At 42.7% G+C, this 72,089-nt stretch overlaps 4 protein-coding genes across 5 annotated transcripts in view; 1 reads left to right on the forward strand and 3 right to left on the reverse strand.

Moving 5' to 3' along the window:
• Window positions 1–499: 499 nt before the first annotated feature.
• LOC133540955 (uncharacterized) lies at window positions 500–41,971 on the reverse strand. The gene is made up of 4 exons (XM_061884041.1): window positions 41,846–41,971; window positions 39,161–40,950; window positions 19,795–21,358; window positions 500–3,551 (listed from the first exon to the last, which is right to left on the reverse strand). Exons 1-4 carry the CDS (start codon window positions 41,862–41,864, stop codon window positions 1,222–1,224), a joined length of 5,703 nt encoding a protein of 1,900 aa, XP_061740025.1. The 5' UTR covers window positions 41,865–41,971; the 3' UTR covers window positions 500–1,221.
• Window positions 17,877–27,939, reverse strand: LOC133540448 (leucine-rich repeat-containing protein 15-like). The gene is made up of 2 exons (XM_061883055.1): window positions 27,669–27,939; window positions 17,877–21,428 (listed from the first exon to the last, which is right to left on the reverse strand). The coding sequence occupies exon 2, from the start codon at window positions 21,419–21,421 to the stop codon at window positions 19,775–19,777; it is 1,647 nt and encodes a 548-aa protein (XP_061739039.1). The 5' UTR covers window positions 21,422–21,428; window positions 27,669–27,939; the 3' UTR covers window positions 17,877–19,774.
• Window positions 41,972–44,374: 2,403 nt separating the features above from the next.
• uts2d (urotensin 2 domain containing) lies at window positions 44,375–47,078 on the reverse strand. Its single transcript, XM_061883060.1, has 5 exons — window positions 46,906–47,078; window positions 46,717–46,821; window positions 46,616–46,653; window positions 46,462–46,549; window positions 44,375–44,672 (listed from the first exon to the last, which is right to left on the reverse strand). The coding sequence occupies exons 1-5, from the start codon at window positions 47,003–47,005 to the stop codon at window positions 44,647–44,649; spliced, it is 357 nt and encodes a 118-aa protein (XP_061739044.1). The 5' UTR covers window positions 47,006–47,078; the 3' UTR covers window positions 44,375–44,646.
• A 13,373-nt stretch (window positions 47,079–60,451) lies between these two features.
• The window catches only part of ccdc50a (coiled-coil domain containing 50a), a 47,262-nt gene continuing 35,624 nt past the window's right edge, over window positions 60,452–72,089 (forward strand). The window contains exon 1 of one of the 2 annotated variants that reach the window (XM_061883061.1): window positions 60,452–60,751. In XM_061883061.1, coding sequence (XP_061739045.1) covers window positions 60,697–60,751 — 55 coding nt within the window. In that variant the 5' untranslated portion in view covers window positions 60,452–60,696. The remainder of the gene's footprint in view (window positions 60,752–72,089) is intronic. The other variant, XM_061883062.1, reaches the window with a different exon arrangement.

A 72,089-nucleotide genomic window follows, 5' to 3' on the forward strand; every position in this document is an offset into this window, starting at 1 on the left:
CTGTTCGTAGCAACACTTTTGCCCCATACTTGACAAATTTCGGTTGTCTGTTCGACATAATCCCACTTGAAGCCAAACCACCGCCAGACGATGGACCCCTTGCTGTTTTTCTTAGGAATTAATTCTTCATTCATTTGTTACCAGATTCGCACCTTCTTTCTCTCGTATTACCACTCCCACCACAGCTAATGTTACCCATGCCGCTACCTCTCTGCTGCGCGAGGGTGTATACGTATGTGACGTATTTAAGAAGGTGCGCTTGTTTTATTTCTTTGAGAAGGAGAGACAAGAAATAGTGAGAAAAGCCTGTAGTGTTGTCAGGTTCAAACACTGATGACATCTATTAAACAAGACAAAAAGGCAAATAATCAAACAGAGACAGAATTAAATTTAGACTCTGATCCGAAGAGGGGCATGGCTACTGTACACCCTGTACAGTTCTGCACCATGCTCTGCCCCAAGATCGTTTTCGTGCTTCTTTATTTGATTTTCACCCCCCTCCTTCCCATAGCTGCTTCCTAATGGAAGTGGGTCGTGACCAGCATTGCCTGCGGTTCCCGAACAGATCAAAGAAAGTCCTATTAAATAGATCAAAGAGGGTCCCATAAAATAGATCAAAGAGAGAGTTCGTAAAAATACTTCAAAAGAGTTCCTGTGGAAGTTGGGCAGATCTGCCATCTGTCCGCTTGGAAGTCCAGCATTCTTCTTGGAAAATTTCAGCCTTTTGTCTTCTTAAAGTTAAAGTACCAATGTTTCTTGTCCGGAACACAATGTAATACAAAGTTTTATTTGATAATTTACACAACTTTTCTGACAGTGTAATGCCCGCAGCTAAAAGCAACTGCGTGAGAACGTATACTCCAATATCACGATATAGTCATTTTCTATATCGCACAGAGACAAACCCGCCACAGCCCAGCCCATTGATATAGGGCTGGGCGATATATCTATATATATCTATATATATATCGCCCAGCCCTGTATCAAAGTAAGTTCACCTGTTTATATAGTATTTTAGCTTTTGTCTGAATTTCTCCCAAAATATGAACATCCCTAACTTTTTGGAGTGGTGTATATCTGAAGTCAAAGCTTTGTGATAGCACAAGTTATTTACACCGGCGTTTCAGATTTGTCTCCTTAAAATGTGCCCTTTTGCTCTATTTTTCCCAATGTTGCTTTTTTTCTTGGCAGTGTACTGCTGGTTAAAACAGTTCAAAGGCCTCAGGTGTCTTTCTTCCACAAGGGTATCAGGATGACTTCCCTCCTGTAGGAGAAGCGAGTGAGTTTGATCTGGTGCGGCCTCCTCACCATGCGCTGCAGCGAGCGCCAAAGAGACAAAGTGACCTGAGTCAGCGCTAGTGTGCAGGACAGCTCCACCAGCAGCAGAGCAGTGTACACAACCGCCTCGGATTTGCAGCGATTTGATGCTTTTGTGTCCTTCTGCGTTGACGGTCGCTGGCCAGGCTGCATGGGACCGGTGAAATGGACAGTTGTTGCTGTTGGGGGTGTATTTGTTGTCATTGTTGTCGGGCTGATAAGAACTGTTGTCATAGCCGTGCTGGGGGAGGTTGTGCTTCCAATAGTCGTGATTGTAGTTGCTGCCAACGTGGGGGAAGCTGTTGTCAGTGGGGTAGTCGGTGAAGCTGTTGTTATTCGTAAAGTCGGTTTTATGGTGCTGGTTGGTAAAGCTGTGGTCGAAATGGCCATGAGCGTGGTGGTTTCTTCGGTTGTTGTGACCGCTGGTGTAGTCGGGACAGTGGTAGACTGAGTGGCTTTAGTTGTTGCAGGACGTGTGGTTATCAGTTGTGTCGTTGAAGGTATCGTAGGTGTGGAGGTTGCAGTTGTGGGGTCGGTGGTTGCCGTAGTGGGGACGGTGGTTACCGTAGTGGGGACGGTGGTTGCCGTAGTGGGGACGGTGGTTGCAGTTGTGGGGACGGTGGTTGCAGTAGTGGGGACGGTGGTTGCAGTTGTGGGGACGGTGGTTGCAGTAGTGGGGACGGTGGTTGCCGTTGTGAGGACGGTGGTTGCCGTAGTGGGGACGGTGGTTGCAGTAGTGGGGACGGTGGTTGCAGTAGTGGGGATGGTAGTTACAATTGTGGGGACAGTGGTTGGTTCTGTTGGGACTGATGTTAGAGGCTGCATTGTAGTGGTGATTGGTTGTATTGGAATTGTAGTCAGTAATGTTGTTGTTGTGAGTGGAACTGTGGGGCAGATCAACTCCTCCACTGTCAAAGACTTGATCTCGCGTCCTGCAAGGATTTCCGGATTCACACAAACAACTGAATTAGAAACATTTGGGTTAATTACTTTAATCCACATGTGGAGAGGTTCAAGGTTGCAGTCGCAGTTCCAGGGGTTGTCATTGAGGAGAACTTTCTTGAGTTTTGTTAAAGGTTCAAAAATGTCCTCGGGTAGCGTTTGGAGGTTGTTGTGGGACAGGTCAAGGTGGATCAGGGATGGAATCTTTTCAAACACATCTAAATCCAGCGACTCTATCATGTTGTTTCCCAGATTCAAATTGGCGAGTTTGTCCAGTCCTTCAAAGTAGTCGACTGACAAAGCAGTGAAAAGATTCTTCGACAGATCGAGCTTCCTCAATTCCTTCAGGGGGCTGAATATCGCACTTGGGAGCTCAGTCAGATGGTTTTCACTCAGGCTGAAATCCGTCAGTTTCATTTCTCCAAAAAGCACGTCTGGAAGACTGCTCAGTTTGTTCTTTTGCAGGCTCAGCTTTTTAAGGTTCGGGAAGCCCACAAAAAAATCTCCTGGTAACTGTGTCAGCTGATTGCCATCCAAGAAAAGCCTTATGACCTTGTCTTTATGCGGAAACTGATTTGGAGACAATTCTGTGATCTTGTTGCTTTGCAAATTGATTTCTTTTAAATTTGGTAAATGATGAAAAATGTCCTCGGGAATGGCGGTCAGCTGATTTTCGTAAAGCCGCAGTATTTGCAGTTTGTTCAGCTTCGAGAACCAGATGACCGACACTGCGGAGAGGTTGTTCTTCGCCAGATGGAGACTCAGGAGGTTCTCCAGGTCGTCAAAAGTCCCGTCTTCAATGGAGGCAATCTCATTGCCGTGTAACTGGAGCTCTTTCAGGTTTTTAAGGCCGTCAAATAAACCTCTCGGTACACGACGGAGCTTGTTGAAAATGAGAGAGATTTTCTCCAGATTGACGAGGCCTGGAAAGACTCCGGCTGTGATTGACTCTAGCGGTGTGCTGGAAATTTCGATCTGCTTAACGTCTAGCAGACCTTCAAAAGCTCCCGGCTCAATTGTGGTTGTGGTGGTGTTAATGAACTCCACCTTTTCCAGGTGGGGGTTTTCCACAAAGGCTGCTTTGGGGATTGTTTTGATCTTGCTGTCCAGAAAGAACACTTCAGTCACACCTGGTCTTAGTGTGCGAGGGATTTCTGTGGTAGATGAACCAAAGACATCTTGGTTTTCTTTGGGACAGCTTGTATCTTTTATGCATGGTTGACTTTCAGACCGTAGGGAGTCAAACAGTGCAAACAGGAGAAAAATAATGACATGTTGTCTCTGCATGTTTAGTCACTGGAAAACAGAAGACAACAGTGTCAACCCTTACATGATGGAAGTGAGTTCATGCTTCACTTTCCACAGCCATTTTCATTACAGTTTATCTTCTCAGGGAAAAATACTATAGAAATGAAACTTGGATGTACTTTAGACTCAGAGACAGTGCACAGCTTGTGTAGCAGTAAAGATGACCTGTTCACTGAAAACGAGTAACCACTGCGATAGGTTGTATGAAACATGAATAACAACATGTTCTGTGACATTATGGAGCAGAGCATGATCCCGACCTGATAAGGAAACTAAACACACCTCCATGATGTCGAGGTGTCCCCACGCTGAAGGAAGGCAGGAAGAAAGAAATATAGGTGTTGCAGGCAGGTTGGTAGGTACAGTAGGTTTGTTGGTACAGTAGGTACGTGGGTATGGTTGATAGGTACAGTATGTAGGTAGGTACAGTAGGTCGGTAGGTAGTTAGGTCCAGTATGTAGGTACGGTAGGTAGGTACAGTATGTAGGTAAGTAGGTCCATTATATAGGTAGGTAGGTTGGTACGGTAGGTCCAGTATGTAGGTAGGTCCAGTAGGTAGGAAGGTAGGTAGGTACAGTAAATAGGGGGGTACAAGTAGGTAGGTAAGTAGGTAGGTACAGTATATAGGTAGGTATGGTAGGTTAGTATGTAGGTACAATAGGTAGGTAGGTACAGTAGGTAGGTAGGTCCAGTATGTAGGTATGTGGGTATGGTAGGTTGGTAGGTAGGTCCAGTATGTAGGTAGGTTAATACGGTAGGTAGGTACAGTATGTAGGTAGGTACAGTAGGTAGGTAAGTACAGTATGTAGGTAGGTAAGTGCAGTAGGTACAGTAGGTAGGTAGGTACAGAATGTAGGTAGGTACAGTATATAGGTAGGTACGGTAGGTTAGTATGTAGGTCCAGTATGTAGGTAGGTACAATAGGTAGGTAGGTACAGTAGATAGGTATGTCCAGTATGTAGGTACGGTAGGTAGGTAGGTACAGTATGTCGGTTGCTAGGTCCAGTATGTAGGTAGGTACGGTAGATAGGTAATTAGGTAGGTACAGTACAGTATGTAGGTAGGTACAGTATGTAGGTAGGTTGGTAGATACAGTATGTTGGTAGGTAGATTCAGTATGTACAGTAGGTAGGTCCAGTATGTAGGTAGATTCGGTAGGCAGGTACGGTATGTAGGTAGGTAGGTCCAGTATGTAGGTAGATACGGTAGGTAGGTACAGTATTTCGGTAGGTAGGTACAGAAGGTAGGTAGGTACGGTATGTAGGTAGGTACAGTATGTTGGTAAATAGGTTCAGTATGTACAGTAGGTAGGTCCAGTATGTAGGTAGGTTCGGTAGGCAGAAACAGTATGTAGGTAGGTAGGTCCACAATGTAGGTAGATACGGTAGGTAGGTACAGTATGTAGGAAGTTTGGTCCAGTATGTAGGTAGGTAGGAAGGTACAGTGTAGGTAGGTAGGTAGGTTCAGTATGTACAGTAGGTATGTCCAGTATGAAGGTAGGTTTGGTAGGCTGGTACAGTATGTAGGTTGGTAGATGCAGTATGTAGGTAGGTAGGTAGGTACAGTAGGTAGGTAGGTATGTCCAGTATGGAGGTAGGTACAGTAGGTAGGTGGGTACGTTAGGAAAGTACAGCATGTAGGTAGTTAGGTCTAGTATGTAGGTAGGTAGCTCCAGATTGTAGGTAGGTACAGTAGGTAGGTAGGTACTGTATGTTGGAAGGTAGGTCCAGTATGAAGGTAGGTACGGTAGGTAGGTAGGTAGGTACAGTATGTGGGTGGGTAGGTCCAGTATGTAGGTAGGTACAATTAGTAGGTAGGTAGTAGGTTCAGTATGTAGGTAGGTCCAGTATGTAGGTAGGTATGGTATGTCCACTAGGTAGGTAGCTAGGTACAGTAGCTGTGTCCCAATTCAGGGTTTGCATCCTTAGGAGGACCCGGCCTATGCAACCTCAGAAGGCTGGACCCTCAGAGGCACCTCGGAAGGATGCGACACCAATTGTTAGATGGGACAGTCTAGCCTGTAGAGGATACTTACATTTGAAAGTGTATTCTCTGCCGGTGCTGGTGCCACTGCTTGTATTTGCCGCCATCGTCAAAAAGATCCGGGTTGAACATCCATCCATCCATTTTCTACCCCTTATTCCCTTTGGGGCAGCGGGGGTCGCTGGTGCCTATCTCAGCTACTATCGGGCGGAAGGCGGTGTACACCCTGGACAAGTCGCTACCTCATTGCAGCCGGGTTGAACAAAGGGGCGCAAAACATCTAGGGATATGGGAGGCCACGAAGGATAGTCGCAGTGCATCCTCAGAATACAAGGAAAAGGAGGGCGCATTTGTCGGCTGCATTTGGAGGAGCCTTCCAATTTGAATGAATTGGACAGCCTTCACGCAACGTTGTGACGTAAGCGGCCTTCAAAATCGCCCTTCCAAGGATGCAAACCCTGAATTGGGACACAGCCAGTATGTAGGTAGGTAGGTCCAGTAGGTAGGTAGGTCCAGTAGGTAGGTTGGTCCAGTAGGTAGGATTGGTACAGTAGGTAGGATTGGTACAGTGTATAGGTGGATAGGTACAGTATATAGGTAGGTAGGTAGGTACAGTAGGTGGGTTGGTCCAGTAGGTAGGATTGGTACAGCGTGTAGGTAGGTACAGTAGGTAGGATTTGTACAGTATATAAGTAGGTAGGTACAGTGTGTAGGTAGGTAGGTACAGTAGGTAGGTTGGTCCAGTAGGTAGGATTGGGACAGTATATAGATAGGTAGGTACAGTATATAAGTAGTTAGGTACAGTATGGCCACTCTCCCAACTTCGCCACACTGCCCCTAATGCACCCCCATACCATCACAGATGCTGGCTTTTGAACTTTGCGTCGATAACAGTCTGGATGGTTCGCTTTTCCTTTGGTCCGGATCATACAATTTCGAATATTTCAAAAAATAATTTGAAATGTGGACTCGTCAGACCACAGAACACTTTTCTACTTTGCATCAGTCCATCTTAGATGATCTCGGGTCGAGAGAAGCCGGCGGCGTTTCTGGATGTTGTTGATAAATGCATAGTAGAGCTTTAACTTGCACTTACAGATGTAGCGACCAACTGTATTTAGGGACAGTGGTTTTCTGAAGTGTTCCTGAGCTCGTGTGGTGATATCCTTTTAGAGATTGATGTCGGTTTTTGATACAGTGCCGTCTGAGGGATGGAAGGTCACGATCATTCAATGTTGGTTTCCGGCCATGCCGCTTACGTGGAGTGATTTCTTCTGATTCTCTGAACCTTTTGATGATATTATGGAGCGTAGATGTTGAAATCCCTAAATTTCTTGCAATTGCACTTTGAGAAAGGTTGTTCTTAAACTGTTTGACTATTTGCTCACGCAGTTGTGGACAAAGGGGTGTACCTCGCCCCATCCTTTCTTGTGGAAGACTGAGCATTTTTTGGGAAGCTGTTTTTATACCCAATCATGGCACCCACCTGTTCCCAATTAGCCTGCACACCTGTGGGATGTTCCAAATAAGTGTTTGAAGAGCATTCCTCAACTTTATCAGTATTTATTGCCACCTTTCCCAACTTCTTTGTCACGTGTTGCTGGCGTCGAATTCTAAAGTTAATGATTATTTGCAAAAAAAATGTTTATCAGTTTTAACATCAAATATATTGTTTTTTTTTAGCATATTCAACTGAATATGGGTTGAAAAGGATTTGCAAATCATTGTATTCCGTTTATATTTACATCTAACACAATTTCCCAACTCAAATGGAAACAGGGTTGGTAATATTGCTAAACAAGCTGTACAGTGACTACTCTTAAGTGTTGTCCCTGGGGAAGATATAATAACATTGTTGCGGAGACAAAAGCAAATGTCCACGGCAAAGGACGCTGGTCCTCAAAAAGATAGCCATGAAGTTATCTCCAATGAAATGTTGGAAAATCTTACCTAATGACTTCGTGTGTTAGGATGCAGCGGCGAGGAAATACAAAGAGAAAAAGTCGTACTCGTTCTTGTTTGTATCAATGTTGACACGCAGTGGCCCGGCTGGGCGTGGCCAAACAAGCTCCTGTTGACTGGAGATAAGAGCACCAAAATAACAAACTGCTTTTTGAAGCATGCCTAACGCTTTACATGATTTTATTTCATGAAGAAATATGAAATATGAATATGAAAGTGATTCTTCACGGTTTGTAATTTGTTGAAGTTAAGAATTAATTCTTTTTTGTCTTAGATTATCCTATATTTTGGAAGATGAACTATTAAACATTGTAGTTTCCTTTTATTACATTATGTGTGCATGATATAAGAAACAAAACAAAATGGATTTGTTTATTATGTTAATAAATATGTTAAATCAGCCCCAGTGATTTTGAATGTTGTCTATCTGTCAGGACTTGGACTATGACTTGGATTGTTTCTCTGTTGCAAAGGGAAATTGGCGCGAGCGAGACGTGAATGTGAGTACATTTTTATATTTTCCACTAATAAACTACAAAAAAAAGGCAAACAAAGGGCGCTCACAAGGAGGTACAAACACTTGGCTACTGAAAACAAAACTAGCATTAGGCATGACTATGGACAAAAACCAAACTAAACTACTGTGACATAAATAACAACAACTTACTGTGACTGAGACAAGGGAATGAGAAAACAGCATGGCTTGGCATGAATTGGGTTGAGGGATATGTAAAGTGGCCAGGCTGACCACCTGGCAACTACAGGTTTAAATAATGAACATGGTAATTACAAACAAGTGTGAGAACTGAGGACAGGGGTGTGACATGAGGGCAAGGAGAAAATCAATGAGTTGGCATGGTAACAAAGAAAACAAGGAAGTGCAGTAACCGGAACCGAGTGTCCAAAAAATATAACCAAACATGACAAAAACAAAACCTGATCCCATGGGCGTGACACTATCACTGTTGGCCCTGCGATGAGGTGGCGACTTGTCCAGAGTGTACTCCGTCTTCCGCCCGAATACAGCCGAGATAACCTCCAAGCAACCTCGAAAGGGACAAGCGGTTGAAAATGGATGGATGCAATATAAATGGTTCTGCATAAAAAGTGATTGTTCATGGTTTGCGATTTGTCGAAGTTAAGAATTAATTCTTTTTTGTCTTAAATGATCTTATATTTTGGAAAATGAACTATAAAACATCATAGTTTCCTTGTATTATGTCATGAATGCATGATATTAAAAAAACAACAAAATGGATTAGTTTCTTATGTTAAAAAATATGTTAAATCAGCCCCAGTGAATGATGTGATTGTGAATGTTGTCTATCTGTGTTGGCCCTGCGATGAGGTGGCGACTTGTCCAGGGTGTACACCGCCTTCCGCACGTGTGCAGCTGGGATAGGCTCCAGTAAGGGCAAAGGATGGATGGATGCAATAAAAATAACCAAACAAAATAGTGTGAATGTGCACGGTTAAACGTTCTCTGCCTTCAGAAAAGTACAGGTGCTCTGAACAAGTCTCAGTAATATAGTTATCTATTTAAAAATATATTTGCTCTCGTAATCCATCCATCCATCCATCCATCATCTTCCGCTTATCCGAGGTCGGGTCGCGGGGGCAACAGCCTAAGCAGGGAAACCCAGACTTCCCTCTCCTCAGCCACTTCGTCTAGCTCTTCCCGGGGGATCCCGAGGCGTTCCCAGGCCAGCAGGGAGACATAGTCTTCCCAACGTGTCCTGGGTCTTCCCCGTGGCCTCCTACCGGTTGGACGTGCCCTAAACACCTCCCTAGGGAGGCGTTCGGGTGGCATCCTGACCAGATGCCCGAACCACCTCATCTGGCTCCTCTAGATGTGAAGGAGCAGCGGCTTTACTTTGAGTTCCTCCCGGATGGCAGAGCTTCTCACCCTATCTCTAAGGGAGAGACCCAAACTCATTTGGGCCGCTTGTACCCGTGATCTTATCCTTTCGGTCATGACCCAAAGCTCATGACCATAGGTGAGGATGGGAACGTAGATCGACCGGTAAATTGAGAGCTTTGCCTTCCGGCTCAGCTCCTTCTTCACCACAACGGATCGGTACAAGGTCCGCATTACTGAAGACGCCGCACCGATCCGCCTGTCGATCTCACGATCCACTCTTCCCTCACTCGTGAACAAGACTCCTAGGTACTTGAACTCCTCCACTTGGGGCAGGGTCTCCTCCCCAACCCGGAGATGGCACTCCACCCTTTTCCGGGCGAGAACCATGGACTCGGACTTGGAGGTGCTGATTCTCATTCCGGTCGCTTCACACTCGGCTGCGAACCGATCCAGCGAGAGCTGAAGATCCCGGTCAGATGAAGCCATCAGGACCACATCATCTGCAAAAAGCAGAGACCTGCAAAAAGCTCTCGTAATGTGTGACATATTTAAAGGTATCGGGCATCTTTACTCTGAAAAAAAGGAACAACTATTCAGACTGTTCCTTTGCTGTCATTGACATTTTATTACATTTTGTGGAAGCATGAAAACCATACCATGAATAATTTACAGGTGATGTAAAAGAAATCCCAAACTGTTAATTGTATTTAATACATTCCTGTTAGAATCTCAACCAACTCATACTTATTAATACTGAAACACGAGCACAACAAGACACAGAAACCCAAACATACTTTCCATACATTTTTAGGCACATATAATGTATAATAAACTAAACCTAAAACAATTATTATTATTTTTATTTTCCAATTGGTGTGCAGTTGACTGGATTCTATGGTACTATGAATTTTTGGAATCAAATAAGACATACCGGTATTATATTATATATACATTTATGATATATAAAATATTAGGAATAAATAAGTGATATTTAAGCATATAATAGTTGTATCAACATGTCAGTTTTTTGTGACGTTTGGTGTAGTTGTAGCAAAATGACCAGCAGATGTCAGTGTTGCAAAGCAAATTAAGAGTCATTAATAGGACACATACTGTATGTATTTACTGTACAAAACCACCATTCACGTCTATGTAGAATTCAATGTTGAGCATGTTTTGAAAAACCTAGCTCAGAAATAAAATTCTACCCAGCTTCTCCTGACTCTAAAGGAGGCCTGGGCAAATTAAGGCCCGGGGGCCACTTGCTGCCCGTTAAGCTTTTCAACCCGGGCCACCGGACATTCCCCCCCAAAAATTTTTAGATCTTTAACCTTCCTCTTGTGTTTGATTTCTGTTACCACCTCTTATGTTAACGGGTCGGTTTTGACCCATGTCATGAATCAGCGGTAAAATACACTAAAAACAATTATCTATCATCCAATTTGTTTCACATCTCTTGGTTACCTTGTTAGGCTTCCTTATCCATGAAAATATTGGTTTTAATATTTTTGGTGTGGGCCATCGGGCCTTTTTTTGTCGGTATACCCCTCGATTTCAATTTAAAAATGGTAAAAGGACTCAAGAGAATCATATAAATAAATAAAAGGTTGTTGTATTACCTGACTATTACTGAGGGGTATTAGAACACACCTCTTGAATCAATTTGTTTCATTGACTTTTTCATTTTAATCATTTTATACTGAATTGACCTCACATGTCTGAACATAACCGTCTGTTTGTTTTTGTACTGGATAACAAGGTAAAATGAGAATCCACTAAAGCTCACATGATTGGGAGAGGAGCTGGCAGTCAGTGTGTTCAGTTTTGGCTCGAATTATTGCTTGATAATATTATTTTTATAACTGGGTCGAAACCGACCCTAACAACACCATGGTCATAATTTCAACCAGAGCATTTTATAATTTAGTGGGGGAAAAAAAAAAAGTTTTGTTTTGTTGAAATAGAGGTTCCTGACAAAGTCAAAAAGCCTTAATGCAAAAAAATAAATTTGCGTGGTTCTTTTATGCATTTAAAAACTAAAACGGGTCGGTGCCGACCCTAACACAAGACGAAGGTTAAGATGGAAAGTGTAGCTGCCATTATGATGTGCAGGGATGTTTTCTAATGACCCTAAGTCTTCAGTCTTTCAATGCTTGGAAGATTCCAGAAAACACAGAGTGAGATGTTCTACCTCTTGTGCGAAACTCAAATGCATAAAATGACTTAACACATAAAAATGACTAATAAAACATTTAAAGAACACAACAACCAACTTCTAAAACATTAAAAATGACCCTAAACACATAAAATGACTCCTAAGAGATGCACAGTAACATCTAAAATATAAATTACTCCTAAAACACGTAAAAAGACTCCTAAAACACAAAATAAGACTCCAAAAACACAGAAAAAGACTCCTAAACACGTATAAAGACTCCTAAAACATGTAAAAGACTCCTAAAACACGTAAAAGACTCCTAAAACACGTAAAAGACTCCTAAACACGTATAAAGACTCCTAAACACGTATAAAGACTCCTAAAACACGTAAAAGACTCCTAAAACAAATTCAAACAGAATGAGGTGTTTGCATCCTTTGCGAGCACATACACTTGGTGGGCTTTTAGGTGAACAGTGAATGTGAATGGAAGACCTGAAGGTAGGGCTGGGCGATATATCGATATGTACGATATATCGCGGGTTTGTCTCTGTGCAATATAGAAAATGACTTTATCGTAATATTCGAGTATACGTTCTCACGCAGGACTTTTAGCTGGAAGCGTACACTTCAGGCTCTCCTCGCTCTTTCCTGTCTCTCCTTCTCACAGACAAGCAGGCGCACATTCTTAACATACGTCACAAACCGTCACGTCACATACACGCCCTCGCAGGGCAGAGAGGTAGCGGCGCGGCTAATGTTAGCTGCTAACGTAACCATACGAGAGAAAGATGGTGCGGATCTGGTAACAAATGAAGTAAGGCTTAAGTCCCAATAACAGCAGGGTTTCCATTGTCTGGCGGTGGTTCAGCTTCAAGTGGGAATATGTCGACCAGACAACCGTAATTTGTCAAGTGTGGGAGGGAAAAGCGTTGCTATAAAAAGTAGCATCACTGCTAATATGTACTATCATTTGTAAAGTCACTTGTTAGAGAATGAAGAGAATTTCATAACCTTAGTAACATACCACATAGTAAAGGACAATTACTATTTGATTTCCTATTATGCAGCTCGTTTTTATTTGACACTTAAAATGTCTCTGACAGTCTTGCAATTTATGTTTTGGAAATGAATGTTTGTGCCACTGCTTAATAACTTTAAAGGGGAACATTATCACAATTTCAAAAGGCTTAAAAACAATAAAAATCAGTTCCCAGTGGCTTGTTGTATTTTTTGAAGTTTTTTTCAAAATTTTACCGGTCTCGGAATATCCCTAAATAAAGCTTTAAAGTGCCTTATTTTCGCTCTCTGCGAAGACACTGGCCATTTCCCTGTGACGTCACACAGTGCTGCCAATGTAAACAAACAATGGGAATACCACAGCAAGATATAGCGACATTAGCTCGGATTCAAACTCGGATTTCAGCGACTTAAGCGATTAAACAGATTACGCATGTATTGAAACAGATGGTTGGAGTATGAAAGTATTGAAGAAGAAACTGAAGCTATTGACGCTATTCATAGCCATAGCATGGCCGAATAGCTGCGTTAGCATCGCCGGTAAAATGTGCGGACCAAACGATCAGGACTTTTGCATCTTTTGACACTAGAGCAACTTAAATCCGTCGATTGGTAAGTGTTTGTTTCGCAATAAATGTGGGTGGAAGGAAACGTAATATAGTTGCAAATGCATCTACAGGTTATCCATACATCTCTGTGCCATGTCGGCTTTAGCACCGCCGGTAAATAGCATGTTAGCATCGATTAGCTGGCAGTCAACCTCAACAAAACTCACCTTTGTGATTTCGTTGACTATCGTGGCAAATGCATCTGCAGGTTGTCCATACATCTCTGTGCCATGTCTGCCTTAGCATCGCCGGTAAATAGCATGTTAGCAACGATTAGCATAGCATGTTAGCATCGATAAGCTGGCAGTCAACATCAACAAAACTCATCTTTGTGATTTTGTTGACTATCGTTGCAAATGCATCTGCAGGTTATCCATACATCTCTGTGCCATGTTTGTCTTAGCATCGCCGGTCAAATGTGGAGACACTCTGGCACATTCAATGGGGGTCTGGCGGCAGACACTTTCGCATCTTGGGGCCAGTGGTGCAACTTGAATCCCTCCCTGTTAGTGTTGTTACACCCTCCGACAACACACCGTCGAGGCATGATGTCTCCAAGAGTCCAAAAAATAGTCAAAAAAACGGAAAATAACAGAGCTGAGACCGGGTGTTTGTAATGTGTTGAAAATGAAAATGGTGGGTGTGTTACCTCGGCGACGTCACATTCTGACGTCATCGCGTTAAACAGAAAGGCGTTTAATTCGCCAAAATTCACCCATTTAGAGTTCGGAAATCGGTTAAAAAAATAGATGGTCTTTTTTCTGCACCATCAAGGTATATATTGACGCTTACATAGGACTGCTGATAATGTTCCCCTTTAATAAATACACTTTTGGTCAATTGACTTAGTTGTGATTTCCCTCTCTGCATGAAAGTTTAAAAGTAGCATATATTAATGCAGTATGAAGAAGAAAGTTTGAATGTAGACACATAGAATCATCATACTGCTGTGATTATATGCATCAAGTGTTCATTCAAGGCCAAGGCAAAATATTGTAATATATATCGCATATCGCGATATGGCCTAAAAATATCGCGATATTAAAAAAAGGCCATATCGCCCAGCCCTACTTGAAGGATAAAATAATATACGGGTGCGCATCATCAGTAGTGTTCCTCTGGGTCATTGGGGGTTCCGGCCTTTAACACTATACACCCTCTCCAGAGGCGGCCAGCTACAGGATGATCAGACCTGAGCTTGCGACCCAAGCCCAATTAGCCATGAAAGTCACCTTGTTGGCAGACATATCAGGGGACTATGCTTGGCAGGGGCATTCTAAAGCTTAGTGATGTAGCAGATAAATCAGATTGTAGGTGGGTTTATTTTGTACCCTTCATGTTCATATTTCACTCTTCGTTGCATTTTTGTTGCCTTTCACTTGATTATAAAATATGTCGATCGAAAGCGGGCGTGGCGTTCATATTTTGTCAATATTCAGTGTTTTATTCTTCATAGAAAAATGTAAAATTTCATTCTGTTTAAGGCGGTCTGTCATAACATTTTTAGCATTCAATCAGACATTTTTGTGAGGTTTTGTATTTTCTCTCTGGCACTCATGGAGGGTGGACGCTCCCCTTTCCTCTCCCTTATCTCTCCTGCGTGCTTCTTTGTTTTGTCTTGTCATAACTTCCTTGCTGCTCTCCAAATCTAAACATTGGAACTATTTAACTGGCCTCAACAAAATTGACAAGATCTTGGGTTTGGGGGAACCTGCTGTTGTGACAAAGCGGTTGTTGCTGGACACACCACGGACTCTTGGGGGAAGAAGGAGGGCCGCGTGCCTGGCGACCCTTTTCTGTCGAGGATCTGAAGATATCCACCTATTCGGAGTTATGACAACAGGACATCTGCTGATTGAAGTAAGCGTTGCTCTGGTTTGTCGACAAATGGGAAGTTGCTGGCAGTCTTCGAAGTACCCCAAAGCTGCCACAAATGATTGGAGGATGCGGGAAGACCTGTGGATTACATCGGACTGTCTACCCCGCAGTTATGAGGACCAGTCATAGACAATTTTGGGTGAAAAGCAAATTTTATTTTCACCCGCAAACAAAATCATTCTAACTTGGATTGTTTCCCTGGCTTCGAGACTCTCCTGAAGGACAGCGCAGCGAAGACACAATAAACTCCCTTTTTGTCTTTCAGGGACACTCACCTGTTGTTGTTGACTTTGGACTAGCGACTGCACAATACATCAAGGCCGCGGAACAGAGACACACTGCGAGCTAACACACACACACATCCACAAAAATATACACCACACATACACCCCCCCCAACCCAACGCCCTCGACGCAAATCCCATAGGGGTGATGAATGATGGTCAGCGCCTAAAAGCTGCGGCCAACCACCATGACCTTGAACTACCTTCCCTCTGTTACTAGATATCTTGAGATGTATGTTGTAATATGTATATGTGCTTTGCTATGGAGGTTTTTTTCCTTGGACTCAGTCTGGACCCCTCCTGAGGGTTTAGCCTTGGACTGATATTTTTTTTACTCCCCCCCTCTCCCAATGTCACCCTTTTCTCACCTTTTTAAGGAGCGCCGTAAGTGGCTGATCCGTTGGCGGTCTCGTCTTGTCCCCCCCCTGTAACGTATGTCTGCTCTTAGCGGGACTGTGCCAAAAATGACATTTTGTTGTACTTGTGCAATGACAATAAAGATCTATCCTAACATATCCTTTAGTCCCTAAAAATAGATATACCAGCCCCCAGACACATTTTTTTTCTCTAAATGTGGCCCCCAAGTCAAAATAATTGCCCAGGCCTGCTCTAAAGGCACATGTGGCAACCACCACACCACCATTAGTATTTTATTGTGTCCAATGTCGACTAATTTAATAAAAGGATACAATTCGGATTTGGACATCTGTCATTGTGATCCTGACGTCATCTACAAACAAAACACCCATAAAAAACAATCAAGAATCATAAGTACTGCATTAGACCTCGGAATATAATAGAGGAATATACGTAAACGACATGTCATCAGCATGCGACTGTGAATTGTTCTTGTTTTGGGATGACTCGGCTCCTGCTGGTGTCCGGCAATGACAAGTCACTGGTGTAAAAAAATCCTCAGTGCTGAACTCTGCAGAATTTGCACCTGGCTTGCTGACAATAAACTATCCATACACTTGGGTAAAACGGAATCCATCCTATTTTAAGAAAGTCAGTGACTTCACTTACGTATAAAATACTACACGGTCTAGCTCCATCCTATCTTGCCGATTGTATTGTACCATATGTCCCGGCAAGAAATCTGCGTTCAAAGGACTCCGGCTTGTTAGTGATTCCCAAAGCCCAAAAAAAGTCTGCGGGCTATAGAGCGTTTTCCGTTCGGGCTCCAGTACTCTGGAATGCCCTCCCGGTAACAGTTCGAGATGCCACCTCAGTAGAAGCATTTAAGTCTCACCTTAAAACTCATTTGTATACTCTAGCCTTTAAATAGACTCCCTTTTTAGACCAGTTGATCTGCCGTTTCTTTTCTTTTTCTTCTATGTCCCACTCTTCTTTGTGGAGGGAGTCCGGTCCTATCCGGTGGCCATGTACTGCTCGCCTGTTTATCGGCTGGGGACATCTCTGCGCTGCTGATCAGCCTCCGCTTGGGATGGTTTCCTGCTGGCTCCGCTGCGAACGGGACTCTCGCTGCTGTGTTGGATCCGCTTTGGACTGGACTCTCGCGACTGTGTTGGATCCATTATGGATTGATCTTTCACAGTATCATGTTCTCATAGTCATCATTGTCACCGACGTCCCACTGGGTCATTATTGTCACCGATGTCCCACTGGGTGTGAGTTTTCCTTGCCCTTATGTGGGCCTACCGAGGATGTCGTAGTGGTTTGTGCAGCCCTTTGAGACACTAGTGATTTAGGGCTATATAAGTAAACATTGATTGATTGATTGATTGAAAAGTGGGTGACATTGTTATCACCAGGAAAGATGAGGTCACCTACCTACTGTAGGTTCCATTCGAGAGGCTAATCTTTCCTGTGATAAAATGGCAACCAAGTTAATAAAAAAGGTCAACCAACGACTGAAATTCCTCTACAGAATCTCCTCTGGTCAACAAAAGCACCATGAGGATTCTAGCGGCAACCCTCATTCAACCCTTTTTCGATGACGCTTGCACCTCCTGGTACCCCAAATGTAGTCTCCAAACATCCCAGAGCATGATAGTCAGGTTACTTCTAGACCTCCACCCCAGATCACACCTCACTCCTACCCACGTCTCCAAAGTGGGCTGGCTCCGGGTGGAGGACGGAGTAAAACAACTTGCACTGAGCCTAGTCTATAAAATCCGCTACACCTCCCTGATACCGAAGTACATGTCAAACTACTTCCTTAATGTGAATGACTGCCATAACCACAACACCAGGGGCAGCTCCACAAACCACGTTAAACCCAGATTCCGATCTAACAAAGGTCTTAACTCATTCTCCTTCTATGCCACATCAATATAGAATGCACTCCCAACAGGTGAAAAAGAAAGTGCATCTCTATCCTCCTTCAAAAGCGCACTAAAAGAACACATCCAGGCAACTACAACCCTAGACTAACACCCTCCCCCCACCGCATCCCACCTCCCCGGATTATAAATAGTCAAATGTAAATAATCAAATGTATATACTTGTTATGTTGTGGACATTTAAATTGTGTTGAAAAATGTATCTCGGACCAAAAAAATGGACCGTAAATAAATGTCCACTGCAGAGGACACTGGTTCTCAAGAGAACATTTAATTTGAAAAACAATAATTGGGAATTTACCCACAGGAAAGAGACCCATATAGGCCCGAATACGAGAGTATATGCAAACATGGCAAACAGTCTGAAAAAGGCATATCCATCCATCCATCCATTTTTTACCGCTTGTCCCTTTTTTGGGGTCCCAGGGGGTGCTGGAGCCTATCTCAGTTGCAGTCGGGCGCATTGTCTAATATTAAAGGTCATGAGATTTCTACGCACAAACCAGCAGGTGGCGCCGAATGATTTCCCTTTCCTTACTTCCAGTCGTTCCAGTCGTTGATGATTTCAATTTCCAGCATGATCTGGCACCTGCCCACAGTGCCGAAACCAGCAGTGACTGGTGTACTGACCATGGCATTACTGTCCTCCATTGGCCTGCCAACTCCCCTGACCTGAACCCCATAGAGAATTTGTCGGGTATTGTGAAGAAGAAGCTGAAAGACACCAGACCCAATAATGCAAATGAGCTAAAGGCCGTTATTGAAGCATCCTGGGCATCCATAACACCTCCACAATGCCACAGGCTGATTGCCTCCATGCCACGCCGCATTGATGCTGTATTCCGTGCAAAAAGACTCCCAACCAAGTACTGAGTGCAGTAAGACATTTTCAAATGTTTGATTTTGTTTTACTGTTATAAATCTTTTTTTTTTACTTAGTTTTTTTTGAGATATGATTTTTAAGTTTTCTTAAGCTGTATGCCATAATCAGCAATATTAAAATAATAAAAGGCTTGCAATATTTCAGTTGATGTGTAATGAATCCAGAATGTATGACGTTTTCATGTTTTTAGTTGCATGACAGAAAATAAAGGACTTTTATCACAATATTCTAAATTTCTGAGACAGTCCTGCGTAGCTAGGACACAAACAGGGTGTCATTCGAGATATAACTATTAATATAATACATTTTAAGAGATTTAATCAGCACCTCCAAGTCTGAGTCCATTGTTCTTGCCCGGAAAAGGATGGAGTGCTATCTCTGGGTTGGGGAGGAGACCCTGTCCCAAGTGGAGGAGTTCAAGTACCTTGGAGTCTTGTTCAAGAGTGAGGGAAGAGTGGATCGTGAAATCGACAGGCGGATGGATCGGTGCGGCGTCTTCAGTAATGCAGACGCTGTATCGATCCGTTGTGGTGAAGAAGGAGCTGAGCCGGAAGGCAAAGCTCTCAATTTACCGGTCGATCTACGTTCCCATCCTCACCAATGGTCATGAGCTTTGGGTTATGACCGAAAGGACAAGATCACGGGTACAAGCGGCCCAAATGAGTTTCCTCCGCTGGGTGACGGGTCTCTCCCTTAGAGATAGGGCGAGAAGCTCTGCCATCCGGGGGAAGCTCAAAGTAAAGCCACTGCTCCTTCACATGGAGAGGAGCCAGATGAGGTGGTTCGGGCATCTGGTCAGGATGCCACCCGAACGCCTCCCTAGGGAGGTGTTTAGGGCATGTCCAACCAGTAGGAGGCCACGGGGGAGACCCAGGACTTATTGGTAAGACTATGGACCCCGGCTGGCCTAGGAATGCCTCGGGATCCTCCGGGAAGAGCTGGACCAAGTGCCTGGGGAGAGCTGCTGGCCCCATGAACCAACCTTTGGATAAGCGGAAGAAGATGGGTGGATGGATTGATGGATATCCTCTTTACTGCTGATGCAAACGTTTTTTGTCTTAAAAACAGGCCTTGGAAAAGATACATATTCTTGTATCCTGTGTTAATTTACTTCCATGTTGACGCCTCCTGATGTAGACACCAAAGTGCATGCTGGTTGTTACAGGTGTGCAGTAAATGAGTCACTTTTAAATGCAAAAAAGACATCCTATGTCGGCGTTCCAGTGTGCAATTTGGTGCTTTGACTCGATTAGGTCGGACATTCATCTACAACACAGAGTTCCTACTCCTGTGTCCAATATTTCCCCTTCCTTTCTTGTTCTTTCTCCAGCAAACACATCCGATGATGGCGGCGCTGATGATGACTGTGGCCACAACTGCGATGACAATCAGGATGACCGAAGTACGGTTAGAAACTGGTCCCTTGCCGTTCTCCGTGGAAGACGTGGTGTTTACAGCAGGTGGTTTGCTCCTCTTCTCCGTCGAGGTCAGTGGTGTCAGCTGCGTGGAACTCTGCAGCATCCAGTCCTCCTCTGTCAGCATGACAATTATCTCCCCACTCAGACTGAGAGGAGAGTCACACACCACTTGGGTCTGGTTGGTTTTGGATGGGTGCTTTGTCAGCCAGTTCTTCAGAGGCAGGATGTCCTTGTCACACCTCCAGGGGTTCTGCTGCAGAAGTATCTCTTCTGCCACAGAGATGGCATCTAGAATTTCCTGTGGCAGGTTTTGAAGGGAGTTGTTTTTCAGGTCAATCTGTCCCAAGTGACTCAAGCCTTTGAGAAAACCAACAGGTAGATGACTGATGAAGTTGTGCTCCAAGGAAATGTTTACCAGCCGAGGAAGACCTTGGAATGTTCCAGCGTGCAAAGTCCTCAGCAGATTTGTGTGAAGTGATATTTCTCCTATCTGTTCCAACCCTTGGAAGGCATTGGTAGACACATCGCTAATCTGGTTACGGCTGAGCACCAAGAGTCGCAACTGAGTCAAATTTTTAAAGGTGTCATCCTCTACTTGTCTCAGCTTGTTGTCATACAGCCACAACTCCTGCAGGGCCATGGGACCAAACACACCGGGACTACAACTTTCCAACTGGTTTTCATACAAGGATATCTGAGCTAGGAGGGGAAGATGTAAGAAGAGTCCTTGTGGGAGAGTTCTCAGTTTGTTGTTGGAAAGGAACAGCTTTTGGAGGTTGGGAGTCTTTGAGAACAGGTCGTGCTGGAGATGAGTGATATGATTGTCTTGTAGGGAAAGTTCTGTCAGGTTTTCAAGGCCGTCAAAACTTCCGCTAGGAAATTCTACTATTAAATTTTTGTTTAGCCGAATGTACTTGAGCTTCGAAAGCCCCTTGAATACCCCACTTGGTAGCCCACCAATAGAATTTCCTGCTAGCAAAAGGTACTCCAGTTCTTTCAGAGGGTTAAAGGTTTCCACTGGTATTGAGGTCAACTGGTTCTTACTCAGATCAAGGGCAGTAAGACTTTTGATTTGGAAGAACCATTTTGGTCGGAGTAGGAGGATCTTGTTGCTGTTCATTTTCAGAGTCTCAAGCTTCGGAAGATTCTGGAACAAGGCCTCTGGAAGATCTTGCAGTTCTGTTCCAGTAACCACTAAAGACTGAAGGTTCACAGTGGAATCAAACGTGCCGGGTTGAACTTCCCCCAAAGTACAGTTTTCAAGCCAAATGCTCAAGACATCTGACAGAGAAGTAAGGGCCTCTGGTTTCAGAGAGGAGATGCTACAATTGGAAAGGTAGATAGCAGTGGTAGATGGAGGAAAGGGAGGGACATCTGAGATTCCAATGCATAAGATTTGGTTGCCTTCACATTGGCATCCACCAGGACACGTCTGAACAGCAACAGTGAGGGAGCACAGAAGCAGGAGCACTTGAAAGATGAATGGAAGGAGCATTTTGTCCCTAGAAAAAAGAACAAGACAGGGCAACATTTAGTGGATTATCAGCAGTATTGGGGTTCAATACACTTATTTTGCCAGCACAGTTTCAATGTGGTTTGTCACATCTGCCTCAAAGTCAGGATGTTCTAGGTTTGAATCTTGGTCAAACCTGTGTAGTGTTAGCATCTTCCCACCGTGCTGGCCAGGTTTTACTACGGTTAGTTTTCTGTTTTCCTCCCACATCCCAAAAACATGCATTTTGTGTGAACATCAGACCCTAAAACTGCTAGTTTGTATATGTCCAGTGATCGACTGGAGACCAGTTCAGCACCTCTTGCCCTACGTCAGCTGGAATAGGCTCCAGCTAAGCTGGTTCTGGGGCGGCATAGCTCGGTTGGTAGAGCGGCCGTGCCAGCAACTTGAGGGTTGCAGGTTCGATTCCCGCTTCTGCCATCCTAGTCAATGCTGTTGTGTCCTTGGGCAAGACACTTTACCCACCTGCTCCCAGTGCCACCCACACTGGTTTAAATGTAACTTAGATATTGGGTGTCACTATGTAAAGTGTTTTGAGTCACTAGAGAAAAGCGCTATATAAATATAATTCCCTTCACTTCACTAAGCTGTGACACCAAACAGGACAAGCGGTATGGAAAATGAATCAGTCCATCAGAATATACAGGAGGTACTTAGTAGTTGGATTCCAGTACAGATCTTGACCAACTCCTTATATTACGAGCATTTGGATTTTCATTTTAGTTTTCTGTCTTTAAGCTAGTAAGGTAATGACTTACATCATTTCTTTTTTTTCCCGTTTTTGTAAAATATCTTTTACACAATATCAAAGGTACTTTTTTCAATCATGTTTGCAATATCCATAAAATAACAATTTAAATAGATTGCAATAAAAAAAATATTTCTTAGCTTCGTTGACCATCATTATCTTAAAATTAACTCCAGTTTGCTACCTAGCTAACTTTCCGGCGTTTTGGTGGTTTCCCTGTATCAATCTCTAGACCGTTGATGATAAACATCCAATCATCCATTCAATCCAGGGGGGGATCCCGAGGCGTTCCCAGGCCAGCCGGGAGACATAGTCTTCCCAACGTGTCCTGGGTCTTCCCCGTGGCCTCCTACCGTTTGGACGTGCCCTAAACACCTCCCTAGGGAGGCGTTCGGGTGGCATCCTGACCAGATGCCCGAACCACCTCATCTGGCTCCTCTTGAGGTGGAGGAGCAGCGGCTTTACTTTGAGTTCCTCCCGGATGGCAGAGCTTCTCACCCTATCTCTAAGGGAGAGACCTGGAAACTCATTTGGGCCGCTTGTACCCGTGATCTTATCCTTTCGGTCATGACCCAAAGCTCATGACCATAGGTGAGGATGGGAACGTAGATCGACCGGTAAATTGAGAGCTTTGCCTTCCGGCTCAGCTCCTTCTTCCCCACAACAGATTGATACAACGTTCGCATTACTGAAGTGTGAAGTGTGTGAAGTGTGAAGCGACCGGAATGAGAATCAGCACCTCCAAGTCCGAGTCCATGGTTCTCGCCCGGAAAAGGGTGGAGTGCCATCTCCGGGTTGGGGAGGAGACCCTGCCCCAAGTGGAGGAGTTCAAGTACCTAGGAGTCTTGTTCACGAGTGGGGGAAGAGTTGATCGTGAGATCGACAGGCGGATCGGAGATGAGTTTGCAAATTGTAAAATTGAGCTGCATTTTTTTAAGTAAAAGAAACTGCTGTTCTAAATGTGTCCACTGGATGTCGCAATAGCAATTCTGTTAGGCAAGCAAATGTGCCAAGCAAGAGGTAGAAGGTAAAGCGGGGGCTGCGACTACTCCCCCTCGACCCATCGTAAAACAAACGGGAGTAAAATAATAAATCGGTATTCTCACTTAAAATGCTGCATGAGACTCTGCACATTGATATCATTCTGTGAAAATTTTTTAAAAAGTGAACTTTGGAAATGACAAATGAGATAGATGATACATGGAAGCGTTTTTATTTATGCTTTATTTAGTTTTTTGTTCAATACGAGACGACCTAAGATTTAAAATTGAATTGCTTTTTTTTAGGTACACTGAGATGAAGTCTAACTTCAGTTTGTTCTTCATTGTGTTTTTGAAACACTGAGCTAAAACGAGTTTTACACCTCTGCTCTAGTCCTTGCACTGCAAACCGTCAGTGTTCAAAACAAGAAAAAAACAATCCAAAAATAATATGCCAATAGAACGTGAACATTTGACCTGTCGAGACTTTCCAAAACAAGTAAAATCAGCTAACTTCAATGAACCCAAAAAAATCCCTTAAAATAAGTATATTCTCACGAATAACAAGTGCACTTTACTCGCCGTGGAGTTTACAGTTACGGTAGCACAATTAGCCCTAAAGAGGCTAACACCACGACTAACGTGTTACACGTCCGATTCGCCCAGCGACTCTGTTGGGAGTATCAGCGCTGGGGTCCAGTGCACCACAGTTTTGTATTGTTGCTCGGTCCTTCCGCGGAGTGCTTCGGAAGCTACCGGCCCGCTCGTCTCCCCAGCCTGGACTGTTTACAGCACCGCCAGGGGAGCGAGAGAAAAAGTGAGAGAGAGCAGGCGGGCGAGCAAGGGAGGGACAGAGGTAGGAAGAGCGCGTGCGGGTCCAGTGGAAAAGCATCATGCAAGTGACGTCAATGTTCGGCCCTCGAGAGCCATATACCACACCGTGATTGGTATATTCCTTCAGTTTTGAAACACAACGCTGTCAAGCGCCATTTGTATAAAACTTGCGGGCCGCACTAACGTTAAACTTTCATATTAAGGTGTTTGAGACCCCTGATTTAAATAAATATATTATTCATAAAGCAAGTTCAAGTATCATTGACAAATGTTCACCTAGTCCCGGCCTTGGCATGCATATATTTGTCCTCTTTTTGGGGTTTCACAATATGGTCAGCCTACCTAAATGTTCTGAACTCCTTTTTCATTGCAGTTTTCTGTGTTGGCTGTGCCGTAGTTCAACTCTACGACAACTGCATCCTGTAAGTTGCCGTCGTACAAAGTAAACTACAGCAGATTAAAGGTTGAGTCTCTTCTTCCGGTTTTACCACAAGATGTGTCTAAGGACTAGGCCGTGCCAGACTCTGACCTACTTCTACACCACACATTCACCGTTGTGGCTCGTGGGTTTGGAAAGTTTGACGGGTTGCGAGCTCGGTTGTTCGTTTGCATTCATGTGCTGACCTGTTTCTTTGCAGAGAGACTTTTGCTTCTGATAAATGTGTCTTCCTGAATGCAAACCCACCCGGAAATTAAGTGATAAATTTCCCCCGACTAAGACTTTTTCCCAGACCCTTGACACCAGCACAGGATCTCTCCCCAAATGTCCAAATGACTCCCCCCAAAAAAGTTCCACTTGAGTTTATCTGACCTCTTTTCTGCAAGGGCGTGATTGAGCAGAAAGGAGTAGTGGAAAATAATAAAGTATTTATACTTCACTATAAAGTAGAGTTGTCAATAGCCAAACGAGAATGACAAACACCTTTCGGGAGAAAATCCGCACCGTATCACAACATAAACACAACAGAACAAATACCCAGAATCCCTTGCAGCACTAACTCTTCCGAGACACTACAATATACACCCACCAAAGCAACTATTGGACATCTCTAGCATATTATGTATCGTGCAAATATTGTGTTTTTTAATCCATCTTGTCCAGCCCTTTGGGCAAATATATTGTTCTTGTACGGCAGTGAAGTGAATTATATTTATATAGCGCTTTTTCTCTAGTGACTCAAAGCGCTTTACATAGTGAAACCCAATATCTAAGTTACATTCAAACCAGTGTGGGTGGCACTGGGAGCAGGTGGGTAAAGTGTCTTGCCCAAGGACACAACGGCAGTGACTAGGATGGCGAATGCGGGAATTGAACCTGCAACCCTCAAGTTGCTGGCACGGCCACTCTACCAACCGAGCTATACCGAACGGCAGTGTCATGAATATTCATGTCGGGGAAAAGGCCCTTCTTAAAAAGAGTAAAACACTAATACAAGTTATTTTTGCTTCTAATGTGTAAAAAAAAAGGTCAAAATTGTCTTGGTATGATTTCTTGAAATAAGACATTATATTCAAGCTTTAAAAACATATTTAGTGTCTGCTCTAAAGTAGTATGTTTTTCCTAAAAGAAAAAGTCCTATTCCGGGGATTGTGTAGATATTTTGACTAGAAATTTGAATGATATACTACATTTTTTCCATTGTATTGACAAACTTTTTCATTTTTTTTATTTTTTATTCTTATTGTAATATTTCTCTATTTTGTTTCCATTTAAACCCCCATTATTTACTTTTTGATTTTTTTTTATTTGATCTCAACTCTGTACACTGCTGCTGGAATTTTAATTTTCCGGAAGGAACTCTCCTGAAGGAATCAATAAAGTACTATCCATCTATCTATCTATCGGTCGGTCTGTCCGTCGGTCAGTCGGTCGGTCTGTCCGTCGGTCGGTCTGTCGGTCTGTCCGTCGGTCGGTCTGTCGGTCGGTCCGTCCGTCGGTCGGTCGGTCGGTCCGTCGGTCGGTCGGTCGGTCGGTCGGTCTGTCCGTCGGTCGGTCGGTCGGTCTGTCGGTCGGTCCGTCGGTCGGTCCGTCGGTCGGTCGGTCTGTCCGTCGGTCCGTCGGTCGGTCTGTTGGTCGGTCTGTTGGTCGGTCCGTCCGTCGGTCGGTCTGTCCGTCGGTCTGTCCGTCGGTCGGTCTGTCCGTCGGTCCGTCGGTCGGTCGGTCGGTCGGTCGGTCGGTTCGGTCGGTCGGTCCGTCGGTCGGTCGGTCCGTCGGTCCGTCGGTCTGTCGGTCGGTCCGTCGGTCTGTCGGTCGGTCCGTCGGTCGGTCGGTCGGTCCGTCGGTCGGTCGGTCGGTCCGTCGGTCGGTCGGTCGGTCGGTCTGTCCGTCGGTCGGTCTGTCCGTCGGTCGGTCCGTCCGTCGGTCGGTCCGTCCGTCGGTCGGTCCGTCGGTCGGTCCGTCGGTCGGTCGGTCGGTCGGTCTGTCCGTCGGTCGGTCTGTCCGTCGGTCGGTCCGTCCGTCGGTCGGTCCGTCCGTCGGTCGGTCCGTCGGTCGGTCCGTCGGTCGGTCCGTCGGTCGGTCCGTCGGTCGGTCGGTCCGTCGGTCGGTCGGCCCGTCTGTCCGTCGGTCGGTCGGTCCGTCGGTCGGTCGGTCGGTCTGTCCGTCGGTCCGTCGGTCGGTCCGTCCGTCGGTCGGTCTGTCGGTCCGTCCGTCCGTCTGTCGGTCGGTCGGTCGGTCGGTCGGTCGGTCCGTCGGTCGGTCGGTCCGTCGGTCGGTCGGCCCGTCGGTCGGTCGGCCCGTCGGTCCGTCGATCGGTCCGTCGGTCTATCGATCTATCTAAACATTCTCGGGGAAATCTGGGATTCTAGGGGAAAAAGTCCCTCTTAAAAAGACTAAAACATTAATACAATTTATTTTTGCTTGTAATGTGCAAAAAAAAAATGTCAAAAAAGTCTTGGTATAATTTCTTGAAATAAGACATTATATTCAAGCATATTTTGTGTCTGCTAAAAAGTAGTTTTCTTTTCCTAAAAACAAGTGCTATTGTGACCCGTTTAAAGTTTAAAATATTTTAACTGGAAATTAGAATGACATACCACATTGTTTCCATTGTATTGACGGAAATTCTCTATAAAAAGTGTTACTTTAAAATATCCCGGGTGGTAAGTAAGGTAGAAAACACTCCTGTTATGTTCACTGCAGAATATCAACTGTTTTTTTTTAGCATGTCATGTAGTTTTTAGGTGTATGGTCACCTCTTGGCAGCTCATACTGATACTTCAACAATAGAGTTTCTCCCTGATCCTAAATACTCAATGAATACAAGTATTGTGCCAAAATTATCTTGGTATGATTTCGTGAAATAAGAAATTATATTCAAGCATCCAAAACATATTGTGTCTGCTCAAAAGTAGTATTTTTTCCCTTAAAACAAGTCATATTGTGACTCGTTTAAAGTTTAAGATATTTTAACTAGAAATTAGAATGATATACCACATTTTTTCCATTGTATTGACGGAAATTCTCTATAAAAAGTGTTACTTTAAAATATCCCTGGTGGTAAGTAAGGTAGAAAACACTCCTGTTATGTTCACTGCAGAATATCAACTCTTATCAAACGAAAAAAAGAGCAAAACTTAGCTGTTACGCGCCGTCATCACAATCAGACGCTGCGATTTCAAACATTTCAAAGCCTAACTTGGCACTCGCGGCGTTGTGCGTACTTACCTTGGCCGGCGGCAGGCGAGGAAGTGAGAAGAGTGCTACTTGCTGTTATCTCAAATGCACGCCCTGCCTTCTTCTCACAAATCCTGCTACGCTTCCATCACATCTTCTTCGTCATCACTAAAAATCCTTTTTGTCCGCTTCTTTTTTGTGTCCCCGGTGAAATGTGTGGCCGGTGCTTCCCGTGGTCATCCACTTTCCCAACAACCCCTCAGCCTCACATTTTTGTTCCATGGGTCAAGGCAAGCCCCACCCTCAGCTTTCAGTGCACGGCCCTGCACCAGCAATGTGCTTGCAATTACTGCAGCTTTTCTACCTTTTTTTTTCTTGGTGACGCAGTTGCAGGAAACAGATGTTGTGTCCAAGTCGAGATTTTGTGGGGAGGAAGTCTTTGGAGGTGGACAATAGTTTTGTAGATATATTGTGTGATGTATGAAGAGATAGTGCCATTCTAACAGTGATGGGAATCAATCAATCAATGTTTACTTATATAGCCCTAAATCACTAGTGTCTCAAAGGGCTGCACAAACCACTACCACATCCTCGGTAGGCCCACATAAGGGCAAGGAAAACTCACACCCAGTGGGACGTCGGTGACAATGATGACTATGAGAACCTTGGAGAGGAGGAAAGCAATGGATGTCGAGCGGGTCTAACATGATACTGTGAAAGTTCAATCCATAATGGATCCGACACAGTCGCAAGAGTCCAGTCCAAAGCGGATCCAACACAGCAGCAAGAGTCCCGTTCACAGCGGAGCCAGCAGGAAACCATCCCAAGCGGAGGCGGATCAGCAGCGCAGAGATGTCCCCAGCCGATACACAGGCGAGCAGTACATGGCCACCGGATCGGACCGGACCCCCTCCACAAGGGAGAGTGGGACATAGGAGAAAAAGAAAAGAAACGGCAGATCAACTGGTCTAAAAAGGGAGTCTATTTAAAGGCTTGAGTATACAAATGAGTTTTAAGGTGAGACTTAAATGCTTCTACTGAGGTGGCATCTCGAACTTTTACCGGGAGGGCATTCCAGAGTACTGGAGCCCGAAATGAAAACGCTCTATAGCCCGCAGACTTTTTTTGGGCTTTGGGAATCACTAATAAGCCGGAGTCCTTTGAAGGCAGATTTCTTGCCGGGACATATGGTACAATACAATCGGCAAGATAGGATGGAGCTAGACCGTGTAGTATTTTATACGTAAGTAGTAAAACCTTAAACCAGGGGTGCCCACACTTTTTCTGCAGGCGAGCTACTTTTCAATTGACCAACTCGAGGGGATCTACCTCATTTATATATATCATTTATATTTATTTATTTATGAAAGAGACATTTTTGTAAACAAGTTAAATGTGTTTAATGATAATACAAGCATGTGTAACACATATAGATGTCTTTCTTTCACAAAGACAAGAATATAAGTTGGTGTATTACCTGATTCTGATGACTTGCATTGATTGGAATCAGACAGTAATGATGATAACGCCCACATTTTCAAATGGAGGAGAAAAAAAGTTGTCCTTTCTGTACAATACCACATGAAAGTGGTTGGTTTTTGGCATCTAATTCATCCAGCTTCCATACACTTTACAAGAAAAACATTGGCGGCAAATTCCGTAGCTTGCTTGATTGACATTCACGGCACCCGAGGGTCTTGTGAGATGATGCTGGCTGCTGCCAGTTCATTATTATGAAAAAATGACAGAGAGGAAGGCGAGAAACACTTTTTATTTCAACAGACTTTCGCGCCGTCCCTTCCGTCAAAACTCTAAAGGCCGACTGCACATTTCCTATCTTCACAATAAAAGCCCTGCTTCATGCTGCCTGCGCTAACAAAATAAGAGTCTCGGAAAGCTGGCGTGCACAAGTGATGTACACGCCAGCTTTCTGAGGGATCGCTTGTGCACGCCAGTTTTCCGAGACTCTGTATTATATATATACACACATATAGAATTACTTGAATTTCAGTGAATTCTAGCTATAAATATAGCCCAACCAGGCCCACCTGCATCCCACTTCATGCGTGAAATAAGAAATTATTACTTTATGTTTGTATATATATGGATAAACACAGACATAATATATATATATATATATATACACACTACATACATATATACGTATGTATACATGCATTTTAATACATACATCCACATACATACATGCATACATAGACATATGTACATACATATATATACAAAAATACATACATGCATGTACATATATGTACATATATACATATATGTACATAAATACATATATAGTATATATATTTGTATATATATGTTTGTGTGTATATATGTATGTATATATATAAATGTATACATGTATGTATATATATATGTATATACATATATATATATTAGGACTGCGAATCTTTGGGTGTCCCACGATTCGATTCAATATCGATTCTTGGGGTCGCGATTCGATAATATATCGATTTTTTTTTTTCAATTCAACACCATTCTCGATTCAAAAACGATTTTTTTCCCCCTTCAAAAGGATTCTGTATTCATTCAATACATAGATTTCAGCAGGATCTACCCCAGTCTGCTGACATGCTAGCAGAGTAGTAGAATTTTTTTTTAAAAAGCTTTTATAACTGTAAAGGACAATGTTTTATCAACTGATTGCAATAATGTACATTTGTTTTAACTATTAAACGAACCAAAAATATGACTTATTTTATCTTTGTGAAAACATTGGACACAGTGTGTTGTCCAGCTTATGAGATGCCATGCAAGTGTAAAACACTGTGACACTATTGTTCTTTTTTATTATTTTTATAAATGTCTAATGATAATGTCAATGAGGGATTTTTAATCACTGCTATGCTGAAATTATAACTAATATTGATACTGTTGTTGATAATATTCACTTTTGTTTCACTACTTTTGGTTTGTTCTGTGTGGTGTTTGTGTCTCCTCTCAATTGCTCTGTTTATTGCAGTTCTGACTGTTGCTGGGTCATCTTTGGTTTTGGAAGTGGATTGCATTGTTATGGTATTGCTGTGAAGTGGTGTGTATTATTGATTGAAAAAAATTTAAATGGAAAAAAAAATAGATTTTTTTAAAAATTAGAATCGATTCTGAATCGCTCAACACAAACGATTCGATTCGAATTTGAATCGATTTTTCCCCACACCCCTAATATATATATATATATATATATATATATATATATATATATATATATATATATATATATATATATATATATATATAGTGAAGTGAAGTGAATTATATTTATATAGCGCTTTTCTCTAGTGACTCAAAGCGCTTTACATAGTGAAACCCAATATCTAAGTTACATTTAAAGCAGTGTGGGTGGCACTGGGAGCAGGTGGGTAAAGTGTCTTGCCCAAGGACACAACGGCAGTGACTAGAATGGCGGAAGCGGGGATTGAACCTTGAACCCTCAAGTTGCTGGCACAGCCGCCCTACCAACCGAGCTATACTATATATATATATATATATATATATATATATATATACATTTACATATACATGCATCCATTCATTTTCTACCGCTTATTCTCTTTTTTGGGGTCGCGGGGGGCGCTGGCGCCTATCTCAGCTACAATCGGGCGGAAGGCGGTGTACACCCTGGACAAGTTGCCACCTCATCGCAGGGCCAACACAGATAGACAACATTCACACACTAGGGCCAATTTAGTGTTGCCAATCAACATATCTCCATATATATATATATATATATATATATATATATATATATTTTTTTTTTTTTTACTTTACAAGTAGTCTGCTTTCGGCCCCCTGCCAAATGTTTTAAGCCCAACTCAAAAAGTTTGGACAACCCTGTGTTAAGGGTTTTGAGAGTTGGACGTTCATACAAATTTATTAAATGAGATTTTCCTCTAAAGTTATATTTCTCCTCTTTAATTGAGAATAATTTTTGTACATTTTAGGGTAGCAGATGATAGTTTACATCATTTTAACTGTTTGCAAATGCACCAAACCATTAAATGTAATCATTTTGATGACATAAAGTGTTTATGTTCGATACATCCAACATTATGTATTATTATGACTGAACTTATTTGTAACATAGTTAGTTTAATAAAGTGTACTTTATTAGTAATTTCCCATATTTCTGCACAGTAAGTCAGATATGTAACACTAGTGAGCAGTAGACAATATGAAGTGATTTTAAATCCACATATTTGGTGTTTCTGGAAGGAAAATGATGGTGTTTTAAGCTACAGTCTATAAGGGAGGCTGAGCAGCAGGTTGGAACCTAAACAAACTCCTACCAAGTGCAGATAGCGAGGGTGGAGTTGCAGTAACGTACAGATGTTGGAATGCATACACACAACCTCAGTAACACTACACACACTCTATGTTGTGTACAGAAAGGCACAGTTTGGAAAAAATGTGTGTACTCTTATCCACTGAACAATATCAGTAGGAATCTTACATTATTTTGTAGTGTGGATTGTTTAAAAAGGTTTGATGGAGTGAAATGAGTTAAACAAAACAATGGTAAGTATGAAAACTTATTTTTTATTATGAACCACCTGGAATGGACTTGTGCTGGCTTCAAATTGAAGTGGAGTGGTAATTGTTATTCTGCGACATAGTGGCCACAATAATTCATGAAGTTAAGATTATGATGCAGACACGTTTGTTACTGGATGCTTTCTAATATGCTTCTGCCTTGGAGACTTTGTTTGTGTAAGTGATATGCAATTATGTCAGGGAGTGGTGGTGACGAACCCCAAGATGCAGAGAAAAACATGCTTTTAATGTTCCGGAAAAAAAAAAGGCAAGGAAAACACAAACCAGGAAACAGCAAACAGGGACAGAAGTCGGGATCCAGGAAATAGCTCTCAGCTTCCAAAAAAAAAAGACAGTAAACAATACTCCAGCACTCACTGGAGGGAAGGGCAGGTTTAAATAATGCCTGTAATTAGTGCTCAGGCAGCAGGTGAGCGGGTGAACACTAATCAGAAGCAGGTGGAAATAATAAGTAACCATGGTAACCAAAACAAACAAGGGTGCACAAAAATCAGGAACTGAAGAAGTCTTAGATTGAAAATAAAAAACATAATCCAGACCACAGATCATGAAAAATTATTTATTTGACAACTTGTTTATGTTGACTAATGTCACACTTTATTGTTCAGTGATGATCATGTAAGTCTAGCAGTTGTGCTTAGCTGTTGTGTAGCTGCTAATAGCATACAGTCCAGCACAGGCGTCCCCAAACTATGGCCCGCGGGAAGTCCCAAGTAAAAAAATAGATATATTATTTATTTTTTTTAAAGATTTTTGAAAATCTGATTCTTTCTAATCCATTTTCTACCGCTTGTTACTCTCGGTGTCTCTTAGCCACTCAGGCAAATCATATTGTCTAAAAATGTTCATATTAATAATGTGACATCATTGCGCTCGGAATATATATATATATATATATTTATATATATATATATATATATATATATATATATATACACACACACACACACATATATATATGTATATATATATATATACGCACGTATATGTATGTGTGTGTGTGTTTGTATATATATATATGTATATGTTTATATATATATATATATATACATACATATATACACACACATATACAAATATATATATATATTTGTGTATATATCTATTTATACATATGTATATATATATGTTAATATACATATGTATGTGTATATATATATATATATATACACATACATATATATGTGTGTATATATCTATTTATACATATGTATATATATATATATATATATATATATATATATATATATATATATGTTAATATACATATGTATGTGTATATATATATATATATATATATATATATGTATATATATATATATATATGTTAATATACATATGTATGTGTATATATATATATATATATATATATATATATATATATATATGTATATATATATATACTGTACAAACTAGGGTTGTCCCGACACCAATATTTTGGTACCGGTATCAAAGTGTATTTTGATACTTTTATAAATAAAGGAGACCACAAAAATGTTATTATTGTCTTTATTTGTACTTTTTAGACGCGGTATAGTTCCGAATATGATTAATTAGTATCGCCGTCCTATACTGGTACCGGTATACCGTACAATTGTATATCAAACATTCAAACCATTTTTTTAAACAGATATAAATTCTAATAATAATTATTTCAAATTGTGCAATGTAAAAGTAGCAATAGATTTTATGGTACAATCGTGAAATTTACTGGGTTTTTTTTTTTTACAGCATTTTTCTCTAAATGTAAAAAACAGTCCTTTTTTCTTTGTAATAAACTGTGATGCTGTTTTGGCTTTTTCAGCAATACATCGAAAAACAACCTGGTAGCTCAGGTACCAAAATGTTTCTGTAAAATTGCATTTTTTTTTTAAATTTAGAGTAAAAAGAACAAATTTAAAATTTTACAGTAAAATTCTGGTAACTGAGCTGCATTTATTTTTTTTAACCATAAAAACATCAGTTTTGTTTTTCCATTTACAGTAATATACACTACATTTTGAGGTTTAAAACAAATCTACTAATGAAATGAGAGAAAAAATGGTATAACAATAATATTCACTGTTAGAAGCGGCCCTTTTGGGCCAAACATAACTGCCATGTGGCCCCGTTTGACACCTCTGCAGTAGTTTGATGAAGTAATGTACAGTATTTACCTTAGAGAGTGGACTTCGAGGGTATCTCCTTCCAGCTACTTCTCCGTCTACACCCCATCAGCAGTTTCTCCATGTTTTTGCTGTTTAGATGATTCATTATTCACTATACTAGTACCGCGATACCGTACTACCCTACAGCCGAGAAGGCCCTGACGACACACCACAGCTTTTAACTATTTGCATTATGGCTGTTGGACAAAGAGAAATCCATAAATTAGCCGCGATGTTTGGGTTCAAAGTGTATTAAAAAAGTAGCGCCTTATTGTCAGCTTCAAACACTGATGACATCTATTAAACAAGACATGAAGCAAGGAATTAAACAACCAATTTGGCTCAATTGAGGAGAAACGTCTGGACTGGACTCTTTGTACAGTCCCACTATGCTCTGATGAGAGATCGTACGCCTCTTTTATTTGGACTTTCCCTGATTACATGGCAACAGCTGTTTCTAAGGGAGGGGGGGTCGTAAACAGCCATCGCCTTTCAAAGAAAAGGTCAGTCCACAGAAAAGGTGCCTGGAGGGCAGTCAGGTCCTGCTTCCTCTACGCTTTGTAGATCTCGGGTCAAGACAAAATATTCCTGTGGACTACAATAGAAGAAAGAAACCAACGCCTTCATGTCGCTTCCCATGGTACACAGTGGAGTTTTACAAGGATCAAAGACGGCTTTTGTCCTCTCGCGGGGCAGCTGAACGCAACGTAACACAAAGTTTTGTGATAACTTCGATACAATTATTCTGACACTCATAGTCCAGAATCTAGGCCACTTCCCACCCCCGACCTCTCAACATTACAACAGGCTGACACAACAGACATTTTTTTCAGTTATTGTCGGGCAAGCGGTAGGAAATGGATGGATGTCGGTCGAAAAGTCGCTGCCAGTTTAAGTCGTCTGTCATTAGAACTCTTAAGTTGACACTTTTTTGACTCTCTGGGTTTTCAAGTCCGATCAAACGTGAGTCGAAGTTCTGCTTTCCTTTTAATATTTCCGCTTGTTTTCTTCTAAACTATTTCCTCCTTTGTCATTGTGTGTGTGTGTGTGTGTGTGTGTGTGTGTGTGTGTGTGAGAGAGAGAGCGGCTTTACACCTCCTGTTGTGTAAAACCAGCCTACTGGAAATTCCTAATCACCCGTTGTCATGGAAACGGACTTGGGAGCCGACTCACTTTTTCACGGCCTATTGTGTGTGATCCCTTTCCAAGTTATGGAATTTGTGGTGTCTGCCGTTAATTGTGCTCCAGTGGAAATAGTTGACCGGTTGGTTGAGAATATCCAAAGTTAGATCGCGGTCCGAAGAAACAATGACGGACGCAATACAGGAACAAAGAGTGATGTATATTTATTGTGAAAAATATGAATGTCCATCCATCTTCTTTCGCTTATCCGAGGTCGGGTCGCGGGGGTAGCAGCCTAAGCAGGGAAGCCCAGACTTCCCTCTCCCCAGCCACTTCGTCCAGCCCCTCCCAGAGGCGTTCCCAGGCCAGCCAGGAGACATAGTCTTCCCAACGGGTCCTGGGTCTTCCCCGTGGCCTCCCACCGGTCGGACATGCACGAAACACTTTCCTAGGGAGGCGTTCGGGTGGCATCCTGACCAGATGCCCGAACCACCTCATCTGGCTCCTCTCCATGTGGAGGAGCAGCGGCTTTACTTTGAGTTCCTCCCGGATGGCAGAGCTTCTCACCCTATCTCTAAGGGAGAGACCCAAACTCATTTGGGCCGCTTGTACCCGTGATCTTGTCCTTTCGGTCATGACCCAAAGCTCATGACCATAGGTGAGGATGGGAACGTAGATCGATCGGTAAATTGAGAGCTTTGCCTTCCGGCTCAGCTCCTTCTTCACCACAACGGATCGATACAGCGTCCGCATTACTGAAAACGCCGCACCGATCCGCCTGTCGACCTCACGATCCACTCTTCCCTCACTCGTGAACAAGACTCCTAGGTACTTGAACTCCTCCACTTGGGGCAGGGTCTCCTCCCCAACCCGGAGATGGCACTCCACCCTTTTCCGGGCGAGAACCATGGATTCGGACTTGAAGGTGCGGATTCTCATCCCTGTCGCTTCACACTCGGCTGCGAACCGATCCAGTGAGAGCTGAAGATCCTTTGAGCTCCCCCCGGATAGCAGAGCTTCTCACCCTATCTCTAAGGGAGAGCCCCGCCCCCCGGTGGAGGAACCTCATTTGGGCCGCTTGTACCCGTGATCTTGACACTTTCCTAGGGAGGCGCTCGGGTGGCATCCTGACCAGATGCCCGAACCACCTCATCTGGCTCCTCTCCATGTGGAGGAGCAGCGGCTTTACTTTGAGTTCCTCCCGGATGGCAGAGCTTCTCAACTTATCTCTAAGGGAGAGACCCAAACTCGTTTTGGCCGCTTGTACCCGTGATCTTGTCTTTTCGGTCATGACCCAAAGCTCATGACCATAGGTGAGGATGGGAACGTAGATCGACCGGTAAATTGAGAGCTTTGCCTTCCGGCTCAGCTCCTTCTTCACCACAATGGATCTATACAGCGTCCGCATTACTGAAAACGCCGCACCGATCCGCCTGTCGATCTCACCAGCCACTCTTCCCTCACTCGTGAACAAGACTCCTAGGTACTTGAACTCCTCCACTTGGGGCAGGGTCTCCTCCCCAACCCGGAGATGGCATTCCACCCTTTTCCGGGCGAGAACCATGGACTCGGACTTGGAGGTGCTGATTCTCATTCCGGTCGCTTCACACTCGGCTGCTAACCGATCCAGTGAGAGCTGAAGATCCTTTGAGCTCCCCCCGGATAGCAGAGCTTCTCACCCTATCTCTAAGGGAGAGCCCCGCCCCCCGGTGGAGGAACCTCATTTGGGCCGCTTGTACACGTGATCTTGACACTTTCCTAGGGAGGGGCTCGGGTGGCATCCTGACCAGATGCCCGAACCACCTCATCTGGCTCCTCTCCATGTGGAGGAGCAGCGGCTTTACTTTGAGTTCCTCCCGGATGGCAGAACTTCTCACCCTATCTCTAAGGGAGAGACCCAAACTCATTTGGGCCGCTTGTACCCGTGATTTTGTCCTTTCGGTCATGACCCAAAGCTCATGACCATAGGTGAGGATGGGAATGTAGATCGACCGGTAAATTGAGAGCTTTGCCTTCCGACTCAGCTCCTTCTTCACCACAACGGATCGATACAACGTCCGCATTAGTGAAGACGCCGCACCGATCCGCCCGGTCGACCTCACGATACAGTTTTCCCCCACTCGTGAACAAGACTCCTAGGTAGTTGAACTCCTCCACTTGGGTCAGGGACTTCTCCCCAACCCGGAGATGGCAATCTACCCTTTTCCAGGGGAGAACCATGGACTCGGACTTGGAGGTGCTGATTCTCATCCCGGTGGCTGCGAACCGATCCAGTGAGATCTGAAGATCCTGGCCAGATGAAGCCATCAGGACCACATCATCTGCAAAAAGCAGAGACCTAATCCCGCAGCCACCAAACCGGAACCCTTCAACGCCCTGACTGGGCCTAGAAATTCTGTCCATAAAAGTTATGAAGAGAATCGGTGACAAACGACAGCCTTGGCGGAGTCCAACCCTCACTGGAAACAGGTCCCACTTACTGCCGGCAATGCGGACCAAGCTCTGACACTGATCATACAGGGTGCGGACCGCCACAATAAGACAGTCCGATACCTCATACTCTCTGAGCACTCCCCACAGGACTTCGGTCGAATGCCTTCTCCAAGTCCACAAAGCACATGTAGACTGGTTGGGCAAACTCCCATGCACCCTCAAGAACCCTGCCGAGACTCAACTCATTTTTATTTATTCTATAATCATATATTGTGTCCAGCTGGAGTTGTCGAGATTACCCCCTTCCCTCAGCGACAGCTTCAGTGACGTAACAGGACCTTCCTAATAAATAGAGTCGGCGCGCGGGCTTGACTTTTAAAACGTAGTTTGGATCTGTACCCAGAATACTGGCGAAAACACGTGTCTCCTCATGAGCCAAATTGAACTCTTGTCTCTGCAAGATTCCTTGCTTCTTGTCTGATTATTAAATGTCATCAGTGTTTGAGCCTGACACATGTATACGCTCATTTTCCTCGGCGTGAGGTAAGAACATTTTCGCAAACTGCTTTCCTTGCACTTTTAGAAAATATCTGTGTTCTCTTTTAAAGAGGAAGTGTGAAATTGTTGCAAAACCACACGTTTGTGAACAAAACAATTTGAATCCATACCGAATATTACATATTTTGTATTCATCATTACTATATTCACACTCAACTGACCATATGTCCTCTTTTCCCCGGACATGTCCTCTTTTGCGGGACTGTCCGGGCTGTCTGGGCGGGGTTTCTTAAATACCACAAAATGTCGGGCGTTTTGTATCAAGGTCGCGTTTATTTTCAATGTACGTTCAGGCTTAAGATGGGGTTCAAATCCAAAACAAATTGTGAAGGTGTGAGAGACAGAGAGCGCGGTAGTAAATAGATTGTCAACAACCATACAGGTCACACTGAGGGTGGCCGGTTTTTCAAATTTAACACTGTTACAAATATGCGCCACACTGTAAACCCACACCAAACAAGAATGACAAACACATTTCGGAAGAACATCCGCACCGTAACACAACATAAACACAACAGAGCAAATACCCAGAACCCCTTGCAACACCGACTCTTCCAGGATGGTACAATATACACTTTGGTATTGCTAGGCCTTGCTTACGAGTCTGCGTAGGCAATACCAGACAGTACCAGAAGAAAAAATCAGTTGGGTCGGCTTGTTGAAATACCAGGGTTGTGCTCACTTTTGTCGGATACCGCATTATCCCTCAATGTGTGCAAACGAATCCCGTAGCTCCTCCACCCTCTTGTTGAGGCGGTGCATGGCGTAAATGGCGGAAAGGATGAGAAAGAAACCTGTGGCCACAAGGAGGATGTGACCGAACATGAGGAACCCAGCCAAGGCTGCGTTGGAGGGCAGAAACCACACATACACCCAACCATCGTGGTGGTTGTGGTGAACAAAGTCCGGCCTCTCTTCGATTACCAGTTTGTCATAAAATGGCGGTGAAACGTCGTAGGTTGGTGGAGTCTCATGCGGTGGGGGACTAGATGGCGCTGTTTCTGTTGGGGTGGTGACTAGTTGGCTGCTTTTAAGAGCTGTGGTAGTTGGAGCACAGACCAGAGGAGGTGTTGTAACATTGCAGATGTTGAAGTCCTCGTCCCGCAGAGAGTCAAGGGTACGGAGAGCTTGATACGGTGGACTGTAACATATCACGTCTTCGTTATCAGGAACCGCTTGCTTGTTCTGTCGAACCCATCCGGCAAACCCTTGGATGCTACAGGTGCAGTCCCACGGATTGTTACTCAGCTTCACCTTAAGGAGTGGATTGGACCGGAAAATGTCTTCTGGGAGATTGCTGAGCCTGTTCGTCATCAAATCCAACATCGCCAGCAGTCCAAGCTCCTGAAATATGTTCCTTGGTAGGTTCTCCAGTTGGTTGTCATTGAGGAGCAACGTCCTCAAGCTGCTCAGTCCGGAGAAAAGATGCGGCTCAAGTGCCTGGAGGTTGTTGGATTTCAGGGAGAGCTTCCGAAGTTCAGGAAGGCAGCAAAACACACCCGAAGGCAACTCTCGAAGCCTCCCGTTCAAATGGAGGTTCAGGTCGAGCAACCCGGACATGTTTGCGAACAGATTTGCCGGCACCGAGGTGAGGTTCGTGTAGTACAAGTAAAACTCTCGCATTTCTGGCATGTGTCCCATCAACTCATCCGGGAACGATACGAGCGGGTTGTTGTACAGAGTCAGCTTGGACAACCTGGGCATGGAGTAGAAGCTTCTCTCAGGGACAAGTTGAAGTTGGTTGGATGACAGAGTGAGGTTCTTCAAGCTCCTTAGTGACCAGAAGACCTGTTGAGGGATATTAGAAATCTGGTTGTAGTGCAGTTGTAGATATTGGAGGTTCACTAGTCCATCAAAGATCCCTGGTTCTAGACTCTCTATTTTGTTATAAGACAAGAGCAGCAGCTGAAGCTTAGTCAAGGAGCGAAAGCTCAACGGCGGAATCATCTTTAAGAAGTTATTTACAATCTTCAGTTCAGTGAGGTTCGTCAGTCCACTGAAAGCCCCGGACGCAAGACTGGACAGGTTGTTGTGACTCAAGTCCAAATTCTCCAAAGCGACGAGGCCTTCAAACAAGTCCGCCGTAATGTTCCCCAGTTGGTTCCGATCCAAATGGAGCTCCTCCAGAGCGGCCAGAGGCCTGAAGACTCTCGCAGGAAGCCAGGCCAGGTCGTTGAAAGACAGCTTGACGGACTTGAGCTGCGGCGCGGCGTAAAAGGCTCGGGGGTGGATGGTGCGGAGGTGGCTGGCAGTCAGACTGAAACGGGTCATCAGGTCCTTTCGACCCAGGCTGTGCTCGTTTATGGCGTGCATGGCGGTGTTGTGCAGCATCAGCGTGTACGTGTGAAGAGGCAGTTGTTGCGGGATGTCGGTGATGGTGCCACCCACGCACAAGACCTTCGCCTGGCGCTCGCAGCGGCATGGGCCGGGACAGGTGGTGTTGCAAGTCAGCAGGGGCGGCACGGACACCATCAGTATCATCCGCACCACACCTGCACATGATATCGTGTCAAAGATTTAATTCGTATCGACAGTACGTTTTGTTACAATGTTAGTTTTTTTTTGTTGATTCATGAATATCAGTAAAAATATTCACTCGGTGGAATACTTGAAAATTAAAGCTGCAAGCAGCGATGAACGGGACCACTTGGGCTGCTGCCCCCGCGACCCAAGCCCGGATAAGTGGTAGAAAATGGATGGATGGATTATTACACATCAGTCTCATAGTAATAACAGTTGTAATCTTGAAGGAACTGATTAATTAATTGTGTTGCCCAGGTCACTATTTCTTTTTGTATTTGTCTTATTGTCAAAGGCCACTCTGCAAATGTTTTATTTTGTGATTGATGCTGTATTACTGCCTTTTAACTAAAAAATTCCTGTTCACAATCAGCTCATCCGGAGTTTGCTCATCCTCCCTCTCTCTCTCTCTCTCTCTCTCTCTCTCTCACTCTCCCTCTCTCTCTCTCTCTCTCTCTCCTGTTAGTAGCGCAGCCTTGCTTCTTGGTAAACTGATGTCTTTGCAGAGCTCAAATAACTTTAGCTTTTTTCCTGGACATTTTGTTTATTGAATAGGCAAAATTCCAGCTGATGCAAATTTAGGGAATATTTATTTTTTCAAAAAAGCCCTCATGATCTCGGAGCGACTGATTAATTAGCCGTAATCCTTTATTACGGTCCAGTCGGATGTATTTGGCGAAAGAGCAATCGAGATTCTGTTTGGATTTGGCCAACAAGCGATCATGTTGACGTCGGTCAGCTGGCCCAAAAGGCATAACTGTAAAAAGATTCTCCACATGATGAATATAGTGTGTATCAATGTGTGATGTATTTAAGCAGAAGCTACAGTTAATGTCCTGCTATTAGATGATTCAATGTTCTACTGACCTCTGAAATAAGGATCCATCTTGTCGCTGCTGCTGCTGCTGCAAGAGTTCTTTGCTGGATGTGAGGCCGACCTCGCAGAAGTACAGCAGCTCCCTGCTTGCTGTCACTGATAAACAGCCAAGAGTGGCACAAAGGATGCTGGATCATTTCCTGCAGGCTAATAATATTATGATGCACTCCAACACCACTTTAACAGTAATCCTGTTCTAAAGCAACTCAGTTTGTTTACAGGGTTTCCGCATGTCATTAAAGAGCATTACAAGTAATTAAATGAAAGTTAAAGTAGCAATGATTGTCACACACACACACTAGGTGTGGCGAAATTATTCTCTGCATTTGACCCATCACCCTTGATCACCCCCTGGGAGGTGAGGGGAGCAATGAGCAGCAGTGGTGGCCGCGCCCGGGAATCATTGTCCCGTTTGAAGCGCCAGTTCCAATGGCAGCAAAACAGACCAAGAGCGTAATACTACCACCATCATGCTTGACGGTAGGTTTGGTGTTCCTGGTATTAAAGGCCTCACCTTTTCTCCTCCAAACCTATTGCTCGGTACTTTGGCCAAACAGCTCCACTTTTTGTTTCATCCGACCACCACGTAACTTACCTCCAGAAGGTCTTATTTTTGTCCATTTGATGTCAGATGAAACATAAATTGACGAGCAGGTTCCCCATACACACACACACACACATATATATATATATATATATATATATATATATATATATATATATATTAGGGCTGGGCAACGATTAAAAAGTTTAATCGAAGTTAATCGCACTATTTCTCCGATTAATCGCGATTAACTGCATTGTATACGCAAAGCCCAATAATGAATTCAAAAGTAGTGTGTAGTGCACCTTTATTGGAATATTCTCCCACATGAACAAAAGCGCCAAAACATTTGTTGTGCAAACACAATTTAAATCAGTCCTTGTTAAACAGTAGCAGTTAAATAGCATATTTGATGAAAATCAACTCCAAAAATGTAAATACAAACATTTAAGCTTATTGCCACTGCCAGGGTATTTAAGTTATCCTGTTTGTTATGGAAAATAAATATAATCTACATACAAATCTCTGAGCCACAATCATAACATCTGAACAGGCAATTTCTGAGGTAACAGCAGAAACATTTTTTTTTTTTATGTTTAAAAAACCTATATTATAGGTAGTGGGCTGTTTTAGGGAATTTTTGATCAAATGATCCGTAGTAGCAATATTAATAATGTTGTGTTTATTCTGCGTAGTGCGCTTAAAATAATTATGACCATATCTAGGAATTGATATGATGGGAATTTTCCGATTGTTTGCTTGGTGCTTTAATAAACTGAAGGCATCATATACGTACATGGTTCTATATTGTGATGTTATGAGCCAGGGAAAAAAAGAACTACCCTACCCAGCATGCAACAGGAGTGACGAGCATGCGCGGTAGCCCGGTATAGGTTGTGTCGCCATGTCTTGTATGTTGTGATATGCACGCTCTGAAAGCAAACGTTAAGAAGTCAGCCAACACTCCTGGTCTGCATTATTCATAAATAGACAGACAACACATATACTCCGCTGCTTCACAGGCCGCTGGATGTAGCCGGCAAAGTATTCCCATGCTAGCTAGCCGGTCTAGCAAGCACGCCTCATTCGGTCCAAAACGTTCCGATCTATCCACATCCAGAATTGTCTGGCGGTCGTAAGTGATCCCGGAGTGACCACGCTGTAAGCCAGCCATGACATTTGCAGAATTGTCCGCTATTTTTGCCAAATGTTCCATCTTTACCAAGAGCCCCTCCACGCCGGGCGACGCCATCTTGTTAAGAAAAGGCGTTAACAAAATAAAAGCATGTAAACAACATACGCAAATGTGCGATAAAATAATTGTCGGCGTTAATAGATTGATGAGTTAACTCGTAATTAACGCACTAATTTGCCCACCCCTAATATATATATATATATATGTATATACGTGTATATATGTACATCTATGTGTATTTATGTATATGTATGTAATATGTATACAGATATGCACATATATATGCATGTATATATGTATATATGTACATATATGTATCTATACATACATACATGTATGTATCTGTATATATATATGTATATATATACAGATACATACATATATATGTACATATATACCTGCATATATATATATATACATATATATATATATATATATGTGTGTACATGTATGTATATGTATATATATATGTAAATATATGTACATATATATGTGCATATTTAAGCTGCAATGTGTGAGTGGAGAAACAGATGTTTCAAAAATGTCATGACGGATGAGTTGCAAGTAGTGTTTAAGTGTGAATTGTCTTCGGTCTGCAGACTTTTCACTGCGTTGTGTTGGATTCAGCTCTTTCCACGCCACCATTTATTGGGACTCAGCCCAGTGACTAAACTTCACTGCACATGAATTCACCGCAGAAGCATGTTTCATCTTCTTGCTACACAACTAAATAATAACCAATGTATTGTTTCATCATAAAATAACCACCAAGTAGAAGTAAACACTTTAACATCCACAATGGAATTTATTTTCAAAACTATCAATGCGTTTCTACTACAGAGGGGAAAAACAAGCAGTGTCTCTTCCTGCCACAAGAGGGCGACATAAAAGGAGAAAGAATAACCCCGGTGAGCACAGGTAAGTACATTTGTCATGGACTATTTCCTGTGAGTACTTCTTGGAGATGATGGCACACGTTACTGCTGTTTTTAAGGCTGTGTCGGGCTTTGCAGCAAAGGTTTCACAGTGTCCGCTTCCTCTCCACTGCCACGTCACACACAGTACTTCCAGAAGCAAGCTGCGGACAAGAGGGAATCATCTTCTTACTCAGTCACACCTGGGCAAGGTCAAGGCAGGTGAGGCACTTTGGAGTCTTTGAAATTCAATTTCACATGCTCAGTGGTAATAATAACAACTATATATATATATATATATATATATATATATATAGTATTTAGAATCAGAATGTTTAAAAATTGCGATTTGGATGTGAATGGCTTTTCTATAGCCGCCCGACACTATAATCCTCCAATTTGGTCGCCCCATTCCTTTATCACACCAGCGCCTGCTAGCACACGTAAATTATTATATTTTATTTTTAGCTGCTTGATATTTTGGATTGATCGCTAAGAATGTTGTCAAATAAGTAAACAATGTAGGAGTCCGACTTTCACATACTCTTATTGTTCAATTATATTAATGATATGTCTATTATAAAAATATAATATGCACATATACATATATGTATGTATATATGTATATCCATCCATCCATCCATCAATTTCTCTACCGCATATTCCCTTTGGGGTCGCGGGGGGCAGTTAAAATCGGGCGGAAGGCGGCGTACACCCTGGACAAGTTGCCATTTATATATGTATTTTTATATATATATATATATACATATATATATACACACACATATTTATACATATATACACACGTGTGTGTATACAGTATATATATATATGTGTATATATGTACATATATACATATATATGTGTATATATCTATATATATATACACACACGGTATACGTGTGTGTGTGTGTGTATTAATGGATACATGTGTATATGTGTGTGTGTGTGTATGTATGTGTGTGCGTATATACATATATATATATATATATATGTATATATATGTGTGTGTGTGTATATACATATATATATATATACACACACATTTATACATATATACACACGTGTGTGTGTATACAGTATATGTACATATATACATGTATATATATATATATACACACAGTATATATGTGTGTGTGTGTATTAATGGATATATGTGTGTATATATATGTGTGTGTGTGTGTGTGTGTGTGCGTATATATGTATATATATATGTGTGTGTGTATATATATAAATGTGTGTATATTTGTATATATATATATATATGTGTGTGTGTGTATATATATACTGTAGATATCCGTGTATATATGTATGTATATGTGTGTGTATATATATATATATACCAAACACACACATATGTATATATACACACTTTTATATATATACACACATATATATATATGTACAGTATATACAGTGTATATACATATTTTTTTGTGTGTGTATATATATATGTGTGTGTGTACATATATACTGTAGATATGTGTGTATATATATGTATATATGTGTGTGTGTGTATTTATATTGTACTTTACATGACAAATGTTTTGTGCCCAATGCGGCCCGCAAGTCAAAATATATATATACACCCCCCCAAAAAATTTTTTATACATATTGTTTTTCAAATCACCTGACATGTATACTGTGTATATGAGCATAATTTATAAAAAAAATTATTCATATACATGTTTCAGGTAATATATATTTTATTATTGAATGTATCAAATGTGGTGAATATTGAATGGACCACAATAGAAACTCAGCCTTTTGGCTTTTTGTGACATCCATTTGCCTTTTTAAAGCCTTACATGGATTACATTCTTTAAGATGTCAACAAACTTCTCAATCAATCAATCAATTAGTAATTACTGATTTGTGCCAATGAATGCTCCTATTTTCTGACATGTTGTGCAGTGTTAGCGTGAAATAAGAGACACGGGAAGTTGGACCTACGTTCTCCTCTCTTCCTCGTCTCGGGTTTGTCCACCAAGTTGCCGGCGAGTTCCTTCTCCAGTTCCAGGTCTTCCCTCAGCGCCTCCAACTTAAAGACGAGACCTTTAAGACTTTGGGAAGGTACCAGGACCGACAGTTAAAAAGCCCGACTCACCTCTTCCAGCTCCGCTAGTTTCTCCGCCAGTCCAAGACCTGTCAGCAGAAAAAAGAGTCAGGTGTCGAGAAGGCGGTGGTCTTGACCCGCGTGGGTCTCACCTGGAGGGTCGTTCTTTTCGACCGGGACTAAGCTCTTGTGCAGGAGCAAGGAGAGGATTTTGCCTTGGACGTCCGCTTCGTCTTTAGGACTGAAAACATGGTTACCTGGGCGGGAAAGAGGGAAGACGTTCGTTGGGCGGCGTCACCCCCACACCCCCCAACCTCACACTCGACCTGGACGTGTCCTACCTGTGTTGAGTAGACTCCGTCCTTCCGTATCCGTCCCAGCCTGCAGTAGAACCAAGGCCAGGAGTCCCAGGAAGTAATTGATGACTCTAACCCGATCCATGATGCTCGATGTATGGTCCTGACTCGGTGCGGTCGTGTGCGAGCCAACGATTCTACCTCCTCCGGTCCATCCCGTCCGATATATATACCTTTTCCCAAGCAGGGGGGGGCGGAGCTTGCGCGTTAAATCACCGGCATGTCTCGGCGCGTGTCGTCAGTAGTCAAGCCTCTCAGTGGTGTAGTAGCAGCTGACTGAAATATGAGGTTGTAGACAAGCCCCGTAACTCTACATCACTGGGGAATCAAACCGAGAGAGGAAGTCATCAATCACATTGATGGTTATGAGAGGTCGGAATCGCAGTTTTTTTTTGGCAACGGCCAGTCTGTGTCTTTTATATTAATTGATCAGCTGCGCCGGGTGTTGTTGGTATGCGGAAGTAGAGCCCATTTCTGCTCGCTAGCAAGCTCCGGGGTCTTGGCCGCAGGGAGCATCCATCAGCTCGCCAGCGCCTCGCCATGTCAGCCTACTTTAGGAGAGCGGGCGTTAAAAGAAATGAGCTGGCTGGCACCGGATGGATTTGGCCCGGTCCGGCTATCGTAAAAAGTCCACGTTGACGTCAAGTGCCCTCTTTGCAAGAATCCATCACTTTAAAAGTTACTCCGCTGAATTTTAAACGAAGCTCCGCAACTCTGTGAGGCCTGTTCAGCCAAATTAGAGGTCAGTGTCGGAACTTGGGTGGGGGTGAAATCAGCAAGAGTTGGAGTCTTAAGAAACTTCGAACAAACCAGTCTGTCCCCTCGGGATTTAGCAATAGATTCAAGATTCACGATTGTTTATTGTCACATTTGTGTATGTCTTTGTTTCCTGTCAGCGCTTTTATTTTGGTCATTCTCCCTGAGCACTGTTTCCCCTCAGCTGTGGCGGATTGGCACCTGGCCACACCTGGTGTCAATCAGGCCGCTCTTATTTAAACCTGCTTTGTCCTCCAGTCAGGGCCGGATTATTGTCACCACTACCTGTCAATGTCGTTAATACTTTGTGGTAGCTGTGTTAACTTCTGTTCACTCTGCTCATGTCATAGTTCCTTCGTGTCACACTGAGTGTTTTTGTTTGTAGTCCACAGTTAGCCGTTGTGTTAGTTTTTGTTCATAGCCAAGTTTGTTCTCCGCCTTGTGCGCGCCTTTCGTTTGTACGTTTTTGTTTGTTCTTGTTTTAGTGTTTAATTAAATCCTGTTTTCTTACTCAATGCCTGTCGCCTTTTCTGCATCTTGGGGTTCGTCACACACCCAACCTGACAATATTCTTAAAATAATTATGTATGTATTATCACACTAACTTTAGTATGATTAAAATCTGTGTTTTTAGTTATTAGCTATTGTGGTCAAGTTAGACGTTTTCTAATCTATGCTAGGACAAATCTTGTCTGAGGGGTGGACTCTGCCACAGATGTTATTTTTGTTTTAGCTCGCCAACAGCCAAGGACTTCAACGAAGATAAGATGACAGCATGCAGTCGAGACAGAGACTTGAAGTACCTCAACGAAGATAACATGACAGCACGCAGATGAAGCAGAACAAAGGCGAAATCACAAGGCCCCAGCCCATTCCGTCACATACTGTGAGTCCTGGACCTGCTTTGCTTAATATATGTGACCACTCCTTTTAGAGGCGGCCTCGGCAATGTTGACTATGGAACTCTGACTAAAAAGAGGGACGCGGGAGCTGAACCTGAGAGCGTAGGGCGGGACTGTGACTAAGTGTTCAGCGCCGTGCGTTCTCCTCATGAGCTATATCGAACTCTGTCTCTGCTTGGTTCCTTGCTTCTTGTCTGATTAACAGATGTCATCAGTGTTTGAACCTGACACATTTGCACAGTTAGACAGTTTGCCGTACAATGAAAATATTACTTTGCTAGTCCGCCCTTCAACAACTGATTGATTGATTGAAACTTGTATTAGTAGATTGCACAGTACAGTACATATTCCGTACAATTGACCACTAAATGGTAACACCCCAATAAGTTTTTCAACTTGTCTAAGTCGGGGTCCACGTTAATCAATTCATGGTACAAATATATACTATCAACATAATACAGTCATCACACAAGTTAATCATCATAGTATGTACATTGAATTATTTACATTATTTACAATCCGGGGGGTGGGATGAGGAGCTTTGGTTGATATCAGAACTTCAGTCATCAAAATTTGCATCAACAGAGAAATGTGGACATTGAAACAGTGTAGGTCTTATTTAGTAGGATATGTACAGCCAGCAGAGAACATAGTGAGTTCACATAGCATAAGAACAAGTATATACATTAGAAGTACATTTGAGTTGTTTATAATCCGGGCAGATGGGATGTGAATGGAGGAGGGTATTAGTAAAGTGTTGAAGTTGCCTGGAGGTGTTGTTTTAGAGCGCTTTTGAAGGAATATAGAGATGCACTTACTTTTACACCTGTTGGGAGTGCATTCCACATTGATGTGGCATAGAAAGAGAATGAGTTAAGACCTTTGTTAGATCGAAATCTGGGTTTAACGTGGTTTGTGGAGCTCCCCCTGGTGTTGTGGTTATGGCGGTCATTTACGTTAAGGAAGTAGTTTGACATGTACAAAACCCGTTTCCATATGTGTTGGGAAATTGTGTTAGATGTAAATATAAACAGAATACAATGATTTGCAAATCCTTTTCAAGCCATATTCAGTTAAATATACTACAAAGACAACATATTTGAAGTTAGAACTGATAAACATTTTTTTTTTTTTGCAAATAATCATTAACTTTAGAATTTGATGCCAGCAACACGTGACAAAGAAGTTGGGGAAGGTGGCAAAAAATACTGATAAAGTTGAGAAATGCTCATCAAACACTTATTTGGAACATCCCACAGGTGTGCAGGCTAATTGGGAACAGGTGGGTGCCATGATTGGCTATAAAAGCAGCTTCCATGAAAAATGCTAAGTAATTCACAAGAAAGGATGGGGTGAGGGTCACCAATTTGTAAGCAAATTGTCGAACAGTTTTAGAACAACATTTCTCAATGAGCTATTCCAAGGAATTTAGGGATTTTACCGTCTACGGTCCGTAAAATCATCAAAAGGTTCAGAGAATCTGGAGAAATCACTGCACGTAAGCGACGATGTTACGGATCTTTGATTCTTTAGGCAGTACTGCATCAAAAACCGACATCAGTGTGTAAAGGATATCACCACACAGGCTCAGGAACACTTCATAAAACCACTGTCAGTAACTACAGCTGGTCGCTACATCTGTAAGTACAAGTTAAAACTCTACTATGCAAAGCCAAAGCCATTTATCAACAACACCAAGGAACGCCACCGGCTTGGCTGGGCCCGAGCTCATCTAAGATGGACTGATGCAAAGTGGAAAAGTGTTCTGTGGTCTGACGAGTCCACATTTCAAATTATATTTGGAAACTGTGGACGTGGTGTCCTCCGGAACAAAGAGGAAAATAACCATCTAGATTGTTATAGGAGCAAAGTTGAAAAGCCAGCATGTGTGATGGTATGGGGGTGTATTAGTGCCCAAGGCATGGGTAACTTACACATCTGTGAAGGCACCATTAATGCTGAATGGTCCATACAGGTTTTGGAGCAACATATGTTGTCATCCAAGCAACGTTATCGTAGTAAAAGAGTGCGGGGACTTTCCTGGACCGCCTGCAGTCCAGACCTGTCTCCCATCGAAAATTTGTGGCGCATTATGAAGCGTAAAATACGACAGCGGAGTCCCCGGACTGTTGAAGGACTGAAGCTCTACATAAAACAAGAATGGGAAAGAATTCCACTTTTAAAGATTCAACAATTTGTTTCCTCAGTTCCCAAACGTTTATTGAGTGTTGTTAAAAAAAAAAAAGTGATGTAACACAGTGGTGAACATGCCCTTTCCCAACTACTTTGGCACCTGTTGCAGCCATGAAATTTTAAGTTAATTATTATTTGCAAAAAAAATAAAGTTTATGAGTTTGAACATCAAATATGTTGTCTTTGTAGCATATTCAACTGAATATGGGTTGAAAAGGATTTGCAAATCATTGTATTCCGTTTATATTTACATCTAACACAATTTCCCAACTCATATGGAAACGGGGTTTGTACTTTGGTATCAGGGAGGTGTAGCGGATTTTATAGACTAGGCTCAGTGCAAGTTGTTTTACTCTGTCCTCCACCCTGAGCCAGCCCACTTTGGAGAAGTGGGTTGGAGTGAAGTGTGATCTGGGGTGGAGGTCTAGAAGTAACCTGACTAGCATGTTCTGGGATGTTTGGAGTCTAGATTTGAGGGTTTTGGAGGTGCTGGGGTACCAGGAGGTGCAAGCGTCATCGAAAAAGGGTTGAATGAGAGTTCCTGCTAGAATCTTCATGGTGCTTTTGTTGACCAGAGAGGAGATTCTGTAGAGGAATCTCTTTTTGATGACCTTGGTTGCCATTTTATCACAGCAAAGATTAGCCTTTAGAATGGAACCTAGGTAGGGGATCTCATCTTTCCTGGTGAGAACAATGTCACCCACTTTTATAGTGAAGTCAATGACTTTAAGAAGGTTGATATGGGACCCAAATAGGATGGATTCCGTTTTACCTAAGTGTATGGATAGTTTGTTGTCAGCGAGTCTACAGAATTCAGCACTGAGGATTTTCTCCACCTGTGACTTGTCCTTGCCGGATACCAGCAGGAGCCGAGTCATCCGTATATTAGGAACAGTAAAGGCCCTAATATACTGCCTTGGGGGACTCCGCAGCTGTGTTGGGTCACAGCAGCAGTTAAAAGTGTATTTCATGATCAAGTGGGCCCTGCGATGAGGTGGCGACTTGTCCAGGGTGTACCCCGCCTTCCGCCCGATTGTAGCTGAGATAGGCGCCAGCGACCCCAAAAAGGGAATAAGCGGTAGAAAATGGATGGATGGATGTGACAAGCGTCTACAGCAGGGGTCGGGAACCTTTTTGTCTGAGAGAGCCAAGAAGCCAAATATTTTAAAATGTATTTCCCTAAGAGCCATATAATATATTTTTTAACACTGAACACAACTAAACGTGTGCATTTTTAAGTAAGACCAACATTTCCAGAGTATAAAAGGTCTTTTATTCTTTGTATTAACATTGTTAGTCTGAAGTTAACTGTGGAGGGGGCGTGGCCTGCGGGCCTGTAGCACAGCGGGATGTTGCCAGGACCGGCCTTGAAATCAGCGACAGGTGTGTAGATTGCCCACCTGGGCCTTTTTATCTAATCACCTGTCGCTCTGTTATAAGCAGCAGCCAGGAGAAGAGACAGGGTTGGGGCTGGAGACAGAGCGCGAGTGAGGACGAAAGAGAAAAAGACAATTGCTGGAAAGCAACTGAGAGAAAAATAAAATAAAACAATATTGTAACCCTAAAACAGCCTCTTGGTGGTCTGAAGAACCCCCAGGAGGGCAAGCCCCACACCAACCAATAATAAATAAATTACTTCTTACCATTAACGCAACTTCTTGAACATAAAAAAGCATGAGAATGTTTTATATTTTGAACATTATTTTTAACACTGTGATTACAAGTGGAATTATTCATTACTTATCGTGTTGAGCAATGTCAGCTAAGATTTATCCGAGAGCCAGATGCAGTCATCAAAAGAGCCACATCTGGCTCTAAAGCCATAGGTTCCCTACCCCTGGTCTACAGTGATGGTTCACAGTTCGGGGGTGGTCATAGGAGCTGTCTTTTGGCCAAAAGATAAAAGTTAAAAAAAGGGGGAGCTGGCATTCACAAGTTAGCATTCACGAGCCTGATGACCTGTGGTTAGAAACTGTTTGTCAGTCTCGTAGTCCTGGATTGCAGTCCCCTGTATCGCATACTTGCCCACCTTGAGACCTCCGAATTCGGGAGATTGGGGGCGGTTGGTGGGGTTTGAGGTGGGTGGGGTCAGGGTGGAGTATATTTATAGCTAGAACCCACTGAAATTCAAGTATTTATTTTATATATATATATATATATATATATATATATATATATATATATATATATAATAAATACTTGAATTTCAGTGTTCATTTATTTCCACATATACACACACATAACACTCCTCTACTCATTGTTGTATTTGAAAGTGCAATGCTTTGCAGCCTTTGAAGGAGCATAGGTATGGGCAGCATCTGTGAAATTTAATTTGCAGGAAAGGAGTGAGTTTAGGGTTGAATTGTCCATCCTTGTTCTATTCTCTGTCACTGTCGTTCTAACCATGCTGAACACCCTCTCTGATGACGCATTGCTGTGTGACACGCACAAAAGGGCCTTCATTAAATGCACCAGAGTCTGGAATCTTCCATCTCTCCCTAGCATAACTCTTGGATGAACTAAAATTATTTTTTCCAATCCTTTTGGAACTTGCAAGCGTACTTCTTCTTCTTAATCGCCATCGCCATGTCTCTTCTTCCTTCTTCTGTTATGTGGTTGTTTAATTTCATTTAGACACGCCCACAGGTGATTGTTTAATTTCATTTAGACACACCCCTTAGGTCAGGGGTCGGGAACCTTTTCGGCTGAGAGAGCCATGAAAGCCAAATGTTTCAAAATGTATTTCCCTGAGAGCCATATCGTATTTTTTAACACTGAATACAACTAAATGTGTGCATTTTTAAGTAAGACCAACATTTTTAGAGTATAATAAGTCTCTTATTCTTTTTAATAACATTGTTATTCTGAAGCTAACCAATAATAAATAAAATGTCATGTCTGTTGATCATGTTTTTGTTTGTCCATGTGCTGTTTGTCCTTTGGACTCTAAGTTCCTGTTTTTTTCCACTCCCTTGTCTGGTTTCCTTGGTTACTCATTTTGTCCACCTGTCTCTGGCGGACAAAATGCCCGCTCACCTGCTTCCCGAGCACTAATCAGAGGCAGCATTTAAGCTTGTCTTTGCCAGTCAGTCGCCCTGTGCTGACTTGTTTCATGCCTTGCCATAGTTTCGTGCTTCATGCCATGCCAAGTAAGTTTTGTTTGATTTATGTTCTTAGTCTGTTTATGCGTTAGCTTTGTTTTTTAGCCCAAATTGTGCCTCCGCTGTGAGCGATTTTTGTTTGTATATATTTTTAGTTAAAATGAAATCATGTTTTTACCTAAATGCCATGTCCCGAGTAGTCCGTCTGCCTTCCTGGGAGAACGACCCCGCAGCAAGCGTATGATGTCACCTAGCGGCAACATGTAGTTGCTGAAGAGTGCAGGGCCAAGAACCGAACCCTGTGGAACTCCACATGTTACCTCGACATACTCCACGGTAACATTTTTATGGGAGACATACAGCATACTGTCAGTGAGATAGGAATCAAACCAAGACAAGGCAAGTCTGACATACCGATACATGTTTTGATATACTCTTTAATAAAATATTATGATCGACGGTATCGAAAGCAGCAACTTGGATGACGCATCAGCATCCACAGTTAGCACTGAGTCATTAGTCATTTTTGCGAGGGCTGTCTCCTTAGACTGATTTGAAAGGGTTCACAGAGATGTTAAGTGTTCATTTAAATGCTGTGCAACATTTTTTTTTTAGGACTTTTGAGATAAAGGGAAGGTGGGGCACCTTCATAGGTTACCTTAAGTTCAGAATCCAGGTTAGGTCTTTTGAGCAGGGGGTGAATAATCGCTCTTTTGAATGCTAGGGGAACAGTACCAGAGGAAAGTGATAAGTTGATAATATTTAGCACTCATGGTCCTAATATTACAAACAGCTCCTTGATACATTTCTCAGGAAGTGGGTCAAGTAAACAAGTTGTTTGTTTTATCCCATTTATACACATCTTCTTCCGCTTAGCCGAGGTCAGCAGCCTAAGCAGGGAAGCCCAGACTTCCCTCTCCCAGGCCACTTCGTCCAGCTCTTCCCGGGGGATCCCGAGGCGTTCCCAGGCCAGCTGGGAGACATAGTCTTCCCAACGTGTCCTGGGTCTTCCCTGTGGCCTCCTACCGGTTGGACGTGCCCTAGGGAGGTGTTCGGGCTGCATTCTGACCAGATGGCCGAACCACCTCATCTGGCTCCTCTCCATGTGGAGGAGCAGCGGCTTTACTTTGAGTTCCTCCCGGATGGCAGAGCTTCTCACCCTATCTCTAAGGGAGAGACCCAAACTCAATTGGGCCGCTTGTACCCGTGATCTTGTCCTTTCGATCATAACCCAAAGCTCATGACCATAGGTGAGGATGGGAACGTAGATCGACCGGTAAATTGAGAGCTTTGCCTTCCGGCTCAGCTCCTTCTTCACCACAACGGATCGATACAACGTCCGCATTACTGAAGACGCCGCACCGATCCGCCTGTCGATCTCACGATCCACTCTTCCCCCACTCGTGAACAAGACTCCTAGGTACTTGAACTCCTCCACTTGGGGCAGGGTCTCCTCCCCAACCCGGAGATGGCATTCCACCCTTTTCCGGGCAAGAACCATGGACTCGGACTTGGAGGTGCTGATTCTCATTCCAGTCGCTTCACACCCGAGGAGACCCTGCCCCAAGTGGAGGAGTTCAAGTACCTAGGAGTCTTGTTCATGAGTGGGGGAAGAGTGGATCGTGAGATCGACAGGCGGATCGGTGCGGCGTCTTCGGTAATGTGGACGCTGTATCGAACCGTTGTGGTGAAGAAGGAGCTGAGCCGGAAGGCAAAGCTCTCAATTTACGGGTGGATCTACGTTCCCATCCTCACCTATGGTCAAGAGTTTTGGGTCATGACCGAAAGGATAAGATCACGGGTACAAGCGGCCCAAATGAGTTTGGGTCTCTCCCTTAGAGATAGGGTGAGAAGCTCTGCCATCCGGGAGGAACTCAAAGTAAAGCCGCTGCTCCTCCACATGGAGAGGAGCCAGATGAGGTGGTTCGGGCATCTGGTCAGAATGCAGCCCGAACACCTCCCTAGGGCATGTCCAACCGGTAGGAGGCCACAGGGAAGACCCAGGACACGTTGGGAAGACTATGTCTCCCGGCTGGCCTGGGAACGCCTCGGGATCCCCCGGGAAGAGCTGGACGAAGTGGCTGGGGAGAGGGAAGTCTGGGCTTCCCTGCTTAGGCTGCTGACCTCGGCTAAGCGGAAGAAGATGTGTATAAATGGGATAAAACAAACAACTTGTTTACTTGACCCACTTCCTGAGAAATGTAGCAAGGAGCTGTTTGTAATATTAGGACCATGAGTGCTAAATATTATTAACTTATCACTTTCCTCTGGTACTGTTCCCCTAGCATTCAAAAGAGCGATTATTCACCCCCTGCTCAAAAGACATAACCTGGATTGTGAACCTAAGGTAACCTATGAAGGTGCCCCACCTTCCCTTTATCTCAAAAGTCCTCCAAAAAAATGTTGCACAGCATTTAAATGAACACTTAACATCTCTGTGAACCCTTTCAAATCAGTCTGCGAACCGATCCAGTGAGAGCTGAAGATCCCGGCCAGATGACACCATCAGGACCACATCATCTGCAAAAAGCAGAGACCAAATCCTGGTAGCAACCAAACCGGATCCCCTCAACGCCTTGACTGCGCCTAGAAATTCTGTCCATAAAAGTTATGAAAAGAGTCAGCCTTGGCGGAGTCCAACCCTCACTGGAAAGATGTCCGACTTTCTGCCTATAATGTTGTTTTTACAAAAAGAGAGAGAATATTTTCTACATTGGTTTAGACCAGGGGTAGGGAACCTATGGCTCTAGAGCCAGATGTGGCTCTTTTGATGACTGCATCTGGCTCTCAGATAAATCTGAGCTGACATTGCTTAACACGATAATTATGAATAATTCCACTTGTAATCACAGTGTTAAAAATAATGTTCAAAATATAAAACACTCTCATGCTTTTTTTATGTTCAAGCAGTTGTGTTAATGGGAAGAAGTCATTTATTTATTATTGGTTAGTGTGAGGCTTGCCCTCCTGAGGGTTCTTCGGACCCCCAAGCACCGTCATAAGGGGCCAGTTTCAGGGTTACCATAGTCTCTCAGTTGCTTTCCAGCGGTTTAGCTCGGTTGGTAGAGCGGCCGTGCCAGCAACTTGAGGGTTGCAGGTTCGATTCCCGCTTCCGCCATCCTAGTCACTGCCGTTGTGTCCTTGGGCAAGATACTTTACCCACCTGCTCCCAGTGCCACCCACACTGGTTTGAATGTAACTTAGATATTGGGTTTCACTATGTAAAGCGCTTTGAGTCACTAGAGAAAAAGCGCTATATAAATATAAATATAATTCACAATTGTATTTTTCTCTTTTGTTCTCGCTTGCGCTCTGGCTCCAGCCCCGACCCCGTCTCCCCTCCTGGCTGCTGCTTATAACAGAGCGACAGGTGATTAGATAACAAGGCCCAGGTTGGCCTTTTGCGCACCTGTCGCTGATTTCGAGGCCGTTCCTGGCACTCGCTGCAGGCCTGCAGGCCACGCCCCCTCCACAACTCGCTTCATAATAACAATGTTATCACAAAGAGTAAGAGACCTATTGTGAGTGAATTATATTTATATAGCGCTTTTCTCTAGTGACTCAAAGCGCTTTAACATAGTGAAACTCAATATCTAAGTTACATTTTTAAACCAGTGTGGGTGGCACTGGGAGCAGGTGGGTAAAGTGTCTTGCCCAAGGACACAACGGCAGTGACTAGCATGGCAGAAGCGGGGATTGAACCTGCAACCCTCAAATTGCTGGCACGCCCACTCTACCAACCGAGCTATACCGCCCCTATTATACTCTAGAATTGTTTGTCTTACTTAAAAAGGCACACTTTTAGTTCTGTTCAGTGTTAAAAAAATATTTTATAGCTCTTACGTAAATACGTTTTGAAATATTTGGCTTCTTGGCTCTATCAACCAAAAAGGTTCCAGACCCCTGGTTTAGGCTCCGTGGAAACTGTGCAGTCTGACCAGGTTCAGCCACATTTCTGCAGCACCGAAGAAAAAGGCTCAGAGTCATGATGACCTTGCAAAGCGACATTGAATGATAATATTTAAAATGGACACAGTCCTTATGGTGTTATTGATTTCATTTAACAGACCACTAATGACAAACTGGAACATCACAAACGGTGATGATGGTAAACGCTCTAAAGAGCATCATTAGGGACGCACGGTGGTGCAGTGGATGTCACATGGGCCTCGCTGTTGTATTCGGACTCCAGCTCTCGCCCTCCAGCTATAGCTCAGACCCCAATGAGGACAAGCAGTATAGAAAAAGTATGATGTGATATACTGCTTGTCACTAGAGGGAGCTGTGAGCAGCATGTTTATTGTGCTGTCAGGTCACATGATCCATGTGCGTGTGATGTAAACACAACACTCCTGTGGGTCCCAAACTCTTTTTGTCAAGTATCAGTTGGATGTGGCTTTGAATAGCTTTAAAAAGACATTATTGTGAATATTTATGTGAATTATTTTGTATGCAATCAAATAAAATCATGTTATGTTTCTCTTCTTATATTCTTATTTTACTGTTATTATTATATTCCCAGCCATCCATCCATTTTCTACCGCTTATCCCCTTTGGGGTTACGGGGGACGCTGGTGCCTATCTCAGCTACAATCGGGCGGAAGGCGGGGTACACCCTGGACAAGTCGCCACCTCCTCGCAGTATTTTTATTCCCATTGTTGCTTTTTATATTTATTGTAATATTTATATTATATTATATTTATGTTTATATTGTACTATTTTGTTACCATTTATACCTCCGTTATTTACTTTTTATTTTTTAAATCGATCTCAATTCTGTCTATCTATCTATCTGTCTGTCTGTCTGTCTGTCTGTCTGTCTGTCTGTCTGTCTGTCTGTCTGTCTGTCTGTCTGTCTGTCTGTCTGTCTGTCTGTCTGTCCGTCCGTCCGTCTGTCTGTCTATCAGTCCATCCACCTCCCTACCCACCCATCTATCTATCTATCTATCTATCTATCTATCTGTCCGTCCGTCCATCCATCCATCCACCCACCCACCCACCCACCCACCCATCTATCTATCTATCTATCTATCTATCTATCTATCTATCTATCTATCTATCTATCTATCTATCTATCTATCTATCTATCCATCCATCCATCCATCCATCCATCCATCCATCCATCCATCCATCCATCCATCCATCCATCCATCCATCCATCCATCCATCCATCCATCCCTCCCTCCCTCCCTCCCTCCCTCCCTCCCTCCCTCCCTCCCTCCATCCATCCATCCATCCATCCATCCATCCATCCATCCATCCATCCATCCATCCATCCATCCATCCATCCATCCATCCATCCATCCATCCATCCATCCATCCATCCATCCATCCATCCATCCATCCATCCATCCATCCATCCATCCATCCATCCATCCATCCATCCATCCATCCATCCATCCATCCATCCATCCATCTATCTATCTATCTATCTATCTATCTATCTATCTATCCATCCATCCATCCATCCATCCATCCATCCATCCATCCATCCATCCATCCATCCATCCATCCATCCATCCATCCATCCATCCATCCATCCATCCATCCATCCATCCATCCATCCATCCATCCATCCATCCATCCATCCATCCATCCATCTATCTATCTATCTATCCATCCATCTAGCCATCCATCCATCCATCCATCTATCTATCTATCTATCTATCTATCTATCTATCTATCTATCTATCTATCTATCTATCTATCTATCTATCTATCTATCTATCTATCTATCTATCTATCTATCTATCTATCTATCTATCTATCTATCTATCTATCTGTCCGTCCGTCCGTCCGTCCGTCCGTCCGTCCGTCTGTCTATCAATCCATCTATCTTATTGTTGCATTGTCTTATACATTGTTATATTTCCTATTAGGTGTATTTTGCTTTTGCCTCAAATCATTGTAATTATGACAAAAGAAAAATCACAAACACATTCAAAGATTTTGGGAAAAGATGAAATTAAAAAAAGTGTTGGTATCGGTATTAATATCGGCAGCTCTGGCTCTTTTTCGAAAAGGGGGCCGATACTAAATGTGCCGTATCTATCTATCCGTCTATCTCTCTATCCATCTATCTATCCATCCATCTATGTTATTGTTGCTTTGTCTTATACATTGTTATATTTCCTAATCATTGTAATTATGACAGAGGAAAAATCACAAAGACATTCAAGGATTTTGGGAAAAGATGAAGTAAAAAAAGTGTTGGTATCGGTATTAATTTTGGCAGCTTTGGCTCTTTTTCAAATTGGGTATCGCCACTAAATGTGCCGTATCGCTCCACCCAATTTGCAGCTGCAGACTGTCAAACGAAAGGTCAAGACAGAGAATTATAAACAGGATTAGGTCGGAAAGGAAATCCCTCTTTTCACAATAAGATAGGAATATAACGAAACAATGTCTAACTTTCGTCTTGGGTTTTTAATTAGGCAAATTGACTTTAAAGATCTTTAATGTCACTTAAAATCAACAATAAATCTGGTGTTGTGTGTATTTAATAATACTAATGTTACGGTGTATCATTTTACTTTGACACGATCAACCGGAAACTAGGTGTTACAGCTTAGTCAAGGAAGACATTCTTGTCCAAAAAAGGCTGACACGCTTCGCCGAGGCAGCGTTGCTTCCACCCGGAAAGAAAGAAAGAAGGTGGCTGCCGAAAGCAATCAACTGTGGCCGGCCACCACCTCAACCATCCGTCCGGTTTATGACTCCAGGCGATCAATCAGCCGCCGGTTAACCTTCGGGCGGGGGGGTGAGAAAAAAAAAAAGGCGTAGTTTGCAATTTACGACCATCGCCTCCTGATTGGTGAGCAACATGGCAGACTGCAACGTGAGCATCGACCAAGAACAACTACCTGGAGTCAAAGACGGTAACGTCCTGAACGCGCCTCTTTGCTCAATCCTTTCATCTTCAACCTTTTTTTGTCACGTCCGCCCATTTAAATGTTGTTGTTGAACTTCTAAACCTCGTCAACAGCGGCGGTGCTAACATGCTAACATAGCAAAACACAGCTGCTGTCAATTAGCATCGTTAGCGTGCCTGGGCTTCCATTTAAAGGCCTACTGAAATGCTATTTTCTTATTTAAACGGGGATAGCAGGTCCATTCCGTGTGTCATACTTCATCATTTCGCGATATTGCCATATTTTTGCTGAAAGGATTTAGTAGAGAACATCCACGATAAAGTTCGGAACTTTTTGTTGCTAATAAAAAAGCCTTTCCTGTACCGGAAGTAGCAGACAATGTGCGCGTGACGTCACGGGTTGTGGAGCTCCTCACATCTGAACGTTGTTTACAATCATGGCCACCAGCAGCGAGAGCGATTCGGACCGAGGAAGCGACAATTTCCCCATTAATTTGAATGTGGATGAGGAAAGTGAGAGTGAAGGTGTAGGAGCCTAAATGCTGTTTAAGTTAATTTACATTTTATGGAAGGTGCTTTGTTTATTCAGCCAAAGGGGGACTATTTACTTTATTTGCATGATAAGAAAATTTATATATTGAATGCTTAGAGTAATTATATTTAAACGGGGATAGCAGGTCCATTCTATGTGTCATACTTGATCATTTCGCGATATTGCCATATTTTTGCTGAACGGATTTGTTAGAGAACATCCACGATAAAGTTCGGAACTTTTTGTTGCTAATAAAAAAGCCTTTCCTGTACCGGAAGTAGCAGACAATGTGCGCGTGACGTCACGGGTTGTGGAGCTCCTCACATCTGAACATTGTTTACAATAATGGCCACCAGCAGCGAGAGCGATTCGGACCGAGAAAGCGACAATTTCCCCATTAATTTGAACGAGGATGAAAGATTTGTGGATGAGGAAAGTGAGAGTGAAGGTGTAGGAGCCTAAATGCTGTTTAAGTTAATTTACATTTTATGGAAGGTGCTTTATGTTTATTCAGCCAAAAGGGGACTATTTACTTTATTTGCATGATAAGAAAATTGATATATTGAATGCTTAGAGTAATTATATTTAAACGGGGATAGCAGGTCCATTCTGTGTGTCATACTTGATCATTTCGCGATATTGCCATATTTTTGCTGAAAGGATTTAGTAGAGAACATCCACGATAAAGTTCGGAACTTTTTGTTGCTAATAAAAAAGCCTTTCCTGTACCGGAAGTAGCAGACAATGTGCGCGTGACATCACGGGTTGTGGAGCTCCTCACATCTGAACATTGTTTACAATCATGGCCACCAGCAGCGAGAGCGATTCGGACCGAGAAAGCGACAATTTCCCCATTAATTTGAACGAGGATGAAAGATTCGTGGATGAGGAAAGTGAGAGTGAAGGTTTAGGAGCCTAAATGCTGTTTAAGTTAATTTACATTTTATGGAAGGTGCTTTATGTTTATTCAGCCAAAAGGGGACTATTTACTTTATTTGCATGATAAGAAAATTGATATATTGAATGCTTAGAGTAATTATATTTAAACGGGGATAGCAGGTCCATTCTATGTGTCATACTTGATCATTTCGCGATATTGCCATATTTTTGCTGAAAGGATTTAGTAGAGAACATCCACGATAAAGTTCGGAACTTTTTGTTGCTAATAATAAAGCCTTTCCTGTACCGGAAGTAGCAGACAATGTGCGCGTGACATCACGGGTTGTGGAGCTCCTCACATCTGAACATTGTTTACAATCATGGCCACCAGCAGCGAGAGCGATTCGGACCGAGAAAGCGACAATTTCCCCATTAATTTGAACGAGGATGAAAGATTCGTGGATGAGGAAAGTGAGAGTGAAGGTTTAGGAGCCTAAATGCTGTTTAAGTTCATTTACATTTTATGGAAGGTGCTTTATGTTTATTCAGCCAAAAGGGGACTATTTACTTTATTTGCATGATAAGAAAATTGATATATTGAATGTTTAGAGTAATTATATTTAAACGGGGATAGCAGGTCCATTCTATGTGTCATACTTGATCATTTCGCGATATTGCCATATTTTTGCTGAAAGGATTTAGTAGAGAACATCCACGATAAAGTTCGGAACTTTTTGTTGCTAATAAAAAAGCCTTTCCTGTACCGGAAGTAGCAGACAATGTGCGCGTGACGTCACGGGTTGTGGAGCTCCTCACATCTGAACATTGTTTACAATCATGGCCACCAGCAGCGAGAGCGATTCGGACCGAGAAAGCGACAATTTCCCCATTAATTTGAACGAGGATGAAAGATTCGTGGATGAGGAAAGTGAGAGTGAAGGTGTAGGAGCCTAAATGCTGTTTAAGTTAATTTACATTTTATGGAAGGTGCTTTATGTTTATTCAGCCAAAAGGGGACTATTTACTTTATTTGCATGATAAGAAAATTGATATATTGAATGCTTAGAGTAATTATATTTAAACGGGGATAGCAGGTCCATTCTGTGTGTCATACTTGATAATTTCGCGATATTGCCATATTTTTGCTGAAAGGATTTAGTAGAGAACATCCACGATAAAGTTCGGAACTTTTGGTCGCTAATAAAAAAGCCTTGCCTGTACCGGAAGTAGCAGACAATGTGCGCGTGACGTCACGGGTTGTGGAGCTCCTCACATCTGAACATTGTTTACAATCATGGCCACCAGCAGCGAGAGCGATTCGGACCGAGGAAGCGACAATTTCCCCATTAATTTGAACGAGGATGAAAGATTCGTGGATGAGGAAAGTGAGAGTGAAGGTTTAGGAGCCTAAATGCTGTTTACGTTAATTTACATTTTATGGAAGGTGGTTTATGTTTATTCAGCCAAAAGGGGACTATTTACTTTATTTGCATGATAAGAAAATTGATATATTGAATGCTTAGAGTAATTATATTTAAACGGGGATAGCAGGTCCATTCTATGTGTCATACTTGATCATTTCGCGATATTGCCATATTTTTGCTGAAATTATTTAGTAGTGAACATCGACGATAAAGTTCGCAACTTTCGGTCGCTAATAAAACAACCCTGCCTGTACCGGAAGTAGCAGACAATGTGCGCGTGACGTCACGGGTTGTCAAGCTCCTCACATCTGAACAATGTTTACAATCATGGCCACCAGCAGCGAGAGCGATTCGGACCGAGAAAGCGACAATTTCCCCATTAATTTGAACGAGGATGAAAGATTCGTGGATGAGGAAAGTGAGAGTGAAGGTTTAGGAGCCTAAATGCTGTTTAAGTTAATTTACATTTTATGGAAGGTGCTTTATGTTTATTCAGCCAAAAGGGGACTATTTACTTTATTTGCATGATAAGAAAATTGATATATTGAATGCTTAGAGTAATTATATTTAAACGGGGATAGCAGGTCCATTCTATGTGTCATACTTCATCATTTCGTGATATTGCCATATTTTTGCTGAAATTATTTAGGAGTGAACATCGACGATAAAGTTCGCAACTTTCGGTCGCTAATAAAACAACCCTGCCTGTACCGGAAGTAGCAAACGATGTGCGCGTGACGTCACAAGTTGTCAAGCTCCTCACATCTGAACATTGTTTACAATCATCAAAGAGAGCGATTCAGAGCGAAAAAGTGACGATTTCCTCATTAATTTGAGCGAAGATGAAAGATTCGTGGATGAGGATAGTGAAAGAGAAGGACCAGAGAAAAAAAAAAAAAAGACAGGGCAGTGGGAGCGATTCAGATGTTACATTTACTAGGATAATTCTGGAAAATCCCATCCACCATCTTCCGCTTATCCGAGGTCGGGTCGCGGGAGCAGCAGCCTAAGCAGGGAAACCCAGACTTCCCTCTCTCCAGCCACTTCGTCTAGCTCTGAGGATCCCGAGGCGTTCCCAGGCCAGCCGGGAGACATAGTCTTCCCAACGGGTCCTGGGTCTTCCCCGTGGCCTCCTACCAGCTGGACGTGCCCTAAACACCTCCCTAGGGAGGCGTTCGGGTGGCATCCTGACTAGATGCCCGAACCACCTCATCTGGCTCCTCTCGATCCCTTATCTGCTTATTGTGTTACTAGTGTTGTAGCGAGATTATACTGTCGTACCTGAAAGTCGGAGGGGTGTGGTGACCGCCAGTGTCTCTGAGGGAAGCCACGGAGGAGGCAAGAGAGTCGCAGCTGCCTCTTTGACATGTCTACGGTAAGAGCCGACTTATCACCACAATTTTCTCACCGAAACCTGCCGGTTGACATGTGGTCGGGAGCCATGTTTGCTTGACCGCTCTGTTCCATAGTAAAGCTTGACCTTCGGGAATGTAAACAAGGATACACCGGCTGTGTTTGTGTTGCTAAAGGCGGCCGCAATTCACTGCTTCCCACCTACATCTTTCTTCTTTGACGTCTCCATTATTAATTGAACAAATTGCCAAAGATTCAGCAACACAGATGTCCAGAATACTGTGTAATTATGCGATTAGAGCTGGAAAAAAGATGTCACGTGCACTCGTCATCATGCCGACGTTTTCAACAAGATACTTCGCTCGACATTTGTAATTGCAATTTAGTAAACTAAAGCGGCCGTATTGGCATGTGTTGCAATGTTAATATTTCATCATTGATATATAAACTATCAGACTGTGTGGTCGCTAGTAGTGGCTTTCAGTAGGCCTTTAATGTCTGGTGGACAAATAAGTTGCATATCCACACACCTTTCAAATTATCATTCCAGAGCGATTCGGACCGAGAAAGCGTCAATTTCCTCATTAATTTGCGTGAGAATGAAAGATTCGTGGATGAGGAAAGTGAGAGAGAAGGACTAGGAAAAAAAAAAAAAAGACTACGGTGGGAGCGATCCAGATGTTATTGGACTAATTTACCAGGATAATTCTGGAAAATCCCTTATCTGCTTATTGTGTTACTAGTGTTTTAGTGAGATTATATGGTCGTACATGTACAACCTGAAGGTCGGCCCCACACCTTTCTTCAGCACCAGTCGACGCGTGATGGCAATGCCATCTCTGCCCTTCGCAAGGGACCCTCTTCGAAACACTATCTTTCAAAATGATCACTGCATAATATACTGTACTCTGTGTTTGTGTGTGTGGTCCAATCCAACCGTGTTCGCTTGACCGCTCTGTTCCATAGTAAAGCCTCACCGTCATCTTTCAGGAATGTAAACAATGAAACACCGGCTGTGTTTGTGTTGCTAAAGGCGGCCGCAATACACCGCTTCCCACCTACAGCTTTCTTCTTTGACGTCTCCATTATTCATTGAACAAATTGCAAAAGATTCAGCAACACAGAAGTCCAGAATACTGTGGAATTATGTGATGAAAACAGACTACTTGTAGCCGAAACAAAATGCCCTCTACAATGTGTAACATCAAGCGCACGCGTCATCATTCCGCGACGTTTCAGCATGATACTTCCGAGCGAAATTTAAAATTGCAATTTAGTAAACTAAAAAGGCCGTATTGGCATGTGTTGCAATGTTAATATTTCATCATTGATATATAAACTATCAGACTGCGTGGTCGCTAGTAGTGGGTTTTAGTAGGCCTTTAAACATATACATTTTTATTGATTTACATTTAGAATAGAATAGTATGGACTTTATTGTCATTATATTTGCATGTAACGAGATTAAGGACTCCAATTTAAGGTGCGGTAATAGGAAGAAATATGGGATAAAAAAAACTAAACGATTTTGCGTTTCAATACGTTTAATTACTGCGATGAGATGGCGACTTGTCCAGCGACCCCAAAGGAGAAAAACAGTAGAAAATGGATGGATGGAATACGTTTAATTAAAAAATAAAATAATTGTTTCGAACATAATCTAAAAAAATTGAACCGGGTTCTTTTTTTCCCAAAGGCTGTGGTTTTATATTGAAAGAATAAAGGAGAACATTTGTGCCCCCCGCGAGCCCAAAAAGGGAATAAGCGGTAGAAAATGGATGGATGGATATACATTTTTTTATTGATTTACATTTAGAATGGCTGCACAAACCACTACAACATCCTCCGAAGAACCCACATAATCAAAAGTTAAGCAAATATCGAAGTTTTTATTTTGACCAAAAATGTGTTGCAATATTTGATACAATTAAAGTTGAAGATAAATGCAATTTCATGCCGTACAAACATTTTTTTCTATGGAAATGTAAAAAAAAATATTTATATAAGGTTGTTTATTGACGCATATTATTTGCAGGCGTTTGTGGGCCGTGTGAAATGTTGTGGCCCATGAATTGATTAACGTGGACCCCGACTTAAACAAGTTGAAAAACTTATTGGGGTGTTACCATTTAGTGGTCAATTGTAGGGAATATGTACTGTACTGTGCAATCTACTAATAAAAGTATCAATCAATCAAAACCCCGACACCTGTGACTTAAGGTTTGTTTGGCGCCTTTCAAAAGAATAGTTTTAAAAAGGCAGCACCGCCCACCTGACTGCTCAGGCGAGACACAGGTGGAATGGAATGAGGATGTTGTGGCTTGTTTTAAGAAAGTAGAAAAAAAAAAGGCGCAGCAGCTGGGCAGTTGGATGCTTGTTATTCTGGTCAGAGAGAGAAGAGGAAACATGCAGGAAGGAACCATTCCCTTCTGAGGTCACAGTCTTTCTCAACCTTGTCTTGTGTCGTCGTAAAAAAAGTGCATGCCAGGGACTTAAAAGTGTAGATACAAACTGCAGGAGTACATGTTTGGTTTGTACGGTTAAGAAGATTAAGCATATGGTGGAGAAATATCAGCGTTAATCACATCCCAGCGTGGTCCGAGAGGCACTAAGGCTTTGTGGCGTTCTAACCCTCGTCATTACAGTTCTGTCATCTGCTGGCGTTTGAATCGCTGCCTGTTAATCTCACACGTCACAACTGTGGAAATAGGCCTCGGCGATATGGCTGGAAAATGTATCCCGACATAGGAGTTTTATATCAGTCGATATTAGGGATGCACCGATTAATCGGTAACCGAATATATTTGGCCGAATATGGCAAAAAAAGCCACATTCGGCCTTCGGTGGAATGAGTTAAAAACTAGGCTGAATAGTGGCGTGTGACGCAATTATTTGACGCAGTGACGTTGGGATATGTTGTGTACCTGTATAAGTGTATGAGGTTACAAGCACACACTTATTGAGATTTAGTGGGGCCTCTGTTTACATTATTAGCCTGTTGTGTAGGCTACCTGTATAAGTGTATGAGGTTACAAGCACACACTTAATTGAGATTTACTTGAGCCTTCTGTTTACATTATTAGCATATCTACTGTGGCTAAGCAGACTTTTGCCAAAAGGACAATAATTAATTTGTTGTGGGTTTATCCAATTTAATGCACCTTATTTTTTTTTGGAATGCATGTTTTGTTTGAAGGCCTAATATAAATGAAAAACTTTGTGCTTTTTTTGAAAAGCAAAGACTACTGGAATATTAAAAAAATGTCAATATTCAATAAAAAATTACTTTATTTGAAAAACATGTCTAAATATTTATTCTAGGCTATTTATGCAATATTAAAAAAAATGTGAAAAACTGCATTCATTATTCGGTATTCGGCCTTCGGCCAAGCGTTTAAATTTTATTCGGCTTCGGCTTTGGCTACAAATTTTCATTTCGGTGCATCCCTAGTCGACATGCACCTGGGGATAGGTTGATTGGCAACACTAAATTGGCCCTAGTGTTTGAATGTGAGTGTGAATGTTGTCTGTCTATCTGTGTTGGCCCTGAGATAAGTTGGCGACTTGTCCAGGGTGTACCCCGCCTTCCGCCCGATTGTAGCTGAGATAGGCGCCAGGATGGATGGATATCAATTATGATTGATATTTTTATGACCTATGGAATAGGCAGCACGGTGGAACAAGGGTTAGTGCATGTGCCTCATAATACGAAGGTCCTGCAGTCCTGGGTTCAAATCCAGGCTCGGGATCTTTCTGTGTGGAGTTTGCATGTTCTCCCCGTGACTGTGTGGGTTCCCTCCAGGTTCTCCGGCTTCCTCCCACCTCCAAAGACATGCACCTGGGGATAGGTTGATTGGCAACACTAAATGGTCCCTAGTGTGTGAATGTTGTCTGTCTATCTGTGTTGGCCCTGCCATGAGGTGGCGACTTGTCCAGGGTGTACCCCGCCTTCCGTCCGAATGCAGCTCAGATTGGCTCCAGCACCCCCCGCAGCCCCAAAAGGGACAAGCGGTAGAAAATGGATGGATGGATGAACTATGGAATATAAGGATCAGGAGAAAAATATAAGAAATGTAAACATTTTTATTTGATTTGTAACTCCCTCTGATTGTGATCCTCTCAGCCATCAAGGGGGAGAGGAAATGTCAACACAAGCATGGAAAACAATGTAAACAAAGTATTATAATCACATTAAACACTTAACAATAAGCTCTTAAAATGAAGGAATATGTAAGAAATGCTTCATCAAGTGAAAGAAAATAGTGAGAAAATGTAAACAGAGATAAACCTCAGAAGTATTTTCTGCAGGTTTAGTGTCAGGAAGTTACAGCTGTGCTCTAAAGTGTGAGCGCAGCTAAGGTGGTGTGGTATTAGCGGTCTTGCCTTGCATCATGTACAGACCACAAAGGGACTACGGTTTCTTTTGAAAAAAAATCCAAAAAGTATCCAGGTGACTTTTTAATCCACAATTTCTTCATTTGGACTTTCTCTTTTCACATCATGCAAAGAATCATATTGTATATTGTAGCGTCCCGGAAGAGTTAGTGCTGCATGGGATTCTGGGTATTTGTTCTGTTGTGTTTATGTTGTGTTACGGTGCGGATGTTTTCCCGAAATTTGTTTGTCATTCTTGTTTGGTGCGGCATGGCGTAGTGGGTAGAGCGGCCGTGCCAGAAACCTGAGGGTTGCAGGTTCGCTTCCCACCTATTGACATCCAAATCGCTGCCGTTGTGTCCTTGGGCAGGAAACTTCACCCTTTGCCCCCGGTGCCGCTCACACTGGTGAATGAATGATGAATGAATGATTGGTGGTGGTCGGAGGGGCCGTAGGCACAAACTGGCAGCCACACTTCCGTCAGTCTACTCCAGGGCAGCTGTGGCTGCTGATGTAGCTTACCACCACCAGGTGTGAATGAATCATGGGTTCCCACTTCACTGTGAGCGCTTTGAGTATCTAACAATAGAAAAGCGCGATATAAATCTAATCCATTATTATTATTATGGGTTCACAGTGTGGCGCATATTTGTAACAGTGTTAAAGTTTATTTATACGGCCACTCTGTGTGACCTGTATGGCTGTTGACCAAGTATGATTTGCCTTCACTTGTGTGTGTGTGTGTGTGTGTGTGTGTGTGTGTGTGTGTGTGTGTGTGTGTGTGTGTGTGTGTGTGAAAAGCCATAGCTGTTATGTGATTGGGCCGGCACGCAAATGCAGTGTCTTAAAGGCACGCCCCCAATATTGTTGTCTTGGTGGAAATCGGGAGAAATTCGGGAGAATGGTTGCCCAGGGAGATTTTTGGGAGGGGCACTGAAATTCGTGAGTCTCCCGGGAAAATGGGGAGGGTTGGCAAGTATGACTGGTAGACGCACCTGCTCTGTACTTCTCCCTACGTCTGTGTACCCTTCCGTACAGAGGCGTTTTAAAAAGTCATCAATTTTACTTTTTGAAACCGATACCGATAATTTCTGATATTACATTTTAAAGCATTTCTTGGCCGATGATATCGGCAGTCCCATATAATCTCTAGTTGGAACCCATTTCTTCAGTGTATCAGCATATTGAGAAGGAAATAGGCACTAACACTAACCATATCCACATAGGTTTTAATTGTTGAAAATATATTTTGCCCAGTCAGTTGGATAACACATGGACATACAGGCTAATTAGCATATATTTCCCCCGTTAGCCTGTATGTCCATGTTTCATTGACCGGGCTAGCATGCTAAGCATTACACTAAGAGCGAAACACCATCACACTAAGCATTGGTTGCAGGGACATACTATCTTTCATAGATTGTATTGGACAATATAGTTTACATACCAAATATCTAATTGTATTTATTACAAGTAATAAGAAAAGGTAAAGGTCTGACTTACCTATCAAGGAGTAAATGAGCAAGTTTTCAATGGGCTCCATCTTTCAAAGGCATCCCCGATACAAATCCTGTTTTAGTTCCTGGCTTTGTCATGAATAACTTGAGAATGGTAACTTTTAGATGGACTAACGTCTGACATGTTTAGTAACTTTACCAGTGGCAGTAGTCAGACCAAGATGGCGGTGCGTCACTGGCAACCTGGATGCTACACACTCACGGACTTATTAATTGGTCAAACGGTGGAGGGTGGGGCATCGAAATGTAAACACTAACAATATTTCAGGGCTGTAAATGTAAGTAATTTTGAAATCAGCATATCCCGGCTGAACTACTGTTATCAGTGTTAGAGATTTGAACATATCTGAAATATGGGATCTGAACCGAGGATGTCGTTATGGCTTCTGCAGCCCTTTGAGACACTTGTGTTTTAGGGCTATATTAATAAACATTGATTAATTGATTTATTATAGAGGTATTGGAAAATAATATTATTTATTAATGCCATATCAGGGCCATTTAATGGTGACTTGACATGACATTTTTACATATGACACCTTCAAATCAAATACATTTTAAAGTAAAATTTAAAACAATAAAGGCTTAGCAAATAAAACATATCAATACTAAGACTGAAACACTTTCAGTGAAGTATAAGAAACAGAAAACATGCAAAATATTGGCTTTTCTAACAGTTATTTTAGTTTTTTTTATGTTAATTATATATTAATGAATGAATTAATTAATTATATTTTTTATATAGCGCTTTTTCTCAAGTGACTCAAAGTGCTTTACATAGTGACACCCAATATCTAAGTTATATTTAAACCAGTGTGGGTGGCACTGGGAGCAGGTGGGTAAAGTGTCTTGCCCAAGGACACAACGGCATTGACTAGGATGGCACAAGCGGGAATCGAACCTGAAACCCTCAAGTTGCTGGCACAGCCACTCTACCAACCGAGCTATAAAAAAAAACTACTGATTCAAAAGACTTAAGTGTGCTTTTAAGTATTTTTTCAGCACATTCAGCAATATAATAACCGGGGTCAATTTGGTCCCAAAAATGAAGTAGAATTCATTCGCTGGTACACTTGGGTGGTGGCATCACACATAAAAATCACTTTACTTTGTTCATGTCTTGCCTACAAATGTTGCTTGATTAAGTTATGTACAAGTAAAACCGAACAGAATGGAAATCTTTGCCACATTTCATACCTAGCACATGAATCGAGGGCTTAATTATTGTTTTTTTCATTAATTATTGAAGAGCTGACCCTCCTGTAG

Source organism: Nerophis ophidion, linkage group LG22 (genome assembly GCF_033978795.1).
Source record: "Nerophis ophidion isolate RoL-2023_Sa linkage group LG22, RoL_Noph_v1.0, whole genome shotgun sequence".
NCBI classification, from domain to species: domain Eukaryota; kingdom Metazoa; phylum Chordata; class Actinopteri; order Syngnathiformes; family Syngnathidae; genus Nerophis; species Nerophis ophidion.

What these genes read in the sequence shown, in the direction of transcription:
- LOC133540448 (XM_061883055.1), bottom strand. Translation starts at nt 21,421, where the DNA reads ATGCTCCTTCCATTCATCTTTCAAGTGCTCCTGCTTCTGTGCTCCCTC.
- LOC133540955 (XM_061884041.1), bottom strand. An exon ending in CGTTTGCACACATTGAGGGA is followed by an intron (nt 21,359 to 39,160) that starts TAATGCGGTATC and finishes GTTGCTGTTCAG; the next exon opens with ACGTGTCCTGGTGGATGCCA. An exon ending in GGGAAATATTGGACACAGGA is followed by an intron (nt 3,552 to 19,794) that starts GTAGGAACTCTG and finishes TTTTCCAGTGAC; the next exon opens with TAAACATGCAGAGACAACAT.
- uts2d (XM_061883060.1), bottom strand. Translation starts at nt 47,005, where the DNA reads ATGGATCGGGTTAGAGTCATCAATTACTTCCTGGGACTCCTGGCCTTG. An exon ending in CGAAAAGAACGACCCTCCAG is followed by an intron (nt 46,654 to 46,716) that starts GTGAGACCCACG and finishes TTCTGCTGACAG; the next exon opens with GTCTTGGACTGGCGGAGAAA. An exon ending in AACTAGCGGAGCTGGAAGAG is followed by an intron (nt 46,550 to 46,615) that starts GTGAGTCGGGCT and finishes CTCGTCTTTAAG; the next exon opens with TTGGAGGCGCTGAGGGAAGA.